A 72,089-nucleotide genomic window follows, 5' to 3' on the forward strand; every position below is an offset into this window, starting at 1 on the left:
GTTTAAAGTGCCCGATTTTGAGAAGTATGATGGGACAAGATGTCCAAAGGCGCATCTGGTCATGTTCTCGAAAAATGACCGGTTATGTGAACGAGGATAAACTACTCATACATTGCTTTCAAGATAGTCTAACAGGTCACTCTTCGATGGTACAATCAACTTAGTAGAGAAAGATTCGATCTTGGAAGGACTTGGCATCAAGATTTTGAACAAAGACAAGCATGTATCGGAGATGGTGCGGTCAGTATGACCTTGCAAATGATGGAGAAGAAACCAGCAGAATCCTTTAGACAGTATGCGCAAAGATGGAGAGATATCTCGGCCCAAGTGGAGCCTCCACTGACTAAGACTGAGATAACAATCCTTTTCATCAATACTCTGAAAGCACCATTCTATGACAAGCTGGTGGGAAGTGCTACGAAGGATTTTTCGGATATCGTAATATCCGGTGAACTCATAGAGAATGCCGTCAAGAGCGGTAGAATGGAGGGATCAGAAGGCTCAAGAAAAGCAAGACCAGAAGGAAAAAGAGCCAGAAACCCACATGGTGGGAACTGGGAGTCGTTACATTCCCAATTCGTATCCTAACCAACCCCGACCTCGAAATTATCCACCCTCGAATTTCTATTATCCTCCTCAAACCCCTTACTACCAAGCATCACCTCCTTCCTACCCTGTATACGCCATGAATAACCAAAGGCCCGTCACCACATTCCCACAAAACACTCTACCCGCTCAAAGCCAACCCAGAGATGAACCAAGACCAACAAGGCCCAATCCCGAGAAACAGCAATTCACCCCTATTCCTGTATCATATGGGGAATTGTACCCAAAACTTCTGGAGAAACAATTGATATCTCCCCATTACATGGCCCCCCTTAAACCTCCATACCCGAAATGGTACGATCCAAACGCTAGTTGTGCATACTATGCGGGGAACCAAGGGCATTCTACTGAGAACTGTCTTGCTTTCAAAAGGAGAGTTCAAGGGCTCATCGATGCGGGCATTTTGCGATTTGATGGTACTGGCAGTACGACTGGGAATCCATTCCCAAACCACACCGAAGAGAATGTGAGCGCAGTAGGAGAGGAGGATAAACAACAAAATAGAAGATGGGTTTCTGAAGTACGAACACCTCTGCATAGAATCTGGGAGATACTAAGTGAGAAAGGGTTGCTCTTTCTTTTTAACAAGCTCCATGGTATTGGGGAGCATAACATTCAGTCCTGCGAAGAATTTAGAAGTTTACTGCAAAGTATGATGGACAATAAGATTGGGATTTTTTTTAAAGCCAAAGAGGCCGATAGTGGAAAAATATGTGCCTCTGACAATCAATTATCAGGTTTCCCATATAGCGCCGACCGACTGTTAATAATCTATTATGACGTGAAGAAGGAGCCGGTGAAACCAAAAATGATAATTGAAGTACCATCTCCTTTCCCTTATAAGGACAATAAAACAGTACCGTGGAAGTACGATGTCAACATCGTTACACCTAAAGGTGAAAAGCTTGAAGCCACAACTGAAGACATTGGGGAAGTAGGTCATTTTACCCGCAGTGGACGGTGCTATTCTAAAGAAGTTGAACCGATAAAGAAAAGTAGCGACTTGAAACAAAAAGGGAAAGCAGTGATGCACGAAGTCCAAGACGAGCAAGAAATCCCACCCGTGCAAGAAACTAAAAAGCCTGTGAATGAGGAAGAAGCTCAAGAATTCTTGAAATTCATTAAGCACAGCGAGTATAGTGTGGTGGAACAATTGAGCAAACAGCCAGCGCGAATCTCAGTTCTATCTTTACTGTTGAATTCAGAGCCACATCGGAATGCTTTACTGAGGGTGTTAAATTAAGCTTATGTGGCCAACAACATATCAGTCGAAAAGCTTGATAGGTGGGTAAACAATCTGAATGTGGACAATTTCATCTCTTTTAGTGGCGATGAGATACCGCCAAATGGTAGAGGCTTGGTGAAAGCGCTGCATATCACGACTCGTTGCAAGGGATACATAATACCAAACGTACTCATCGATAATGGGTCAGCGTTAAATGTTATGCCACTGGCCACGCTTTCCAGAATACCGATGGATTTGTCCTACTTAAGGCCCTGTCATTCCACGGTAAAGGCATTCGACGGGATGAGGCGCGAAGTCATGGGAAAGATCGAAATCCCTTTGGAAGTGGGCCCTTACATTTATGAGGTCAAGTTCCAAGTCATGGACATTACACCCTCTTACAACTGCCTTTTGGGAAGACCTTGGATCCATTCCGCTGGAGCAGTCCCATCATCCCTCCAACAAAAGGTAAAATTTATCATGGATGGCTGTTTGGTCACAGTCGAGGGCGAAGAAGACATTGTCGCATCTATCTCTGCTGATGCGCCATACCTGGAGGTAAGCAAGGACGCAGTGGAATGTTCCTTTCGATCCCTTGAATTCGTCAATGCCACTTTCGTCGCTGAGGGAAACGGAATTTCGATGCCAAAACTGTCGAGAAATACCAGAATGGGTGTCAAGTTGACTGTAGGAAGGGGAGCTCGTGCGAGAAAAGGTTTAGAGAGACATCTACAAGGTATAGTTAGGGCTTTAAAGCCAGTACATCACAAGGCCCGATACGGTTTGGGGTTCCAGCCTGACATGCGTCAAAGAAGAAGACAATGGAAGAAGGATCAAGAGAGAAGAATTGCAAGAACTTTGGGCCGAGAACCAGAATGGGAACCAATAGAGTACCCTCCTTTGTCAAAAACGTTTACATCTGCGGGAATGATGTACCCAGAACAAGATGATCCACGAAACATGCTGGGGCTAATTGAAAGGGGTTTTCAGAATGTCAGTATAAATGTCATTGACAAAGGGGCTGGTGCAAGTAAAGATGTCTCGAGGATACGCCCTTGCCCTCCTGGTTTCATGCTGAACAATTGGACTGTTGAGGAGCTTCTTGTAGTTTATAGGTCTTCAGAGTAATGCTAAACATTAACCTTCTATTGTGTCCTTTAGATATAATAGAATTCTTTTGTAAGAGCTTGCATTCCCTCTTTATCATTTGAATGAATATCAATGAAGAAGCATTTTGTCACGATTTTCGCATTATCACTAATTTCATAATCATTTTCTCATTTCATAGCCTATCCTTACATTTGCCTCATTGCCATGACATAACATTTTGTTTGTTGTTTCCAATACTTGGATGTCCCCCTATAGCTTCCTTTTCCATTCAACTTTTAGGTGCTCAGATATTGGCGACATGAATAAGCCCGTTACGAATCTTGAAATTGATTTTGAGAAGGCTGTTTGCTTAGGAGAATTTGAAGCCGTAGAAAATGCTGAAGATTATGTCTCGTCTCCTGAATTGTTAAAAATGGTAGAACAAGAGGATAAACAGATTCTGCCTCATGAAGAATCTGTGGAAACAATAAATTTGGGCACTGAAGAGAGGAAACAAGAAGTGAAGATTGGGACTTCTATTTCATAGAGTACTAGACATAGTTTGATCACTTTACTTCGCGAGTACAAAGACGTTTTCGCATGGTCATACCAGGACATGCCAGGGCTAGATGAAGATTTAGTGGTCCATAAGCTCCCATTAAAGCCAGAATGCAAGCCCATCTAGCAAAAATTAAGACGGATGAGGCCCAAAATGCTGTTGAAAATAAAAGAGAAAGTCAAGAAGCAATTTGACGCTGGCTTCTTATAAGCCTCCAAATATCCAGAATGGGTGGCTAACATAGTCCCGATACCAAAGAAAGATGGAAAAGTACGAATGTGCATGGACTACCGCGACCTGAATTGAGCAAGCCCAAAAGATAATTTTCCCTTGCCACATATTGACACATTGGTGGACAACACAGCAAAACATTCATTGTTTTCTTTCATGGATGGATTCTCGGGGTATAATCAGATCAAGATGGCCCCTGAGGATATGGAGAAAACTACCTTCATAACAATGTGGGGAACGTTCTGCTACAAGGTGATGCCATTCGGGTTAAAGAATGCTGGGGCAACATATCAGAGGGCTATGGTAACGTTATTCCATGACATGATGCACAAAGAAATAGAGGTCTACGTCGACGACATGATCGCTAAATCCCGGGGGGAAGAAGAGCATGTAGTGAACCTCAAGAAGTTGTTCGAAAGGCTGAGAAAGTTTCAACTAAAGCTTAATCCAGCCAAATGTACATTTGGGGCTACCTCGGGAAAGTTGCTAGGCTTCATTGTCAGTGAAAGAGGTATCGAAGTTGACCCAGATAAAATAAAAGCCATCCAAGAATTACCACCTCCGCGCACGCAAAAGGAAGTCAGAGGATTTTTAGGGAGATTAAACTACATCGCCCGATTTATCGCCCAACTTACCAACCAATGTGACCCAATCTTTCGGCTTCTTCGAAAACATAACCCAGGAGAATGGAACGAGGAATGCCAAGTAGCCTTTGATAAGATAAAACAATATTGTCTAGTCCTCCAGTGCTAGTACCGCCAACTCCTGGAAGACCATTGATATTGTATTTGACTGTGTTCGAAAGTTCAATGGGTTGCATACTGGGGCAACACGATGAGTCAGGAAAGAAAGAAAAAGTGATCTACTACCTCAGTAAAAAGTTCACTGAATATGAGGCAAAATATTCGTCCATTGAGAAATATTGTTGCGCTCTGGTTTGGGTAGCTCGGAGACTCAGACAATATATGTTGTATCACACGACATGGCTAATTTCAAAGCTGGACCCAATAAAATACATGATGGAATCGCCGGCACTATCAGGAAGAATGGCACGATGGCAGATCCTCCTTTCGGAATATGACATTGCCTATGTAAATCAGAAGTCGATAAAAGGGAGCGCAATAGCTGACTTCTTAGCAACTCGAACGACAGAGGAATATGAGTCTTTAAGATTCAATTTCCCTGACGAAGACTTAATGTGCATCACAGAAATAGAATCCGAGTCATCAAAAGAGAAGTCATGGAAGATGTGCTTTGATGGTGCGTCAAATGCTCTAGGGCATGGAATTGGAGTAATCCTGGTATCACCAGACGGGAATCATTATCTGTTCACAACAAGACTGAACTTCTTCTGTACCAATAATATCGCAGAATATGAGGCCTGTATCATGGGGCTTCGTGCAGCTATCGAACGAAACATCGAGATCTTGGAGGTGTACGGAGACTCAGCCCTAGTGATTTACCAAATCCGTGGAGAGTGGGAAGTGAGGGACCCAAAATTGATCAAGTACAGCGATTTAGTGGCTGAATTGATCAAGGAATTCAAAGAAATAACTTTTCATTACTTCCCACGAGAGGAGAACCAACTGGCTGATGCCCTGGCCACTTTGGCTTCAATGTTCAAAGCAAGTAAAGAAGCAGAAATAATGCCCCTCAAAATGAGCATATACGAGGTCCCTGCACACTGTAGTAGCATTGAGAAAGAGGCAGACGGACGGCTATGGTTCCATGATATCTTAGAATATATCAAGAATCAAAGCTATCCCGAACAAGCTAATGAGAATGACAAAAGAACAATCAGAAGAATGGCGGTGGATTTGTTCTTGATGGGGATATCTGTATAAAGAGGAAAGGATCAAGTACTTTTGAGATGCGTGGATGATGTCGAAGCGAAAGATACTTGAAGATGTCCATGAAGGAATCATGGGACACATGCCAATGGTTTCGATATGGCGGAAAGATTATGAGACTCGGTTACTCTTGGTGACGATGGAAAGCGATCGTATTAGTTTTGCGGAAAATGCCACAAATGTCAAATTTATGGCGATAAAATTCATGTAGCCCCTTCGCCCCTTCACGTCATGACTTCTCCGTGGCCTTTTTCTATGTGGGGCATGGATGTTATAGGGCCAATTTCTCCAAAAGTATCAAATGGACATCGATTCATTTTTGTGGTTATCGATTACTTCACAAAATGGATAGAAGCTGCTTCATTTGCCAATGTAACGAGGACTGCAGTTTGCAAGTTTTTGAAAAAGGAAATCATTTGCCGGTATGGTTTGCCTGAAAGAATCATTTCAGATAATGCCACGAATCTGAACAATAAAATGATGAAAGAAGTGTGCGAGCGATTCCAAATAAAGCATCATAATTCCTCGCCCTATCGCCCAAAGATGAACGGGGCTGTTGAAGCAGCTAACAAGAACATTAAGAGGATCATTGGGAAAATGACTGAGACATATAAAGATTGGCACGAGAAACTCCCATTTGCTTTGTTTGCATATCGCACATCTGTGCGAACATCTACGGGAGCAACTCCTTTCTCTCTAGTCTATGGAATGGAAGCTGTGCTACCTATCGAGGTTGAGATCCCCTCTCTGCGAGTATTGATGGAATCAAAGTTAGAAGAAGCAGAATGGGTTCGAGCTCGATATGATCAGTTGAACCTCATTGAAGAAAAACGCCTAAGGGTAATTTGTCACGGGCAAATGTACCAAAAGAGGATGATCGCAGCCCATGACAAGAAGGTACGACCAAGAGAATTCCATGAAGGAGAACTCGTGCTGAGGAAGATTCTCCCAATACAAAAAGACCTGCGAGGAAAATGGGCACCAAATTGGGAAGAACCATACGTTGTAAAAAAGGCCTTCTCAGGCGGAGCTTTGATCCTTACTGAGATGGATGGGAAGGAGCTACCGAATCCAGTGAACTCAGATGCAGTGAAGAAATATTATGCTTGAGACGAAAACCCGAAAAGGGCATCTAAAAAAAAAAAAAAAATCAGAGCGAAAACCCGAAAAGGGCACTTTGGTTAACATAAAAGATTAGGATGAAAACCCAAAAGGGCGTTCTAATGAAACAAATATTCGGCTTACAAGGCAAGGCGTTTTAAATTATACGACAAGCAGTGAGACTACAGTATTTGAAGCATCTCCGAAAGCTCGAAATCTTCTACGCAAGGAGCCAGACTCTAAAAGATTCTTGATTGAGGAACGTGAAGAGTTCATGTGTCGAATATCTAAAGCATTTGTATCCGTTGAATACGATCTCTTCTTTGCACATTTGTACTATCATTGGTTAACTTTCTTTGTTTGCCACATTTGAAATAAAGGAATATGAGATATCCTTTTCGTCCCTACCTGACCATTTTCATGCATTTCATTATGTGTTTATTTGATGATAAATAGTGAAATGACATACTCTAAAACAAAGGAAATGTTAAGCATTACCTGAATGAAAATTTGATAAGTACAAGAGCCTTAAAGCAAGGACAAAATCCAACCAGGAAAAAGAGTGTTATCTGAGAAACGTCGATTACTCGAAGACAGGTACATGACGTAAAGAGAAAGTCAAGAGCCGAAGTAATGAACGCGGACCATCACAAGAATCGTGACGAAAAAGACATACGACAAACATGCTTAAGGAACACTGCATAATCATGTAGGCATAAAGGCATTTAAGACAAACACGTGCATATCATGATAACATCATGCATGGCATATACAGTTAATCCAATAGAGCAAAGGACGTGATGATAGTTGTATTGAATCAAGGGAAAAGACACGTGAGTTCCACCAGATGAGATGTTTTGGGTACTCTGAGGTATCTTTAATTCATGTTTTCAAAAATCAACTCATATTGCGAGAAATGAGTTGAGCCTCAGGTCACACGCTGAGGTATTTTTAGTTTACGTTTAGAAAAATTGACTCATCTTGCGAAAGGTGAGTTAAGCTTTTAATTTCTCTGTTTCAAAAATCAACCCATATCGCGAGAAGTGAGTTGAGCCTCAGGGTACGCTGAGGTATTTTCAATTTCTGCTTTTTAATTCATGTTTTCCAAGAAAATCAGCTCATATTGCGAGAGGTGAGTTGAGCCTCAAGACACGTTGAGGTAATTTCAATTTATGTTTCAAAAATCAACTTATATTGCGAGAAGTGAGTTGAACCTCGGGGCACACCGGGGTATTCTTAGTTTATGTTTTAAATTGACTCATATTGCGAGAGGTGAGTAAGCTTTTAATTTCTCTGTTTCAAAAATCAACCCATATCGCGAGAAGTGAGTTGAGCCTCAGGGTACGCTGAGGTATTTTCAATTTCTGCTTTTTAATTCATGTTTTCCAAGAAAATCAGCTCATATTGCGAGAGGTGAGTTGAGCCTCAAGACACGTTGAGGTAATTTCAATTTATGTTTCAAAAATCAACTTATATTGCGAGAAGTGAGTTGAACCTCGGGGCACGCTGAGGTAATTTCAATTCCTGTTAAATCTAAAATCAACTCATATTGCGAGGGGTGAGTTGAGCCTTGCGGCACGCTAAGGTATTTTCAAATTCTATTTTCAAAATTCAATTCATATTGCGAGAGGTGAGTTGAGTCTTTTTAATTTCTATGTTTCAAAAACCAACCCATATTGCGAGAAATGAGTTGAGCCTCAGTTCATATGCTGAGGTATTTTCAATGTCCGTTGTTAAAGAGTCAATTCATATTGCGAGAAGTGAGTTGAACTCAAGATCACACGCCAAGCAAAGACTAAAGATTGAAGCTGATGGAAAACACCAGATTTGGATACCCTGAAGTGCGGTGGAGTAGGTCGAAGTTGCAAGCCTGGTCTCCTTGAAGTTGCAGTGGAGCTGATCAAGGATGTCAGATTTTGCCTCGCTAGAGTTACAGAAGAGAAGATCACGAATCTCATCTCACTGAAGTGATAAAAGAGCAGATTGAAGCTGCAAATTTCATATCCTTAAAGTTACATTAGAGAAGATTGAAGTTACAAGACGTATATCAGAAAATGCAGTGGATTGAACCAAAGCTACAAGATGAGATGGACTAGAAGGAAACTATTTGGACAAGAAAAGCACCGATAAAGTCAAGACTCGGCAAGACGGAGCAAAATTGGCCTTTCTTTATGTCTTTGCTCTATTCCCGTTACACGACAATGAGCAAAGAGGGCAGTATCTGGGCCAATTTAGGCCCAAAATCCAATACCCATTACAAATATTAAACCCTTTACAACCAGACCCAAACCCCAAAACCCAGAGGCCCAATATTAAACCCAAGTCAGAAGCCCGCTAACCCATACCCACTAATCTAAACAACCCAAGCCCACTATCTAAAAAATTTTCAGCAGCAAACCCTAGCCACCAAAGTCTTCAGCCGCTCTCCCCTCTCCAGCCTCCTCCACTCCTCTGACACCAGCACCATCCCAGACCACTTCCTCCTCTGCCCAAGACCTGGCACTGCCCATACTATCTGACACTCCCACCACCAACACTGGCCATGCCCTGCAAAAAGCAACAGACAAGCAAAGCAGAAGCAAGAATAGCAAAAAATAATAACAAAATATGTAACAAAATAGGCTATAAAAAGCCGAATGAAACACTGTAAATAGGTCCTTTTTTTTTAGATCTTTGAATACACATATATTTCGAAAAAGTCAGTAGATATAACAAGAATACCAGTCCGAGATAGATATCAACACAAAAAACCAAGATCAACAAATCAGGAGCTAAAATCAGAACCGATCTAAGGTGATTGTTTTTTCTAATTTCGTTTTTGGCGAATTCATACATATATTTTATCAAAAATACAATAAAATAACAAAATAAAAAAGAATAAAAAATAAGATTTTTACCTTTCCGGCCACAGCAATGCGGTGGCAGCGCAACATGACGGACCTCCGATGGTCGTCCGTGACTGCCCCCATGACCGAGCTTCCCCTCCCTCTCTTCTTTCCCGTTCCTCTTTTCTCCCTCCTTTTCTTTTTTCTTTCTTCTTTCAAATGAAAACAAAACAAAAAATTTGACTTATATAGGGGTCCAAACGCACTGCTTTGGACCCCCTTAAAGCATGAAACGACGCGTTTTGATGCGGGTCGGGTCAACCCGACCCGTCCGACCGAGGATCGCGTGTTTTTAAGGAGGGGCTATTTGCAGTTGGCCCTCCGCTTTTTCAACGTTTATAATCAAGTTTTTATATTCTAAATTCGCCCCATTGTTTTGCCTCGATTTCATTCTCGGTCCCCACGCTGCAGCGTTTTAACATATGGATTTATTGTACTTTTGACCCTTCTAGTTACAGCGTGTTGTAATTAAGTCCTCCACTTTATTTCTTTTTAAATTGGCCCTATAACTTCGTTTTTATTTTAATTTCAGTCCTTTTTCCGTTTATTTTCATATATTTATTAAATGTCCTTGTTATTTTTATAATTAGTATTGTTATTATTATTATTATCATCGTTGTTACTATATATATTGGCATATACTCTTATTGTATGCGTCTGTATGCATGTGTTCATATTTAGTTTCTTTCTAGTTATTTTATTTTAGTGTTTTAATGCTCTACTTGTTTTCATATTTCAATACTATTATTATACTTATTATTAATATTGATACTATTATATGTATGCTTAAATATATATATATATACTCTTATATGTAGGTTTATTCCCATTATTTTATTACTTTTATTGTATATGGTGTTTTAATTATATCATCTTTTTCTCTTTGTGTCTCAATACTATTACTATTGTAATATACTGAGTGTGTGTTTTGTTATATATGTATATATTATGTGTATTCTATATTTATCATACGTACATTACTTTTTTTTGGATTATGTATATATTAAATATTGTGTTATTTATGTATTTTATTCTATAGGTATATGTCTCTTATGTATATATATAAGTACATCTTTATGTAATATTATTACTACTAATATTAATATGTTTTGAACATTGAAATTATGTATACATATATATATATTTTAATTATTTACTACCATGTATATACTCAATATTATTAATTATTTATTTTATCACTACTAGCTCAAATAATATATGTAGTACATTTCCAACATTATTATTACTTATATATGTGTGTGCAAAATATATTATGTATATATTCTTAATATCATGTATATATATTCATTGTTTTCTCGTATTTAATATTATTATTACATTTAGTCTTGCATGCACGGTTATTGTTTTAATATTTTTGTTATGTTTGTCATTTACTTCAATATGTATACCTAGTCCTTTCATTTGTTTATTTATTTCTGTATTCATTATGTCTTACACGTTTTAAAAATCACGTTCTTGTTTCTAAATTAAATTCGATAATCAAAGGCAACATATCGGTTTAATACCAAGTCGACGGTTCCATTGCTATGTTGAGTGGAATTTGTCGGGTCGTGTTTAATCGGTATGCCCTTCTCAAGAAAAGAAATCAAAAATTGAAAGTTTTAGTCTTTCGAATTGGATTACAATTAAATTTTACATTAAACTCGTATTTTTGAAAATTAAGACGACATGTGTTTATGAGATACCAATTTTTGGGCGTCGCGAGGGTGCTAATACCTTCCTCGCACGTAACGGACTCCCGAACCCCAATTTTTCTCTGGCTTTTAACGTAGACCTAAATTCAGCCTCTCTTTTGTTTTAAAAAATGAATCTAATAGGTATCCGATCACACCTAAGAAAAAGGATCGGTGGCGACTCCCGGTTTAATCTAAAATCAAATTTCAAATTCCAAGTTTTTAATCGCCACAATTAGCGACCCGAAACCAAAATTTTTACGTCGCTACACAGTGTTTTTGGTCTTTGAAAACTCGAGAGAACGGGTTCGGGAGTCGGTTACGTGCAAGGAAGGATTAACACCCTCGTCACGCCCAAAATTGGTACCAAATTGATTAATTAGTCTTAATGTCGAAAGTTGAAAATCAGGGACGGATTTAAAATACGATCCTTTTTTATTAACGTTGATTTTAAAATTGCTTGAATTAGATCAAAATGATTACTAAAGATTTTCCTTGTCTCGAGATATCGGAGTATCACATCCCGTAAGTTAGGACGCGATACCATGAACTCCCGAGCGCAAGTTTATCTTTAATTTTAGTTGAAATTTCATGTGTTTTGGAACTTAAAAAGGATATTTGACCATTTAGGATTAACGAGAAAACCGAAATTCCATAAGTTAGGGCACGATTCCTCAAATTTCCTAAAACACGAAATATTATCTTATTTAGAAAATTTTCTTTTTGAAATGTAGCAAGTATAATATTTAACAACGTGCGTTATTCGTTTGGATTAAAATAAAACGATTTATTGGAAGAATGTAACGAGGTTTGATTCATGAGTCGATGATATGAAATAAAAGTATAGTGCTACATGGAACGATGATACGTGAATAAAATATTACACAAACGAATGACAATAATATGAACACGAATAAGCGAATTAAAGTACACGAAATGGCAATAATCGCACAATATGCACCATTCAAATACTAATCATTAATAATCAATGACAAATAAATTAAATAATCAATTAAAAAATTTAAAAGAATTAACGCATATAATATATTTTAAAATAAAATACAAGAATATATAAAGTAATTTAAAATAAATGACTTAAAAAGCAATTTAAAATATCATGTGAAAAACTTAAAATAGGTATGTGGAAAAGAATTTAAAAAAATTTTAAAAAGGAGCTAAAATAAACAATATATATTTAAAATAATTAATGTATGAAGAAAAAAACTTGAAATAAATAATAACAAACAGTTTAAAATAAACAATATGACAAATTTACAAATAACATATAAATAGTATTAAACTAAATAAAATATAACATCTAAATAGATAATAAATAAAACATATAATAAAATATGATAAAATAGTTTGAAATAAAAGAGACAATGATTAAATTAAAATCAAAGTAAAAAAAGGTATAAATCATAAATAACAGAAAGCTGCCAGAGACTAGAATGGAACACGCGCGAAGGAGCGGGGGTTAACTGGGTAATTATCCCCGACCCCTGTGTGCAGCGTTTCAATGCAAAACCTAAGTGCAACAAAAGACAAATTATGCGGGCAAAATTAACAAAAAAAAAAAGAATAGGGCTGAATTAAACGTAGCGAAAACGCGGAGGGACTCGCTGCATAAATAACCTGGTAGATGCAAAACACGCGGATCCTGTCCTATGTAGGTCGGGTCAAATCCGGGCAGCCCTATACGGCGCCGTTTTAGGGCCACTGAAACTGGCCTTAAACGATGTCGTTTTACATTTAATATAAAAGCAATTTTTTTAAATAAAAATTCAATTCTGCAGTTGTTTTTTTTTTTAAATTTAAAAGCTTCCTTCCCCCTCTCAACCTTCTCCATGGCCGACCATGGGTTCATCGGGGTCCTCCTCCCGCGCCATGCTATGACGACAGTGATATTCTGTAAACAGGTCCTTTCGGCCCTCTTTTTGAATGAGTCCACAGACAGAACCCTCGTAGCCTACAGCATCGCAAGAAAAAAAGGAAGGACCCTTCGGTTCTTCGTTCCCCACCGCGGCCATTGGCCGAACCCCCAGGGGTTCGGTGACCTTCAGATTGGCGAGAGAACGCCAGAGTGCACCCAAACAGTGAATCGAAGGTATGTTTTTTATTATTATTTTATCCTTTTATTATTATTTTAGTAGGTAAAAAATTGGAAAAAACAAAACAAAATAAAATACAAAAATTAGAAACTAAAACGCAAACAACAAATCACCTTTAGAAAATTTTCTATTCCTTTTTGATTAATCTCATTCGTAAGTGTCTGTAAAAAATTTACAAAGGTGTTTCTTGGGTTTTTAAAGCCGATTAAGTGACCTTCTACTTTTATTCTCTTTGTCGTTTCTGCTTGTTTCTTTTGTTGCATTTAATTTTTTACAGGTGTCAGACGACCTTCAGAGGCGTGTGGAGCGGCAATGACAGAGGCGTGGTGGCTGAGCATGCGTGGGGTGGCCAATGGTTCGGCAGTAGCATGCTTGGGGGATAGGGTTCTTTACTTTCTAAAAATGTTGTTGGGTTAGGGTTTCATTTGGGCTTTGACTTTGGGCTGTAATTAGGTTTGAATTTGGGTCTGAAATGAGTTTTATATTGTTGGGCCACACATATGTTGTAAATGGACTTAAAAAAATTGGACTTTTATTATTTATTTGGGTTTTATTTTGTAATTGGGTCAAACCAAAATTGGCCTATTACATCATATATTTGAAATGTAATTTTTATACTTTTATTTTTTGGGGATTTAATCTCTCTACTTTTTAAATTTAAAAAATTAGGTTCTTTTGTTAACACTATTAAAATGTTTTTGTATTGGTGTGGCATTTTGAAAAGTAAAATAAATTTGTATCCATGTAACCAAAAAAAAATGTAACCGGAAAATGGGGGCGAACTAAAGGACTCACAGGGGCTGACCTATTCCACATGACCGTGTGTCCCACACGGTCATGTGACAAGTCATGTCGATTCCTTAGACTCGCACTCTAAACTGCAAAAAATGCAAAATTTTAAGTTTTTCAAGCATTCTAAGATGCATATATGACAAAAATAAGTTTGACGAATAAAAATTTCTTTTTTAGATGTTTAAATTATAAAATTTTGAAAAATTAAAATAAATTTATATTTTTTTATTAACAAAATATAAAAGAAAAAAAAAGCATATTTAGACAAGCCAAGAGACCTTTGGGATCATACGGGAGATTTTGATGAAGTTAATGATTATTTTGGTGGAGAGGGTGAAAAAGAAACAGATTATTCATTATATATAATATAATTATGAAATTCAAGCCATATATTTCATACATAAAAATTTCATGGGAGGTCCAAAGGTAATTAAATGACTTGTAGGCTTGCTGAATTTCTTTGAAAGGCCCAAAGGTAATTTAACATTCACAAAATAATCTCTAAATACTGTAAAGACAAATAAAATCCACAGCAGCATTAGAGTTGATTAAGCTAAGCATTGGCAAATATTACTTTGATTTTGCATGTAATATTGGCAAAACCCCCCTCTTACATTAGAAAAACAACATAATCCATGAAACATTGATAGCCCAATACGAATTTCATCGAGAAAAAAGTCTCTTTGTTTTGTAGAACATGATAGTAAAGATGTGGAGTTTCGTTCTTCTTATTGGCCTCCTTTAGTTTTCCTTAATCAACAACAACTAGCCAAAAAACACAATTAGATTAGATTATGAATGATACTTTCAACTATGACAATATTAAATATAAAACACTCTAAATAACTCTAAATAAATGGAAAGCAGCAAATTACCTGACGAGGCAAGCTAGCTCAATTAAGATCATTGTGTTACTTGTCTCTGAATTGAAAATTTTAGATGAAAATAAAGAGAAAGAGTTAGAAAATACTTGAAAACAGATAAAACTTATATTTCATTGATTGGATAAACTACGATCACCCATAATAGACCTTCTACTTGACTTTTTGTTGAGGGCCTAGTACGTGAGAGCAAAAGAAAAAAAATAGTTTATTAATTTTTACGAATACCGACATATTATATATATGATTAAAATTGCAGAATAGATTAAAAATGTTGAATTAAAGATAAAATTAAGTGTGAATTAATAACCATAAGTGTACACATTACTTACCATCTCTGTTAAAAATGTTCGAAGTTGTTTAGCAGCCTTTGTTTGATTTTCTTCAGCTCAACCACAACATCTTTCATAGTTTTTCTTTCTTCTGGTAACTCAGCTGAACAATTCAAAGCCAACTCCATGATAGATGAAATACAATTTGCTTTAACAACAAAGTACTCATCTTCTCTTCTTAATAAATCAACATCTGCAATTTCTATCGCTCCTTTAGGCAATGAACTTTCCATCCAATGCCTTATAGTCTCTTCTTCAACAAAAAAATTATCAGTTGGCTTTTTCTTTGTGAAAGTTTCTATAAGAACGATCCCATAACTATAGACGTCAGATTTTATAGAAACAATTCCTGCTGATCCAAACTCTGCATTTCAAGTATAATTAGAACATTATTAATCCTCAATTATTTCTAAAATACTTATTCAAATATATATCCACATACACATGAAACAAAAATATAAAATGCAAATTAGGAAAATAATCATACAAAAATAAAAAAGAATTCACCTGGTGCCATATACCCGATAGTTGCAAGAGTCATAGTTTGCTTCATTACTTCACCTTCTCCCAACAATTTGGCAACACCAAAATCTCCAACATGTGCAACCATGTCTTCATCTAGTAAAATATTGCTTGGTTTTATGTCACAATGAATTATAGGTGTCGGATGTCCATTGTGGAGGTGTTCTATAGCTACCGCAACATCTATCATTATGTCGACCCTTTGTATGATATCAAGGAAACAATTTTCATAATGTAACCATTTCTCAAGGTTTCCATTAGGCATGTAATCAAGCACCAAGGCTTTGAAATCAACACTTGAGCAGCAAGTAATGACCTTCACAATATTACGATGAACTATATTACGAATAGCATCACATTCAATGTCAAAACTCCTAAATGCTTCCTCTGTTTGCAAATTGAAAACTTTTATTGCAACTTCCATTCCATCTGAAAGCCTCCCTTTATATACATATCCAAAACTCCCTGAACCAAGCATATTGCTTTCCTCAAATCCATTAGTTGCTCGTGAAAGTTCAACATGTGAAATTCTTCTCAGTGTTTTCAAAGACAACAAATCATCCTTAATTGGTAGAGTTGTACTCCTACTTTGGTATCTTCTATACATAATAGTTAAGACTATTAGTACTATGACAATACCAATTGTTGGTAAACCATACCTTAAAGCATGCAATATAGCCATTTGGGAATTTTTGCGGATGTCGTTTTTGCAAGGTGGGACTAGCAATCTAGGTGGACCACAAAGTGCAGAATTCTTCATGAATGATGTGCTAGAAAAATTTGAAAAACATCCTTCGGTGGGAATTTCCCCTTCAAGTCTATTGAAAGACACATTAAAATACTTTAGATGTAAAAGCTTTTCCAAAGATTTGGGAATGACTCCAGAGAGATTGTTATTGCATAAATCCAAGAATTCCAAACTAATCAACTCATCAAATGATTCAGGGATATGACCATATAGTATATTATTTGATAAATCTAATGAAACCAAAGTTTGAAGACCCCCAAATGTGGATAAGATATCGCCCGTGAGAAGATTCCTTGATAAATTTACTTTCAGCAGACTCCTCAAATTTCCAACATCAATAGCATGTGAATTGTGAAGATGGTTTGATGATAAATCTATTTCTAAGATATCTTTTAGATTCCACAAAGTTGAGGGTATTGTAGAACTCAATTTGTTGGAACCTAAGCAAAGATATCTCAAAGCAGAAATATTACCTAAACAAGAGGGTATGGATCCATGCAGCTTATTCAACCCTAAACACATCTCGTATAGTCTCTCCAAACCACATAGGCTTTCTGAGATAGGCCCTCCTAATTTATTATTGTAAAAACTTAGACTTTGGAGATTTCTCATTCCTCCTATTGATGCTGGAATCAATCCACTTAATTTATTATAGCCAAGCTGTAAAAGCAATAGGTTGCTTAAGTTACCTATTTCCATAGGAATATTGCCTTTAAGCTCACACTTTTTGGCATAAAAGTATTGAAGGGATTTTGAAAGGTTCCCGATATAAGTAGGAAGAACGCCACTCAATGGATTTCTTGAAACATCTATTTTTCTCAAATTCCTACAATTTGTCAAAGAAGAAAGAAAGATCCACTCATGATCAGTAGCAGATCCTGTGATCAAATTATTGTCATTGATTTTGAGCACTTCAAGGTGTTTTAAGCTGCCAAGCATTTTAGGGATTGGGCCAGAGAATAAGTTATCTGCCAACTCTAGTTTCTTAAGCATGGAAGCATTAGAGATAGAGTTGGGAATGTTTCCGCTAAGTTTATTTGTCCACAATAATAGAGTCTCAAGCTTTGGAGCATTGGTGATGGGCGGTAAATTACCTGTAAAATAGCATCTTTTAGTGTATACATATTCATTGAATACCAAATTCACAAAATATATTTTTAAAATAAAACTGTAAAACTTTAAATCAATTAAGAATAAAATTTTGGCATGGAGAAATGTGATCAAATCAATTAAAAATTGAGACATAATAAAAGTTTTGAGTAATAATTAGTCCTTGGGATTTCTATAGGCAAAACATATAATACACTAATAATTTTTAAAATATTGTAAAAATTGAAATAAAATAAAAATAAAAGTTTTGGGATGAGAATGTGGCATCTAATTAATCTTAAAATGAGACTGACACTGAATAATAATTAGTTATGATTTGGGAAACGAAAATGTTAAATCCTTTATTTTCCTAAATACAAGTGTAAGAAATCAAAATAATATATTATTTGGTTGTGCAACTTTTCTCTATCTTTTAAGTAATATGTATTGAAAATTAAAAAGATTTTTGTATTGTAAACATCTAGAAGTGACAAAATATATGAGAGTAGCATAAATTTTCTTAATTTTAAGGGTTAAGATGTTGGTTTAGCTCTTAAAGTTGTATTTAATTGTTATTTTGGTACCTAACGAATTTATTTGTATCAATTTAATATTTGAAATTAAATAAAGTAAATTAAAATGCCAAAAAAAAGAGAAAGGAAAACACCAAAGGTGGAAATACGATGTAAGTTTGGACACTCAAACTGCACCAACACTATCCATATGTGATACATATAAGCCATTGTTTTTAATGTAAACTGGTATGATTTTTATCTATTGGGTTAATTATTTATTTTATTAAATTATAGTGAAAAATTTAAAGATTATTATTTGCTCAAATTTTTTTATTTTTCATATATTTGAAATTTAATTTTTATATTTTTCTATGATTTAGTTTCTCTACTTTTTGAATTGAAAAATTTAGGTTCATTTATTAACAATGTTAAAAAGTTTTTGTGTTAGTATGGCATTTTGAAAATTAAAATAAACTTGATATCTATGTTTTAATTATTCCAAATATTGTTTTACTATTTCAAGATAAATTATTTGTGTCAAGACCAATATCTTAAGAATTATTGTTGCACGTTTAATTATTCTAAAGAATTGTCGATTGAGTCTTAGTTTGATTGGCATGTGTATTATTGCCAATATAAGAGAATGTGGGTTCAAGTATGCTAAAGTGTATTATCCTCCTATTTATGAAGTATGCTAAAGTGTATTATCCTCCTATTTATGAATTAAGGAGTTAGTAAAGTACTAAATTTGATATATTTTAAATTATTAAAATATTATTAAAATATTTTTATAAAAATTAATTGTACCACAATAAACAATTTTAATATCAAATTTTTATTTTTTAAAAATATTAGCGAATATATACTTTATTTCAAGTTACACAATTTTTACTTGTTTTTAACTTTTATTAAATTTTATCTTCTTTTATAATTTCTAATAATTTTTATAATTTTTACATTATTTAGCAATTTCTAACAATTTTAATAATTTTATTATTTATTACAAATTTTAAAAAATTAAAAATTTTTATTTTTAAAACAATTATATATTTATAATGTAGTTATTTTTTATAATTTTATTTGAAATTTTAAAGATTTTTTGGTTTTTTTTAGATGATGATGCCATCATATCTCAATCTATTTTTTAACGTCCAATCGGCTAAACCAAGAACACTGTTAGAGACTACACTAGGAATGTTTGACAATATTAAGCACTAAAGTGGGTAAAAAAACATTAAGGACCAAAGTTAAAAAAAAAAAAAAAAGAAAAGAAAAGAAAAACAGAGCAATATGCTGTAGGAATAAACTGTGCATTAAGCCATTAAAATATATATAAATGCTTGGATTTTGAGAAACTTTTGAACTGATAATTATATAGTCTTTGTTGTTTACTATATTATTGAATTTATTATTTTAAATATTTTTTATTACTTTTAAGATTTATCATATGTATGGATAAGAATTTTGGTTTTACTAAAATATTTGGTTAAATAAATTCACTTCATAAGAAAATTTAGCATCCTTATAAATAACAATTTTGATTCTATTAAAAAATCATTTTAAAAATATATAATAAAATTTAAAATTTATATTGAATTACTTTATACTTAAATTATTATTAGAAACTCTATCATACAGAATAGCGTAAGAGAACAACATATTTAGAATATATATTTGTGTTTTAAAATAACTTATGATAAGTAATAAAATGTATGATTTGAAACTATTTAATAATAATAACACATGACATATTTACCATATTAAAATAAATATAAATTAAATTGTAAGTAAAACATAATTTAAACATATGAATACATCAAATTAAGAATACTAAATGAATACAGTTATTTATGATGATGTTGTTGTTAATTCCTAAGTTGATGTTGAGTTAATTTGTGACATCATAAATTTAAGTGATAAATTTAAGATTTTATATATTGATGTGGATTCAAATATCACCATAATTTTTATTTTTAAATAAAAACTAAAGTATCCTCAAACAATATAACTTATATTAAATACAAAAGGGTATTTTTATAATTTTTCTAACCGAGTTGGTGCCCGGTTGACTCATGACACCAATTCAATGAAAAGCTTCAATAATAATACAGATATTCACGTTAAAAAACAAAAAAAAAATATTACTTTAGTTCCAAATAATTATATAACAAGTAAATTTATAATTGATGAATAAATTTATAAATAATATATTTATATGATCTAATATATTATATTTATATTAATTATATATCACCTACAAACTTTGAAGATCTATTTATTAAGTATCAAGAAAAGAAAAATGAAATTGAATTAACACTAAATCAATTTTTAGATTTTGTACAGATGATTTAATGATGATAAAAATTATTAGCACTATTTTTGAATTAACAAAAATTAGTGATATATTTTAATTATATTTTTATTTTTATTTTTATAATGTTTTTTAATTATATGAAGTAAAATTATATTGTGTACTAAAATGATACATATACTTTAATTATAACTTGAAATTTTATTATATAAATTAATATATTTTAATTATAACTTGAAATTTGTTAAAAATCACATGCAACAGGTGACATATATTTTTACTTATATAAAATAGATTAGTTTATGCAACAAAAATAATTTCTTTTTAAAGTTTAATGGAAATTAAAATTAAAAATAAATCAAATCATATAAATCTTTTTGTTTATTATCAGATTAAAATGATAAAAATATATGAGCAAAATAGAAGAAACAAATTAAAGAGAATGTTTTTGGAGTTTGGAAAAATTAAAGTGAAAAACATACCTTCTAATTTGTTGTCAAATAGATCTATTTCTTGGAGCGTAGTTGAATTAAAAATACTTTCTGGAATCAGCCCACTGAATTGATTTCCTCCTAAACTTAAATTCTGAAGCTGGTAACATTCAGCTATACTTGATGGGATCTGACCTGCACACATTGTCCAAAATTAATGTGAAAAAACATACCTTCTAAACTGTTCAACTAATAATACTTTAAGCATTTTTTTTTCAATCAAATTAACTATTTGACCTTGAAGGAAATAAAATGCTCTTACTTTTATTATCTATTACAAATCAAACTCTTTTATGAAAAAAATACTTTAAATTAAAGAAATAAAGAAAATTCAATACCTTCTAAGTTATTCCACGTCAAATCTAATCTTTTGAGTCGTGTCACATTTCTAATAGTTCTTGGAATGATCCCTGCAGGGCAATGCCAACATTTTAAGGTTGTTGAATTTGTCCATACTTGACGGAATGTTACTAGATAATTCATTTCTATGCAAGTAAAGCACTTCAAGCTTGGGAAGATGTTGACACATATCACTAGGCAAACTACCTGATAGGCTATTGTTGGAGAGATCAATAGTCTCTAGAGAAGAAATGTTGAAGATCGAAGTTGGTATCTGACCTGTAAGGCCTTTAATTGCTTTAATATTAAGCATTTCCAAACCAAGAAGATTACCGATTTCCTTAGGAATTTGACCTGCACACATAGTCGAGAAATCAAGGTGTCAAACTACCTATTTTGTTAGCATAAGTCAAAGAGGTTTTCTGTTCTGTTCTACGTAATTTGCAGATGTTAGATTTTAATATTTTTAATCATATTTGTTTTCATCAATTTAACTATTTTGAACTATTTTACCTTGAATGAAATAAAATGCTCTTACTTTTGTTATCTATTACAAATCAAACTCTTATATAAAGAAAATACTTTAAACTAAAGAAACCAAAGAAATTCAGTACCTTCTAGATTATTAAACCCCAAATATAATTCTTCAAGTCGAGTCATATTTCCAATACTTCTTGGAATGATCCCCATAAATTGATTACAGGACAACGACAAAGCTTTAAGGTTGTTGCATTTGCCCATGCCAAATGGAATGCTACCAGATAATTCATTCCAACTCAAGTAAAGCCCTTCAAGCTTGGGAAGATGTTGACACATATCACTAGGCAAACTACCTGATAGGCTATTGCTGGAGAGATCAAGAATCTTCAGAGAAGAAATCTTGAAGATGGAAGATGGAACCTGACCAGATAATTGATTGAATCCCAAGTTCAAGATCTCTAGATTAGACATGTTAACAATTGTTTCAGGGATTGTGCCTGTAAAGTTATTATTTTTCATTTTCAGCCTTCGAACTCTCTGTAAATTCCCAAGCCATGATGGAATTTCCCCATTAAGACGGTTGTAGCTTAATTGAAGGATCCTCAAACGATGCAATTGGCCCAATTCTTTAGGGAGATGGCCATAGAAATGGTTGCTACTCAAGTCGAGAGAGAGTAGAAATGAAATATTTCCAAGGTGTGGAGGGATAGTACCCCTAAGATTCATGCTTGTAAGATTCAAAGCTATAACTCTTTTATGAAGGATGCCACAAGAAACACCGATCCAATTGCAAACAGAGGTTGAGGCCGTCCAATTGTTTGCCAAGACATTTTGAGGACCGGTAATGCGATCCTTAAACTCGAGAAGTGCATACTGATCGGAGTTGAGACTCCTGACTGTCATAGCCAAGCAAACTACGGAACATGGTATGAATAAAGCTAAAAGAAGATGAAAGCAAGTATTGTAGTTCATGATTGCAAGACGGAATAAGGCAAGAAAATAAAAGGGAAGTTGAGTTGATAAAATAGTTGGATGATGAAGAAAAGCCTAGAGAGCATGCTTTAATATGTTTCAACCCTCGCGCACTTGATATACTTGATAAATTTAAGACTACACTAAAAATTAAGAAGGAAAGCAAAGTTTTGAAGAAATTTCAAAATAAATGTCAAGTCTTCTTTTAAAAATATGTACAAAGAAGCGAATTTTCAAAATTTCTCTTAAATTTTCTTCACATTACTCCACATAATCCATTAAAAAACTTCAAAAATATATTTTATTAATTACTATATATTCTTTTATTTTCAGAATAATAAATTGTTTAAAATATGCTATTAGTCACTGTAATTTAAAAGTTAAAAAATCCAATCCTCCTATTTTTCTAATTTAAAATTCTAGTCCAATCATTTTAATTCTATTAAAAATTTTCAACTTAATAGGTTTTTATTATCAATCATATGCAACATTACATGAAGGCAGTCTACTCAGCATGTATCTAAATTTATAGATTTTAATAGAAAATACTTACAATCCTAACGGTAGGACTAAGTTTTTAAACTAGAAAAGTAAGAGGGTTTAATTTTAACTTTTAAGTACAAGAATTAAATTTTAAATGTTGTCAAAGTACAAACACTAACAAAATATTTTGATCTAATAAATGTAAAAACTATTTTAAACAAAATAAGGTTGAAATAATCTATTTATCCTTATACTTTGATAAAATTTGAGATTTAGTCCTATACATAAAAGGTTAAAAATAAAGTCTTCTAGTTTTTATTTAAAAATCTTAGTCCTATCGTTAATAATGTTTTTATTTTTTGTCAAAATTTGTCAACTTTACATATTAATTAGGTTTCCCTTATATGTAGTGATATATGACTAACACAAAATAAGCAAGTTGACAAATTCGACAAAAATATCAAAATGATAATAATTGGATTAAAATTTTTAAATTGAATTTATAACCTTTAATGTATAAGGAATGAATGTCAAATTTTGTAGGAATAAAGAGAGTAACAACATATTTTAACCACAAAATAATATGAGTGATTAGAAATGAATCTAAAATTTTATAGAAATAAAAGAGAGTAACAAGTACATATTTATAACTTTGAAATGTCCTTGGATCATCCTTTTCTACGTAGAAAAGAAAATTAATTAGCATCTAAAGTGTCAATTAATGAAATCTTCAAAAGAAAATGTGAAAGTGATTTATCAAACAATAATATTCTAACTTATAATATATTTGTAATTTATCAATCTAAACTTAATTAGCATCCATCCATATTTCACACATCAAAAACGCAAGCATAAAATACAGTTCAAAGTATTTGGGATCTCGAGTGTATCAAATTCCTCCTTTTATTATTAAATGTTTTAATTTAATTACTCTCATCAAATATATCCAAATTGTAATAAAGTTAACATTTATTGTGTAAAAATATTTTAAAATTTTTTCAATTGTATAGTTTTATAAAACCATAAAACTTTAAAAATATTAACTATGTTAAATAAAAATAATGTTTTTAAATAGTAAATGTTAACTTTATTAACACAAATGGGTCTTTAGGGTTAAACTTCATGAATCGATTTGAGCTCTTCCACAAACTGTAGATGATTTGGGGATAAAAACTTCAATAATTCTAGAGTTAAAGTGTAAATTTGCCGCTCTATTATAAGTGTATTGAAATTTATCACTATATTTTATTTAATGTTTGTAATTACACTTTGAAAATATAAGTAAATTTAACTTTGCAAGTAAACTTAAAATTTTATTCAATTTTGTCACTAAATTTGATTTGTTCAATATAGATTTTGGTGACTTAAAACAAAATTAATAAAAAATAATGCTTTAAGATATCTTTTAATGTTTAATAATAAGTTAATTTATAAAATATACTTTCATTGGACACAAGCATTCAAGGCAGTGAACAAACCACTGATCAAATTAATTTGGAGATATCTTTTTCTAAATCAAGTGAATTTACGAGTTTTACTTTCTTTTAAATATTTTTGTGGATATCAAGAGATACAAAAATTATTTCACTAAGAAATTTTAATTCAATCGAAAAGTTAGTGTTTTATTTCTAAAGGGTCATAATTAATCATTAGATTTCTCATTTTTAAATTTTAAATTTTTTGGCAATTGCGTAATTAATAAGTACCAATTTTGAGTGTTGTAGCTATAGTACAATCTTCCTTACACATAACCGACTCTTGAATCTACTCTTTTCCTTAGAATTCAACGCAAACCTCAAATTTATCTTTTTAAAAGAATTTTAAAATCTCTGTATAAAAGATGTATTTTTTTTTACCGATCACACTTAACAAAAATTTAAAAATTATTAAAAGATAATTTCTTTTTGAAATTTAAAGTGATCTAAAAACATATTTTTAAGTAAATTGGACCAATTAGTGCTGATTTCCTTATTATATTAAGTGTTTGCAATCACTTCTAATATATTGTGCTTGAGTTGTGACAAAGCCGATTATCAACGTGTCATAATGATCTATTGATGCTGAAATAGAAGTTTTTGTTATATTGATAGAGCTTGTCCTTCAACGCGTACAACGTGTGTTTGTTATTTTCTCCTTCAAATTGTATGATCATATTCATTAAATGAATTAATGAATTTTTCTTTTAAAAGACATATTTTTAAAAATTAAATACTTTATAAAATATATAAAACTATTTAAAAATTGTAAGCCTTAAAACAATCAACAAAATATATTTTCTCTAAAAATCAATAATAATATGTTTGAAATTTTATATGAAATTTAAAATTTTTAACAATAATATATTTTAAAATTATAGTAACGCTACAAAATATATATATTTACTAATTATATACACCTTTTTATATGTTTTTCCTAACATATCATTATTTTCAACGCTATCGTAATCCTGTTTTGATAATTCCGTTTCCATATATCCTTTTTCTACATAGAATCTCAAAAGAAGATGTGAATTAATGTAGACGTGAGAAGCCTTAGAGGTAAGTCACCCAATGAAAGTGACCTAACCCAACTTATGGAAGAATCAAACAATAATTTTGTATCTTATAATATATTTAATTAAATTTATTAGTTTATCAATCAAAACTTTATTAGAATCCATCAATATTTCACACATCAAAACCCAAACATAAAATTCACTTTTAAAGTATTTGGGATGTATTTGTATTATAGGAAATGGATTAAATTAGTTTTTTATTATTAAATGTATTATTTTAATCTTTGTATTAGGTATGAATGATATCTTTCAAATTGAAATCAGAATGATTCTTGAACGATTGAAATTGGCTTGGGCTAGAGGATTCAATCATACTTAAATGCATTTTATCTTCTAATTCAAGAGTTGGAAAAATATTATTTATAATTAAATTATACCAATTTTTACAATATGTAAACAGCATTTATAAATAATAAAAGAAAAAAAAGAAACATTATTCATATTGATGGGCTCTTTCATTATTAAACTTCTTTTCTCTCACAAGTAAAAGAACTTGTGGAGAGGATCATGTAAAATAATGAACTAATAATTTTAAACGTCTCATCACTGCCAAAATGAAATAATAGAAAATAAAGAGTAGCCATTTTATGAATAAAATATAAATTTCATGAATGTGGAGAAGCCATTTTATTTATAATTTTCTGTGTTTTTCTTCTTTTTCGGACTTTTTTTAAAGTCATTTTCTTAATTTCCTAACCACCATGAAATTACTTGTCACAATTCATCTTTTTAAATGAGAAACATTTTCCACAATTTGCCATCACTTTAACATACACCAACTTTTCTTCGATGAGTCCTTGGTTTGCTTTGAGTGGAATCTTCCAACTAGCTTTCCAACAATTATTGTATTCTCCTCATTATTTTTACTTACCCCACGGATGAATAATTCACTCATCAAATTAGTTCAAAGATTTTTTTTTTCTAAATCATGTGAATTCACGAGTTTTGTTTTCTTTAAAAATATTTTTACGGATATTAAGAGATAATGAAAATTATTTTACTATGAAATTTTAATAAAATTAGAAAATAAGTGATTTATTTAAAGGAATCACAATTAAACATTAGATTTCTAATTTTTTAATTTTAAAATTTTTGACAATTGCACAGTTAATAAGGTACCAATTTTAAGCGTTGTAAGAGTGCTATAATCTTCTCTACGCATAATCGACTCTTGAATTTATTTTTTCTCTAGAATTCTACAGACCATAAATTTATATTTTAAAAGAATTTTAAAATCTTTTATAAAAACAACTTGTTTAGGTGATTCACCAAAGAATAAAAAGATCAGTAAGGTTTTTTTTTAACCGGAAAATAATATTACAAGCCTGGAAAAATTATATTACTAATTACATTCTTTTTATATATATATATTTTTTTCTTAACATATCATTCTTTTGCAACTTCCAGCATCAAAGAAATGATAATTTATTTGAGTATTTAGCCTTTTATAAAAACAACTATACTTGGAGCAATGGAGAATTATTTAATTGTATTATATCGTTTATTCAAATATTTGTTTATAAAATAAAATAATTGTATCCTCTTATATTATATTCATGTATCTATTTTACATCTTTGATAATTATATGACTTATTCATTTTATTATTTTTATAGAATAATATGCTTTAAAATATTTTTGACAACATTCATAAAAATTATAACAAACTTACAAAAAACTTACAAAATGATTTAATGATATTTAATTATTGACGGTAAAAAAATTATATCATATAAATTCGAATCATTAATTATATATCTACATATTATAACCAATTCATCTTTCAAAATTATTTCCTTATAATTAAAGCAAAATTATATTTATAAAATTCTAAATATATTATAATTCTTTTAAATATATATTTACATATATAAATCCAAATTGTAATAGAATTAACATTTATCGTATAAAAATGTCTTGAAAATTAATATTTTTCAATTCCAAAAGAACTATTCCATTTATAGAACCATAAAACTTTAAAATATAAACTCTATTAAATAAAATAATAATTTCTTAAACAATAAATATTGACTTTATTTTAAAATGACATTATCTAATTCTTTTAATATATATTGCTAAGCTTTACATTAATATACGTGATTTATTTGTTCGTTGTTATTATTATTATTATTATTTCTATGATTATAATACTATACTTATCGGACTATAATCATAAGCATGTCTATTATCATTCAATAAAAAAATTTAAGTGTTGGGTGTAATGACAATGCACATTACACTCCTAAGGGGAGATCAAGGTTTGGACAAGGGAAGAATATGATTTGAATTTTGGAGATGACATTCTTGAAATGAGCAACCACGAACCCCGATTATGAACCATAAAATGAACATGAAAAGTGTAACACCCCAAACCCGGCCTAGACGTATGACCGAATCCGCAAGTGTCACAGGGAATGGTTTTGAAAAACGTAGTCATCGCGACAAAGCCATTTAACATTCCAATGCAAAGTTGTTTACTTCCCTTATCAAAACGTTATTTAGTTACGTATTTTGCCTTAAAACATGAATTACAGCGGAACCTTACGAAATCATTTTACTACAAGAGTCCGATTCTTGTTTTTCAGAAAAACCCTTGTTTGCATAAAAACCGTCCTTTTTAATAAAACATTTTAGCAAAGTAATTTAATAGTCAATAAACCAAAAATAACCAGTTAAAAACCAAACCGTCCAAAGAGTCCTCAAAATTACAACTCTCAAATGGAATCCAAAATATGAATAAACCCTATTGTAATTTAAAACAGTTTAACAGAGGAGTGGTCACTGCTGAGTCCCTCCTACACCGATCCGCCTAAGACTGAGGATTACCTGACAGAAAAACAAACAGATGTGAGTTTACGAAACTCAGTATGTAACCCAACAGAATTAAGCATGCAAGTATATAATCATCATATACATAACCGGAAACAGATACGAACTCGTGTCCTTTCTAGATACAAATATGCAAAATCCTACCGCCATCCTCTACACACCATCTCTGACCATCACATCACACCATGTGGGGTTAAAAACACCTACCCATCCCTACACACCACATCCTGTCATTTAGACACATATCAGATATAATATGCAGCCACACTGCTAGAATATAAGCGTTTAATGTCGATCAGAATACTTCCTCCTCATATACAAATCCCACCCCAAAATAAATACAGAGCTTACATACAAAAGTAACAGATAGATCATCCTTAACATGCTTATATAAATTATATAGACATGCTCAGAACTGTATTTCAGTCTAACAGATCACATAGTTTAGGGTTTAGTTTACAACAGCCCGATTTTGGGTTTAGTCGAAACAGTGGTTTCAGGACCACAAATCTAACGCAGTAAATTTGTTTCTATTATATTTTTATGGTCTACAATTTTATGGAATGCCTTTTTGAAAATTTCATTCAAAAATTTCGTTTGAAAATTTTGACGTTTGGGCACTCAATTTAGTTAAAGGGACTAAATTGCAAAAAGTGAAAAATTTGAGTTATATATGTTAAAGGTGTTCAATTGCTATGAGATCTTAAATTAGAGGTCCTTAGATGGTAATTAGACCATTATACTTTAGTATGGACAAAAAGGGACATGGTTAGGTGAAATTTTGAAGTTAGGCATTAAGGGCATTTTGGTTATTTGGTAAATAAAGCCTAAATAACTAAAATAAAAGATGTTCATCTTTATAATTTCATCCCTTAGTGACAAAAATTTAAGGGTCACCATAGTTAGGGTTTTGGCCAAGCTTCCAAGCTCAATTGTAAATCCGTTCTTGCCTATTTTTTCATGATTTTTATGTTTTTGAAGTTGTCTTAACCTAATCTAGCTATTTCAAGGACTAATTTGAAGAGATATCAAAGTCTAAAATTTTACCCATGTTAGATATTTGTGTGTTTTGATGTTTAATGGTAGAAAATGTATGTTTGGTGTTAGATAAACAACATTTACCAAGTGATTTTTAATGAAAATGGCAAATAGGGACCTATTTGTAAAAGTTGTAAGATGTGTGTAAAAATGTGAATAAATGAAAATTTTGGGCTGTTATGAGTATGAAAATGGTTTGGCTAGGCTTGGGTTTTGAAGAAATTGAATAAAATTCATTTTACAAGCCTAGGGACTAAAATGTAAAAAGTTTAAAAGTTAGGGGGAAATGTAATTTTTTCCATAAGGTGTTTTTGAGATTAAAATGAATAATGTAATAATTAAATAAGCTAAATTTGATATTATACATCAAGAAAGACGAAGTTCTGACCTAGACCGGGGAAAGAACAAAATTGTGGACTAAATCAAACAATTATCCATTTTGTATCGAGATAAGTTCGTATGTTAAAAATAAGCTTTAATATGATTGTATTTTATTGCTTTAATATTCCATGAATTGTATGTTTAATTAATGTGGATGAGTCTAATCCTATGAAAGAGTCCGGAGACGAATTGACAAGCGATAAATCCCATTTGAACCTTAGGAATATGGTAGGATATAAGTGACATGTCACTAGGGTCATTATGAGTATTGTGATTATGTGATCCAGGTGCTGGTCTCGTACGTCCTACTGGTGACTGAGTATACCGGCATACGTTGCGGATACTTGACAGCTTGTGTAAGCAGCACCGCTAGCTACATCATGACTGACAGCTTGTTTGAGTAGGCCCATCAATAGCTCGAGAGTGAGCGATTATATGATATGAGACTTAGGTAGCTATAGCACCCCAAACCCGGCCCAGTCGTTAAGGTCGAATCCGACGTGCCACTTTGAAGTCAAAAACCCGTGTTCTCTTTTTAGTGTTTTAAAAAGCCGACTTTTGTCAAACTATCCAAGTGGATGGAAGCTGGGCACCAGGTAGGTATCCATAACAGAGGAGGTGAGCCATGAAGGCTGCTTAAGTACCAAGCTCTCTGATTGGATCAAATTCTAGACATGCCCACATCCATTGCCACACTTGGTTATAACAAGTTGAAATTTCTTTGAGTGATTATCTTTGGTAAATCGAATATTCGTGACGTCGTGTTATTTTTAAAAAAAAAGTATCGTTTTGAAATCACGCCTTAAGTCTAGCCCATTTGAATTAGTATCCATCAATTTAAAGTTGTTTTTAATAATATAATCCCAGAAAAATAAAAGAAGAAAATAAAGTTAAAATGGCCTTATTACAACCCAAAATTTAAATAGCAATTAAAAATAACTTAAGAAAACCAGTCTCTTTTTCAAACCCAAAAGTATTCACCATGGCCACTCTGAATCCCTTCCGGCTCCAAGTCACCCACATCAAGGCTCACCTGCAAGGTTAAAGAAGGGGTGAGTTTGGGGAAACTCAGTGTTTAAGGAAAACCCATTCAAAGCCCAAGTCAGCTCAAGCCTATTGGGCCTAAGCCCATTCAGTAATAAAGTGATCTTGGGCGAGCCCTTTTCAGATTACAATAAACCGGGCCTTAGCCCTTATTCAGATAACAAGATGTCCCATAGGCCCATTTCAAAATACATGCAACATCAGTAAACATATGCAAGCCCATTTGGGAGACTACTCAACCCACCAACCATTACACTCCACCGTACCACCACCATACACTCCATGTGGGGAATAGCTCACCCACCCAAATTTAACACTCCACAGATTCTTGACCTTTGCTGCTCGATTATCAATAAATTGAGGCAAAGCCTCCAAGACGTGGACAAGCCACTTTCAGTACTTCCTCTGTCAATATCCCATCCCATGCATCGATAATAACAACATGGCATGCAGTAAATAACAACAGTCAAACATGCATTTAGGTCAATTTAACCCTAATAGGTATTTCAGTAATTTATCTCCTAGGGGTAAAACTGTAAATTTTTCACTTTTAAAGGTATTTCAGTAATTTATCTATTTTAGGGTTTTCATGCATATTCCTACCTTTCACGTACTAATGTAATCACTACCGAGGGTTCTTACTGAATTGGGCCCGTTGGCCCATCATTCCAATTTTGGCCCATTAAGCCCAAAAATATCTAGAACACGTAAATCATGCACTTTGCAGTCCAAACATTACAGCTTACCAAAAACATTAATCGATTTACCTCACGAGCATTCGCACACTCGCAAATCTAAAAAATACTGGTTTTCGGCATTTCGGCTTTTCGACTTTTGCCGATCTAGACTAAGAAAGAGGGTGTTGTTACACACCTATTTGCGCGATATGCTAACGAGATCCACACACGAACCGCCTACAATTGGATTACTAACACATTAATCTAACTATTCACATACAAACTACGTATTAACCCCTTACATTATTCAGCCAACCACACCTACAGATCATAGTAAGCTTATAAGAAATCAATAAGCAACTCATTAACAAATTTTTGTCAATGTTTACCACATAATCATAATTTCACTGCAAGTTGTCTTCCTGAGCAACAGTTACTAAATTATTTATAACTGGAGCTACGAAACTCCAAATCAAGTGCCATTAATTTTCCCTGAAAATAGACTCATATATCTTGCATCCATAAAATTTTAAGAATTTTTGGTATGGCCAATCAATACCAGATTTTTCTTAAAGTTTCCCATGTTTCACTGTTTGACTAATCTGACCACTCTTCATTACGAATCAAATTTCTCATTGTACGGAATTAAAAATATGTTCTCGTTTATTCCATTTGAAACTAGACTCATTAAGCTTTAATTACATAATTTATGAAGCTTCTAACTCATCTCCCACAATTTATGGTGATTTTCCAAAGTCACGTTACTGCTGCTGTCCCAAGCAGATTTATTACCAAATCACTCTTTCACACCTAACTTGCATGCTTGTTATTTAAACATGTATATCACCAATCAATCATCACATATCTATGATTTTACTTAAGTATAATCTCCATTTCATCATTTTAAAGCACAACATGTTAGCCGATTTTTCCCCTTAGCATCTAAGGCACATGCATGCTCATTTGTTTGGCTCAACTTCACCTATCTTCCATTTTTCATCAAAAGAACATGAAACAACAACCATTTCCTTCATTTTAATTCATGACTAAATGCTCACAACACAACTAAAACCAAAATATGCTTCAAGAGTTAAGGTAGAATCAAGAAGAACTCATGAACATCAAGATAGAAGCAAACTACCATGAACTTACCTTCAATTTTCTTCCCAAGTGACCGAACATTCAAGAGCTTTCTCCTCTCCTTTCCCTTCTCTAACTTTAGGCTATGATGAACAAAGATGGACAAAACTTTGTTCTTTTCACCCCTTTTTCTTTTAATAAAATTTCATATTTCATCCATTTAATTCTTTAATACAAAAGACATGAAATTCCCATCATGGAACATTTACCTAAACCATTATCATGGAACATTTACCTAACCCATTATCATGGAATATTTACCTAATCCATTATCATGGAACATTTACCTAACCCATTATCAATTTGTATTAATTTTTACCATAAATTATGGATATCAAGTGCTCATATTGTCTACAACAACATGATGGCTGGCCACTTCATGTAAAATGGGAGGTTTGTCATGCAAATCCTCCTATTTTGCACTCCTATTTATTTGGCCACTTCAATTTAGCCTATAGCATTTTCAAACATTTTCATATAGGTTCTATTTCATAATTTCACCCCCTTTTTCTTATGGAACAAAAATTAACTAAAATTGTCGGGTTCTATCTTAAGCTTGGCTTTCTAGAGGCCCACTAACATAATTAAACTTATGCCAACATTCACAGAATTCCCAAAAATTGGGGCGTTACAACTCTACCACCTTAAAGAAATTTCGGCCTCGAAATTTACCTAATCCAAATAGTTGAGGGTATTGTTGACGATAGTCTCTTCGATTCCCAAGTAGCTTCTTCCTTCCATGATTACATACAAGACTTTTACCAACGAATCGACTTCCATCTTAGAACTTTAACCTCTCGATCTAAAATTTGTATGGGTTCTTCCTCAAAGGTCAAATCAGTCCTTACTTCAATCTCTTCCACCGGCACAACATGTGAGGGATCCGATCGATATCGTCTTAATATAGACACATGAAAAACGTCATGGATTCTGTCTAACTCTGGTGGTAATTCTAACTGATACGCTACTGGCCCTACCCGCTTAAAAACTCGATAAGGCCCTATAAACCGTGGACTCAATTTACCTTTCTTACCGAATCTCAAGATCTTCTTCCCTGGTGAAACCTTTAAGAAAACCATATCCCCAACCGCGAACTATATCTCTTTGCGCTTTAGGTCTGCATACGACTTCTATCTATCAGATGCCTCCTTTAATCGATCTCTTATCAACTTAACCTTACGTTCAATATCTGCCACCATCTCCAGTCCAAGCACTTGTCGTTCACCCAACTCTGTCCAACACGTAGGCGTACGACATCTCCGCCCATAAAGTGCCTCATATGGAGCCATCTGAATACTTGCTTGGTAGCTGTTATTCTATGCAAACTCCGCCAATGGCAAGTACTCCTCCCAACTCCCACGAAAATCGATGATACAACCCTTAACATATCCTCCAAAATCAATAACCCTCTCGATCGTCCATCCATGCGTGGGTGAAAGGCGATCTTGAAATCCAAACGTGTACCCAATGCCTCCTGCAACTTCTTCCGAACCGAGATGTAAACCTAGGGTCTCGGTGGAAATAATCGACATTGGCACTCCATGTAGTCGCACTATCTACGCCACATACAACCTAGCCAACTTTTGCAGGGAGTAATCAGTACGAACTGGTATGAAATGGGAAGATTTTGTTAACCTATCCACCACTACCCACACAGAATCTTTCTTGGTGGATGTCAAAGGTAGCCCACTCACAAAGTCTATAGTGACTTTCTCCCACTTCCACAATGGAATTTTCACCGGTTGCGATAATCCGTAAGAAATTGATGTTCACTTTCACTTGCGGCATGTCGACATTTCCCCACGAACTCACACTTCTCGTTTAAGCCCGTGCTACCAATACAGTTCTCGCAAGTCGTGACACAACTTATTCCCTCCAGGATGCATGGCACAAAGTCCCCCATGAGCTTCCTTCAATATTGACTGTCTCAAGTCAGAATCCTTCGGAATACAAATTCTTCCTCGGAAGCATAAAACTCCTTCAGTATTCAGTCCAAAATCCTCATTCTCACCCTTCTCAACTTGCTGAAATCGAAGAACCAACGAGTTATCCTTCAACTATTTTTCTTTAATCTGCTCAGTCCAAATAGGCCTCACTTGCAATTCTGCTAATAGACTTCCATCATCAAACAGACTCAAACGTGCAAACAAGGCTCTCAAATCAAAAACAATCCTTCGACTCAATGCATCAGCCACTACGTTAGCCTTACCTGGGTGGTACTCAATCAAACAGTCGTAATCCTTAAGCAACTCTACCCATCTTCGTTGCCTAAGGTTTAACTCCTTCTAGGTTAACAGATACTTTAGGCTCTTATGGTCCGTGTATATGATACACTTTTCTCCATATAAGTAATGTCTCCAGATTTTCAACGCGAAGATCACTGCTGCTAGCTCTAAGTCGTGCGTAGGGTAGTTCGCTTCATGAGACTTAAGCTGTCGTGAAGCATAAGCGACCACCTTACCCTCTTGCATCAGTACACATCCTAACCCCACATATGACGCATCACTGTACACAGTGAAGTCCTTCCAGACTCGGTTGAATCAACACCGGTGCTTCACCAATACCTTTTCAAATGGTCAAAAGCTTTTTGTCGACTCTCGGTCCGCACAAATGCTACCCTTTCATATGATTTAATCAATGGTGCGGCAATCGAGAAAATCCTTCTATGAACCTTCGGTAATAGCTTGCCAAACCCAGAAAACTCTGAATTTCCGATACTGATTTTGGTGGCTTCCATCCCAGAACTGCCTCAACTTTTCGAGGATCCACTTTAATTCCTTCAGTAGAAACCACATGACCTAGAAAAGCCACTTCTCGCAACCAAAATTCACACTTACTAAACTTTGCATATAGTTCCTTCTCTCTCAACACTTGCAGCACAATACGTAGATGCTCCTCATGTTTCTCCTCGATTTTCGAGTATACCAGAATATCATCGATGAAAACTACCACGAATCGGTCCAAGTAAGGTTGGAACATTTGATTCATCAGATCCATGAAAGCGGCAGGTGCGTTCGTCAACCCAAATAGCATAACCAGGAACTCGTAATGACCATATCGAGTCCTGAATGCTGTCTTATGAATATCCACTTCCTTTACCCTTAACTGATGGTATCCAGATCGAATGACAATCTTGGAAAATACCGAAGCTCCTCTAAGTTGGTCAAATAAATCATCAATCCTTGGCAGAGGGTATTTGTTCTTTATCGTCAGTTTGTTCAACTGGCGGTAATCGATGCACATGCGCATTGTCCCGTCCTTTTTCTTCACAAATAGCATGGTGCTCCCCATGGAGACACGCTTGGCCTAATGAAGCCCCTATCCAATAACTCTTAAATTTGAGCCTTTAACTCCACTAACTCCTTCGGTGCCATCCTATACGGTGCGATGGACACAGGTGCCGTTCCAGGCAACAAATCTATTCCAAACTCAACTTCTCGGTTCGGAGGCAATCCTGAAAGCTCCTCCGAAAAAACATCTTGGAACTCTTTTACGATCCTAACCTTATCCACTGTCAGTCCCTCCTCTTCTGACTGACTTACAAATGCCAAATAGACATCAAAACCTTTCCGAATCCACTTTTTGGCTCTTAATGCCAATACCACATTGGATAAATAATCCCTTCGCTCACCTATCACCATAACCTCCTCATCCTTTGTGGTCCTTAACACCATTCGTTTAGCAGCACAATCCATAGCCGCTTTATGCTTAACAAGCCAGTCCATTCCCAAAATGAGATCAAACTCTCCGAACGGTAACTCCATCAGATCTCCATGGAAAATCTTACCTTGAGTTTCCAAGGGTACATCCCTATACAATTTGTCTACCCTAACCGAGTGACCCAAAGGACTTAGTACAGATACCCCACTCACAATCTCCTCAGAGTACACACCTAACGACCCAGATATGGCACATGCAACATAAGAATGAGTAGATCCAACATCCACCAAGGCAGTATACGGCATGCTAGAAATTAAAAATGTACCAGTTATGACGTTAGGTGCGTCACCCTCCTCACGGCGATGAGTAGCATATACCAAAGCTAGCTGACGAGCCTCAGTGTTAACAATACCCTTGCCAGGTGCCCCACGTCCACGGCTATTGCCACCGCGACCTCGGTCATGACCTCTCGACGGCGACGGTCCACCTCGCGCTGTTTGCACAGGTTGCACAGCCCTTTGATCAACCACTTGAGCCTGAGCTAGCCTCTTAAGACAATCCCTGATCTTATGTTCCTTTGATCCACAACGAAGACAAGCCCCAGAGTGTTTCCAACATTCCCCCAGATGCATTCTACCACAATCTCCACAAGTTTGTGGTCTAACAGTATTCACCGTAACCGCTCGAACTGGTTCCTCCATCCTAGCTCTCTTAACATTCCAGTTTGCAGCACCAGTTGGTCCAGTATCTCACCTGAACTGATTTCGATCACTATCGCGGTTTTTTCGTTCAGCTTGCTTCACCTCTTCGGCTATCTTAGCCTTTTCTACCAGTGCAGCAAAATCGCGCTCTCTCTGCGGAGCTATGAGCACCCTTAGCTCATCCCTGAGGCCATCCTCAAAGAGAACACTGCACTCGTATTCGGTAGAGACAATACCATTAGCATACCGGCTCAATCGCAGAAACTCTGCCTCATATTCAGCAACGGTCTTACCACCCTAGGTCAGGTTCAAGAATTCCTTCCTTCACGCATCCACATAGCTAGCTCTGACATACTTCGCGTTGAAGGACTGCTTAAACAACTCCCAAGTTACCCTCTCAGCTGGGGTACCCTCTCTCACAGTGATCCACCACTGATACACCTCGTCCCGTAGTAAGGATACTGCTCTTTTTAACTTTTGCTCTACTGAGCAGTCCAAGTCATCCATAATCCGCTCCGTGGCTTCCAGCTAGTACTCAGCCACATTTGGGGCTACTCCAGATACACCCCTAAAAACTTCCGCTCCGTTGGCCCGGAGTCGCTCAGAAATGGACCCCCTATCCATGGGCCCGATATTAGCTCCGGCCACCCTTTCCAAAACTCTTAACATGGCCTGGGACAGAGCGTCATCCCCCGCGGCCCGATCATACGGCCCATTCTCATCCACCGGTGGTGGTCGTGCTACTCTAGTGGGTACGTGTTCAGAAGACGAAGATCCAGCTTGAGTACTACCTCGGCCTCGACCACGGCCTCTTCCCCGAGTAGCTCTCGTACTCATATCGATTTATCTGATTACGAATTTTATGCAGTTAGTTTACTGTTTCCACTATTTATTACAGAATATCTTATGAACAGATAAGGTTTCAGAGTTGTTCTCGCGTAACCACGGTTTAGCTACTGTCCCAATTTCCTAGGGCTTAGTTTACCCTACAGTCTCAGTTTCGTAGCCTTTACGCTATATTATCTATTGTACTATCTCTAAGGTTTAGTACTAACTACAAGATGCGATTCGAGATATAAAATGTAATAGTACTTACAACTTGGTGCTTGGGATTCATGTGCCACCTCATCGGTTTTCAGATAAACTCAAAAGATTTAGACTTTTTGAAATCCATTTTCCAAACATTTGTGTTAAAAAAAAACAAGTTCGGAGATTATCTCCTTTAAATAGGAAATTTTCAAAAGTCAGGTTTTTCCAAAAATACCTTTTTTTTGGCATAAAGTTTTGAAAACCCTTTTTGGACCCGATCCACAGTCGAGTTGTTGCAACTTAGGCTCTGATACCACTAAATGTAGCACCCCAAACCCGGCCCAGTCGTTAAGACCGAATCCGACGTGCCACTTTGAAGTCAAAAACCCGTGTTCCCTTTTTAGTGTTTTAAAAAGCCAACTTTTGTCAAACTAACCAAGTGAATGGAAGCTGGGCACCAGGTAGGTATCCATAACAGAGGAGGTGAGCCATGAAGGCTGCTTAAGTACCAAGCTCTCCGATTGGATCCAATCCTAGACACGCCCACATCCATTGCCACACTTGGTTATAACAAGTTGAAATTTCTTTGAGTGATTATCTTTGGTAAATCAAATATTCATGACATCGTGTTATTTTTAAAAAAACAAGTATCGTTTTGAAATCACGCCCTAAGTCTAGCCCATTTGAATTAGTATCCATCAATTTAAAGTTGTTTTTAATAATATAATCCCAGAAAAATCAAAGAAGAAAATAAAGTTAAAATGGCCTTATTACAACCCAAAAATTAAATAGCAATTAAAAATAACTTAAGAAAACCAGTCTTTTTCAAACCCAAAAGTATTCACCATGGCCACTCAATCCCTTCCTATCCAAGTTACCCACAAGAAGGCTCACCGCAAGGTTAAAGAAGGGGTGAGTTTGGGGAAACTCAGTGTTTAAGGAAAACCCATTCAAAGCCCAAGTCACTCAAGCCCATGGGCCTAAGCCCATTCAGTAACAGTGGTATTGGGCGAGCCCTTTTCAGATTACAATAACCGGGCCTTAGCCCTTATTCAGATAATGATGGCCCATAGGCCCATTTCAAAATACATGCATCATCAAGAAACATATGCAAGCCCATTTGGGAGACTACTCAACCCACCAACCACTACACTCCACCCGTACCAGCCATACACTCCATGTGGGAATAGCTCAACCCACCCAAATTTAACACTCCACAGCTTGCCTTTTACTTTGCTCGATTATCATAATTGAGGCAAAGCCTCCAATAAGTGGACAAGCCACTTTCAGACTTCCTCCGTCAATATCCCAAATCCCATGCATCGATAATAACAACATGGCATGCAAGAAATAACAACAATCAAACATGCATTTAGGTCAATTTAACCCTATGAGTATTTGGTAATTTATCTCCTAGGGTAAAAGCGTAATTTTTCACTTTTAAAGGTATTTCAAGAATTTATCTATTTTAGGGTTTTCATGCATATTCCTACCTTTCACGCACTAATGTAATCACTACTAAGGGTTCTTACCGAATTGGGCCCATTGGCCCATCATTTCAATTTCGCCCATTAAACCCAAAAATATCTAGGGCACGTAAATCATGCACTTTGGTCCAAACATTGCGACTTACCAAAAACATTAATCGATTTACCTCACGAGAATTCGCACACTCGCAAATCTACAAAATACCGATTTTTGGCATTTCGGCTTTTCGACTTTTGCCGATCTAGACTAAGAAAGAGGGTGTTAGTTACACACCTGTTTGCGACGATATGCTGACGAGATCCACACACGAACCGCCTACAATTGGATTACTAACACGTTAATCTAACTATTCAAATACAAACTACGTATTAACCCCTTACAATATTCAGCCAACCACACTTACAGATCATAGTAAGCTTATAAGAAATCAATAAGCAACTCATTAACAAATTTTTGTCAATGTTTACCACATAATCATAATTTCACTGCAAGTTGTCTTCCTAAGCAATAGTCACTAAATTATTTATAAATGGAGCTGCGAAACTCCAAATCAAGTGCCGTTAATTTTCCCTGAAAATAGACTCATATATCTTCTATCCATAAAATTTTAAGAATTTTTGGTATGGCCAATCAATACCAGATTTTTCTTAAAGTTTCCCATGTTTCACTATTTGACTAATCTGACCACTCTTTATTACGAATCAAATTTCTCATTGTACAGAATTCAAAATATGTTCTCGTTTATTCCATTTGAAACTAGACTCATTAAGCTTTAATTACATAATTTATGCAGCTTCTAACGCATCTCCCACAATTTATGGTGAGTTTCCAAAGTCACGTTACTGCTGCTGTCCCAAGCAGATTTATTACCAAATCACTCTTTCACACCTAACTTGCATGCTTGTTATTTAAACATGTATATCACCAATCAATCATCACATATCTATGATTTTACTTAAGTATAATCTCCATTTCATCATTTTAAAGCACAACATGTTAGCCGATTTTTCCCCTTAGCATCTAAGACACATGCATGCTCATTTGTTTGGCCCAACTTCACCTGTCTTCCATTTTTCATCAAAAGAACATGAAACAACAACCATTTCCTTCATTTTAATTCATGACTAAATGCTCACAACACAACTAAAAACCAAAATATGCTTCAAGAGTTAAGGTAGAATCAAGAAGAACTCATGAACATCAAGATAGAAGCAAACTACCATGAACTTACCTTCAATTTTCTTCCCCAAGTGACCGAACATTCAAGAGCTTTCTCCTCTTCTTTCTCTTCTCTAACATTAGGCTGTGATGAACAAAGATGGACAAAACTTTATTCTTTTCACCCTTTTTTCTTTTAATAAAATTTTATATTTCATCTATTTAATTCTTTAATACAAAAGACATGAAATTCCCATCATGGAACATTTACCTAAACCATTATCATGGAACATTTACCTAACCCATTATCATGGAATATTTACCTAATCCATTATCATGGAACATTTACCTAACCCATTATCAATTTGTATTAATTTGTACCATAAATTATGGATATCAAGTGCTCATATTGTCTACAACAACATGATGGCTGGCCACTTCATGTAAAATGGGAGGTTTGTTATGCAAATCCTCCTATTTTGCACTCCTATTTATTTGGCCACTTCGATTTAGCCTATAGCATTTTCAAACATTTTCACATAGGTTCTATTTCATAATTTCACCCCCTTTTTCTTATGGAACAAAAATTAACTAAAATTGTCGGGTTCTATCTTAAGCTTGGCTTTCTAGAGGCCCACTAACATAATTAAACTTATGCCAACATTTACAGAATTCCCGAAAATTGGGGCGTTACAACTTTTGGCTACATATGTGGCACTTAGTGTGCAAATTTTCCTGAGTATCTGACATTATTATTCCTAGTGGTTCATGGGTATGTCAAAGATGAAAGTATGTGTACATTCATTTCGAGATGGCTCAGGTATGTACATAAAGCTTTTGTTTATTAAATGTGTGAAATGATGAATATGAGGTAAGTGTTGTGATGGAATAGATTGTGATTATGAAACTATGGTAGGTTTACATTTAATTGTGTTATGCCATTTGAATGTTATGTGTATGGTAAGTTGCTTATTTCCTGCATACAAGCTCACTAAGCTATATAGCTTGCTCCGTTTATTTTCCATGTTTTTATAGTGTCGCCAATGTAACGCCCCAAACTTCTTTAATTTCGGCTTATGTGATTTTGGAGCACAAAAATATCTATATGTGTTTCTGAAATTAATTGACATAACTATCTGTCTGCTTCGCGGTTATGTGTTCTGGGTGTGTATGGGAGCTCCCAAGTTCAAGCCACAACTTAGGTAAATTCTGGCATTTTTATGAATAAAGTTCTTATTGGGGTCGGTAGGCTTTTAAGTTATTGTTGGTAAAATGATATCATAATGGGCCTACTGGTCTGGTGGTTAAGTGGAGTGTTTGATTGCATAAGGTCCTGAGTTCGATTCCTTGCTTTGGCTTTATTGTTGCACGATTATGGGGAGGAGTTTGAGTGGTGATAGAATTCTGAGTTGTAGGGATTTGGTAGTGAGAATTAAGGGATGTGGTTTTGGGGGTTAACGTTTTTTTCTTTTCTGATCAATCTTTTCTTTCCAAAAAACACCAAATTTTTGGTTTCTCCCTTCTCTGTTCTCATGCCACTTTTCTTTTGCTGCTGCCCCTACCTACTGTTTTAATTTTTGTTGCTGACCTCTAGCCTTCATCTTCTCCGTTGCTCTTTCGTTCATTGCTGGTAAGTCTTTTGTAACTGTAGTGTAATTTTAGTTTATGGATTTTTGGTGACTTGGTCTACTGTTTCATGGGAGAAGGTTAAGGGCTAGAGTGTATTGGTTAACGTTGAAGCAGTGTGGATACGCTATCACTCAAGTGAAGGTAAGGAGGATGAATATTTTGAGTTTAATATCTCGGTTTAGTTTCGTTTAAGACTCCTTTTAACACTGAATTTGGCTCTGGAATGTCAATTATAAGTTCTTGAAGACTCGGTAGTGCTTATGCATAAAAAACGATACAGGTGTTAACTGAAAACACTAAAAATAATGTTTCGGTGGAAGCCAAAAACCATTCTGTCGATGCCACACAGCTGTGTGGTAGGCCGTTTTCCCTAACACGGGCGTGTGATTGGCGAGGTCAGCCCGTGTGCACTGGACATAGCCGTATGATGGCCAGGCAGGCCGCGTGCGATACACGGGCTAGACTGGTTTGGGCTGTGTAGGCCACACAAGCGTGTGGGCCACACGGGTAAACTGCACGGTCATGTGGCCCACACGGGTAGGCCACATGGGCATGTGAGCCCATTTTTCTGAGAAGTTCTGTAAGGTTGCACGGGCCACCCAAGTCGACTGTGGACCTACTGTAGGGTCGGTAAGCGTTATTTAGACCCTTATTTATGTGATCTGATTGTATGATGTCTAACTGAATTTGAATACCGAACTGAGTGTACGATCTGATAAAATTGCATAACCGCATGACATTCTATTGTATGTTGAATGCATTACATCAAGGTGGGTTGATGATTTGTGGAGGAAGTGTCTGAAAGGCTCTTAAGCCGTTATCTGGCAGCTCAGCTGTAAATCTCTGTTTATGTGTCGCGTTTCAGTATAGCATGGTGTGTAGGGATGGGTGGGTTGATTTAATCCCCACATGGTGTGTAGTGTTGGATGGAGATGGTGTGTAGAGGCTGATAGGTAGGATTCTGATATTCTATTTTGTATATTGCATCTAAGATGGGCCAAGGCCCTAATATTTATCTAAAATGTGTTTGATTGGGCCAAGGCCCAAACTTATATTTGAGACTGCTTTTATATATTTACTCTGATATGTATCTGTATATATGTTTTCGGTGGGGATTACACACTGAATTTGCAAAAACTCACCCTTTCTATTTAATCTGTACAGGTAATCCCCAGACTTGATGGTTCGGTGCAGCGGAGGACTCAACTGTTGCCACACATAATTAGACAATTTAAAACTCAATTTTGGTATTTATTTCTTATTTATTTTCTAGGTTATTTTTTTACGTAATTTAGGACTTTATGGACTATTGGACTTTATTTGGATTTTTAAACGGTTTACGGGATTTTAGTCTAAACTCAATTTTTAATCAAAATGACGGTTTTCCTAAATATGAACGGTATTCCAAAGACAAACTTTGCCAAAGCTTCCGCTAAAAAGATACGATTTTTGACATAACAAAGAACATGCCTCTTACTCTGATTTAAGACAAAGATTAAGTAATTAGAACGGTTTTAACTCGACAAACTCGTTTTCAAATTCCGTCCCATATGGCATCACCAGATTCGGCCATAACATCTAGGTAGGGTTTGGGGTGTTACAGCCAAGCTAACTCAGAATCAGAGATTTTCAGAGATTCGGATCACACTATCAAACTCTTATTTTGGGTATTTGATGATCTTGACATTTTGAATGTATGGCATATATAGGGACTTGGTCATTTTGTTATATGTGTCATTGGTAATGTGGCCAAATGTATTGACTTATAATGGTTAATGATTTCATTTTGTGTATGTTCATGTAAGATGGCTAATATTGGTTATGAGTATATTTATATGTTGACACCATTCATGAATATGGAAACTTGCATGATTGGTGTTGATAAATTACGAAGTTAAAGCATGTTAGATGTTAGCATGTGGACGTGATGTTAATAACTTGGCTGTGGATGTTTTGGTTGCCTAAGTATGCTTGGATTGGTGTTATATTATGTTGTGAAGGTGTGTACATTAAAGGGTGGCAAAATGGCTTTGTAAATAGCCTTATTTTTATCCACATAAGTAGACACACGGGCGTGTGTCTAGGCCGTGTGTGACATACGGTCTACTCCACGGGCATGTGTTCCGGCTGTGTGTCCCCTGCACCTAAATTTTGAGAAACAGAATGTCCAAAATTGAGCACAAGAGCAGAGACACGGGCTTGTGTCTCAGTCGTGTGTTCTACACGGCCTTGAACATAGGCATGTGCCCCTGCCGTGTGAAGTCTGCACCTATTTTATGAAAAATTATGAAAATTAAATCGACCACACGGCCTAGTACACAGGCATGTAGCATAGCCGTGTAGCACAAGTCAGAGAGCACCCTAAATTGAACACGGTCTGAAGCACGGGCATGTCCCCTGGACCACACCGGCGTGTGAGCCCTGCATCTAGCAAAAATTTTCTAAGTTCTGTAAAAATTTCTAAAGTTCTCGGTTTTGTCCTGAACCACTTCCAAAGCATGTTTTGGGCCTCGTAGGCTCGTATTAGGGACTTTATGATTAGATGCAAATGGGTTTAATTTGGACCCAAATTTATGACTCGGAATTGTATGATTGTTTGTGATGTGAGTCCGGTAATACCTCGTACCTATTTCGACGTCAAATACTAGTAAGGGGTGGTACATTGTTAGCCTTCACTGACCCTATGATAGACCCACAATCGATTCGGATGACCCGTGCGACCCTACAGAATATTTCAGTATGATGGGCTCACATGCTTGTGTGGGCCCACACGACCAGATTGGCCTTGCCCATGTGGCCCACATGGCCTGGCCAAATAATCCACACACTAGTGTTAAAAGCCCGTGTGGGCCCATAGGGCCACCCTCGAGGCACCACGAGGCCGTATCTTGCACACGGCCAATCCTTCGTCTATCACATGACTATGTCCTTGCACACGACCTACCATACAGGTGACCACACACCCATGAGGCGTCGACAATGGCCATTTTTGGCTTTTACCGGAACTTAGTTTTTCGAGTTACAGGTACATACCTGGTAACGATTCGATGCAGAAACAATCTCGGGCCTCCAAAAACCTAAATATTGACTAATATAACACCACATTAGCTATTAAGAACGACACTAAACCAAACTACAATGAATTAAGCAACTCCAAAAACTACCAAAATCTTTACTTTCAAACGAGAAGCGAAGCTTCCGTACAAAAAGAGTGCCGATTAGCAACCTCCAGGCCCTCAGCAACATCTAAACAAGAAACAGCACATTACTAAACGCGATATCGATCCCCATAATTCCAAAACTTCAAGAGAACTTCCCTATAATACCTTACCGCGATGATTCTTAAGAAAGAATAGCAAACAGGAATCAAAAGAAACGGCGATCAAAAGTGAAAGTTTGAGAAAGAACATTTGGGGAAGAACGTAAGAAAAATTGCAGAGGAAATTTCAGTAGAAAGAATAAAAACTAATTGGATATTTCCCCAACTTTACACTACAATACAATCTCAACCACCTCAGCATTTAAATTAAATTGAAACTCTACCAGTCAACCAAGCCAAAAATAAAACTCCCTCACTAATGCCGAGATTCAAACACAAGACCCCCAACACACTAACTCCCTTACCACTCAAACCAACAAGCTCATTCTAATATAGAATTTTAGGAAATTAAATATAAGCCATTGAACAGAGATAGGGCTTAATTCCAAAAATAACAAAAATTGCTAAAGGTAAGGCTTTAACTTGGGACCTCTCACACACACCTAGAACACTTAACCACTGAAGCAGATACACAATTGTGTCAAATTTTACAGAAGCAGAAATAAATTATTTGGGGCGTTACAAAAAGTACAAAAAAACACGTTTATTATCAAAATAATAATCCATCCCAAGACTTAAATGAAGAAAATTCACCATCCAACTGTAGACTATTTTATCTATATATACACACTATATTTATTCTTCATGCAAATGTTTATTATGTTTAAAAATTTAAATATATGGTTAATTGAGTTTTAGTTGAGTTAATATTGATATTGTTGTCGAGTTCAAAAGAACGTGAGTTCAATCATGTTTAAATATGTTTTATCCTCTAATTTAGGAGTTGGAGAGGATTCTCAATAGTTAAATTATATAAGTTTTTGTCTATTTAAAATGATTTATAAATAATATAAGTAGAATTTTTTAAAAAATACATATTCATATTGATCGGCTTTTTCATTATTAGACCTTTTTTCCCCATAAGTAAAAGTATTTATCTAATTCAAATTCTGGGTTTAAATAAGGGTTTTTGAATTCTAGGTTTTTTTAAAACATTTGTGAGAGTTTTTGCCAAATTTTATGTTTTTAGAACGCATAACTAAGTTGATTTTTAATTAGTTTTTCAAACGAGTCTATGCAATTCCTCAAAAATCTAGTCATAGCGTCTAGGTCAGGTTTGGGGGTGTTACACTGACATTACTAAAGTTAATCTTAATCTATTTAGTCTAATCTAAACATTAATATTCTCTTCTAAGAAAAATCAAGATTATCAAATGATTACAACTAGGTAGTTAGACAATCAAATTAAATAAGCATAAAACTTAATAAATAAATAGTGAAGATTGAAACAATCAAAGAAAAATAAATGAATTAACTAAGAAATAAGGATCCATTATTATTTCAAGAAAACAGAGTTTAGTTTATATTGAGTTGAGAAAACCAAAAAGGAGATTCCAAACAAACTTGTGATAATGGGAACAATGTCAATAGATCATATTCAAGTTGTTTGACTTGAGAAAGAAAGATTCGGATCTAACCTGAAAAGAAGAAACCAAACAGATTTAGGAAAACAAGAAAAAACAAAGAAAAAAACTAAAATGAGAAATTTAAGAATAAATAATAAATATTAAAAATAATAAATAAATAAATTATAGAATAAAAAGTGGCAGATGGAATGAATAAATGATGGGTATGAATAAACGATGGATATGACATATAGATGGATAAGTGTCTGATAACTCTTGAACAAAGTTATATTTCACGCCTTTAAACCTAGCCAATTGCTTGTTTTTAAGTACATTTTGTTTCATTTTAAGACATTTTTGTTGGCATTTTTAATATTGTATTAGGACTTAGACTGTGTTGGAATTAGGTACTTTTAATCGCTTGCGGTTGAGTTTTTTGTGTGTTGGTATGGTAAGAACATGCTTTAGAACAAGGAAATAAAGGAGTAAAGTTTTGTTAGGGAAAACGTGCATACAGATTGCCATCACGGATGCCCTGGCAATGCTAGGAAGACCAAGTTCAAATTTTTTGAGCAACAGTCCCAATTCAAATTCAAACTTGTATGAGATAAATCCCCCTAAAAGAGGAGCATTGTTGTTAGTTGACCCTAGCCTAATCTATCTATTAAAGCCAATGAAGGGGATCTCACAAAAGGTAGAAAAAAGTGGGAGAGATCCTTAGGCGTGAATAAGGGTTCAACTACGCAAAGGAAAGGAAGTAGAAGGCAGTCATTCTTAGCCATCACAGGATGTTAAGCTGCCAAAGTGTGGACTGGGTAAGTGAAAGTTGTTTCCCAAAGTTCTTTCGTTATTTCCATCAGTGTTCCTTCAAAAGATTGAATTGAAGTAGTTGAACACAATGTCGGATAATATTTTGGTTTGAAATTTTATTTCTCAACCTATGAGCTAAATCTCATAGGGTTGAGATTACTTTCAATGAAACCTTAAATTGTTTTTATGGATGCAATATATATCTAATTTATATTACTGTTTCATTTGATTGTTCTTATTTCTTAATTAAAATGCAAATGATCTCTAGACATAGAAGACTGTTCGTATACTTATAAACTGATTCTAATTCTAAAAGGGTTGGATTAAAATTAAATGAAATGAGCAAGTATTCGATAGAAACTTGTAGTCGACTGTAGACAAAGAGTCACAATCATACATAAGGAACCCATGCAAGATATCTAAAAAGCCTTTAGACATGAGCAAGTCAGCTTGAGGTTTTTCTCTCACGAGAGGCAGACCATTTTAGAACTCTTCTATGTTGTAAAGTAGATACGATTTTGCCAAGGCATTATTGACAATAAGGGTTGATTCTGGGTAATCCTGACCTTCCAAATCCACATCGTATATCCTTTATTCTTTTACATAGTATCTTTTTCACATCATTATTAGTTATTTATTTGTTCATTTACATAATATTCCCATAGTAATTCTCATAATTGCCATTACATTTCTACTCTCCGTTTGCCATAACATTACCAATTATTCATTAATTCCACATATTGCTTACATCATTACTCTACTAATTGCCATTCCATATTTATCATTGAATTTGCCATAGCATTAATAGCATTTTATTATAATAACTTCACCAATTTTGTGCCTCAATCTGATCCTCGTGGGAACTATACTCACCCATCACTTTATTACTTGATTCAACGTGTATATTTCCACAAATCGCATATCATTTCACATGCGACAGTGTCCAATTGAACCCTTTGAGATATAAACTCAAACAAACTCAATTAATGGCTTGAATCAATCCACCAAGAATAATCCTTAGCAAATTAAAAGATGAAGAATGAATTCCCATGACTCTTTAATGAAAATTGAAAAGATAATTGCTTCTAAAAATCACAAGAAACAATCTTGCACAAAGAAACTAACTCTCAGAGTTGAAAATTTTAGTAATGAGCAAAAACAATAGCGTCTCTAATAAACATGAAGGGGCCTTTACATAAGCTAGATAAGTACATCCAAATAAAAATTTTGAAGTATCCTAAAACTTTAATTAATTTAAGCAAAAAGTAATTTTCAATTAAAATAGTCATAATTTCCGTAGTAATCCCGTCTAGAAATTCTACTCACACAGTCATCACTAAAATAGTTATAATTTGACTCTTGAACTCGAAATTGAGTGAATAAAAGTGTGTTTCGAACTTAAGTAATAGATCTAAGAACTGTATGAAGACATTTCAATCGAAAAATGTCTGGATCTCATCCAAAAAGTAATTGCAAGTTAACTCATTTTCCAAACTTGAAAATTGACAGCTTCGGTGAATGGAATTTAATAAAGTTCACCCCATCTGCTCATGTATAAACTTGCATTGGTAAAAAGTAAAAAGAAATAATCTATAGAGAACATAGTTGAAGAATTTATGAAAATTTATTCAGATATATTTTTCTTCTAGTCTTTGTAAGCTTGAAGTTTCCCTTGGTGTGAGAGAGTTGTTCCATACCTTCTAAGTTATTTTTTTTTCTTTTTCTTCTTTTTCTTTCTCTTCGATCTCGTTACCTAAGGGTGTTCAAACGACTAATTTAATTAATATCCAAACGAAACTATCAATAACTGAAATTTTGAAACCCTTAGTCGTTAATCAAATCAAAATATTTTTGAAACCTATTAACCAGCCTGGTTGATTTCGGTTAATTAGGGCAGTTAACCGAAATTTGTACATTGTTTGTTTTTGTTCAAACAATTTTAAAACAAAAAAAAAAGTCCACGAAAATTTTTTCTTTGTTTTTAATTCAAAAAATTTAAAAGAATTAAAAATAACATAATAACAACACTAAATGAAAAACATAATAGCATTCATTATATTACAAAGCATAATTATTATTTTTACTTTTTGTTGACTTTTAGTTTAATTTTAGTTTTTTTAAATATTTTTAGTTTTCATATTTTTGTTAAGCTTATTATAAGAAAACTTATAAATCCATTATTTTTTATATATTGGGTTTGTATAATGTATTGGACCTGTCTATAATATATTGGGCCTATAATATATTTTATTGATTTCATTAATCAATTAATTCGGTTAATTAGTCAATTTCAAACTAAACTAATCGGAAAACAAAATCTTTAGGAACATTTAAACAACTCCCAACCAAATTAGATTCGTTGATTGACTGTTTAATCAAATTTATTAGGTTTGATAAATTAATTCGTTAATACCGAAAAATGCACACCCCTATCATCACCTTTGTTTGTAGGGCTTTTAATCATGTTGCTCCACCTGATGCAGAAGTTGAGGTGGAATGAACTGCTTGCTACCAAAATTTTTGAATTACAGAGCATGCTCCACCGCAATGAATCAAATTTGGTGGAGTGGAAGACTTTTATTCACTACTTTATGCTCTATGCTCCAAGTCTTCTATTCTTCTTCCGAGACCTACAATGGGAAAAAAAATAAGAAATAAGTCTAAACTAACTCTGAAAATTAGAAATTTTGAACAAAAGTGAAATAACATATAATTAATCCATAAAAACTATAAAATGCAATAAAAACTAACCTAAATATTAAAATTACCTCCTAAAATGCTATGGAAACTATACTAAAATAACACTAAATATGAGAGTTATCAGAAGAGACCTAAAAAAGCCAATCGAGTAGATGATTTCAACTATTGCAAATACCATCAGTTGATTAGCCATCCTCTTGAGAAGATCATTGAGTTCAAAGAAAAATTCATACAATTCCATGAAGAAGAAAAAGTCATGTTTGAAAAAGAAGTGGCATTATCAAACTTGACATCAATGCTATGGTTTCTTAATGCAATATTATGGACAGATTCATCAAATTTGGCTCTTTTAATCCTATTACACTAGCTCTAAGTAGAAGTAAGATGGTGGATTTCGAAGGGATTGGAGGCAATCATCTATTTTTGGAATCTCAGAATGATCATGATTGGACTCTAGTCACATCTCAAAAAAGCCAATAAAAAGCATCTCTCCTAGGTATAAGCTTATATTGTCACATTGCTCTTAAGCCCGAGCATAAATTGTTCATCCAAAATGATGATGCTCCCAAGCATGAGCTTAAGCTGTTCATCTAATGATCCTAAGAAAGAGCCTAAACTATTCAACCCAAACGGTCATGCTTTAAGCACAATCTTAAACTATTCATAAAAAATAAATAAAGATCCTCCGAAGCACGAGCTTAAACTATTCATACGAAATAAATGATGACCTCCTAAGCATGAATTTAAATTGTTCATACATAATAAATGATGATACTCCTAAGCACGAGCTTAAATTGCAGTCCAAAAAAATTGAACTACGTTATAACTTGAAGGTATGTAAATAACCTAATTTCATTTCCAAGTTCAGTCCATATGAAGAAAAATATTGAAGGTGTCCTTTGAAATAAATTCTTCAAAGTAGGAAGCAAATAAAATTTCAAGACTTGTCCCCTTTCTACGCCCAACAAAAGTCAGAATTCATCATTTGTTACTATTGTTTATCTCTAACTAAATTAATGAAGAGATAAATCAAGAAATTAAATCATTTTAGAATTCTCTTATAAAGAAACCATATTCTTTAAGGATTACTTTATCTCTAATTAATTAAATTAATAAGATATGAATAATAATCATAGATGTAATGCCCCAAATTTCTTATTTTTGTTCTTGTAAATTTTGATACAAATTTGTATTTGCTTCAATGGTTAAGTGTTATGGGTGTGTGTGAGAGGTCCCAAGTTCAAGCCATGCCTTTGGCAAATTTTGAATTTTTTTCTAAGTTAAGCATCACTCTTGTTCAATAGGATTTTATTTAATTGTTTGTAAAACCATATTAGAATGGGCCAGTTGGTCTAGTGGTTAAGTGGAGTGTTGGTGTGTTAGAGGTCTTATGTTCAATTCTCTGTGATGGCAAGGAGTAGTATTTTTGCTTAAAGTTCAGCCAGAGTTGTGCTGAACTGGGATTCTGAGTGGTGGATGTGTAGTGGGAGTTGAGGGAGAAAATTAAGGGATTGAGATAGGGTAGGTAGTGGGATTTGAGTAAAACAGTTTCCCAAGAATTCTCTCTGCAAAAAAAAAAAACTGATCATCTTCTCCTCTACTTCTTCTTTTTTATTTTTTTTCTTCTTTCTCTTCTTCTCTATTCTCTGCCAAATTTTTGGTTCTTTGTCCTCCCTCTCTATTCGATTTTTCCTTTAGTCTCCATTCTGATCAATGATTGAAGGCATATGTTCTCTCTTTCACTCTTCTTTTTTGTCGTCGCCCCTTTCATTCTTTGCTGTCGATTTCCTTCTTTGGTTCTCCTTCTATTTCTAAATTTTCTGTGGCTCATTAATTTGGCTTTTGCACGATATCGATAAGTTTCGATTCTTGCTAGTCTTAACGTTTCTGGTTGCTTTCTAAAAGGGGTTCCTTTTTGGTGTTTAGGAGTTAGTCAAGGGACTAAAAATTGTTCCCAATTGATGAGTTGAGTGTGTGTATTCCTCGTTTCGATCGAAGTAAGGGTTTCGATAGTTATGAATGAACGTCTAGTTACAATACTGTTTAAGTCTCAGTTATGTTACTGAAATTGGGGCTTTGATTTGTCAATTTTAGGTACTGGAGTGCTCGTGAGAGATTAGGCATAAAAAATGATACAGGTGTGTACTCAGTTGCACAAAAAATGAAGTTTTAAAAAAAGCCAAAAACCTCACTATCGATGCCACCTTGGCGTGTGGTTGCCCGTATGGTAGGCCGTGTGCCCTAACACAGTCGTGTGATCGACGAGGCCAGGCAGTTCACCAAGGCCAATTTGGGTCATGTGGGCCTACACGGGCAGGCCACATGTGCATGTGAGCCCAATTTTACTAAAATGACTGTTAAGGTTGCAAGGGTCGCCCAAGTCGACTGTGAACCTTCGGTAGGGTCGGTAAGCACTACTTAGATCCTTAACTGTGTGATATTGAATGTGTGAATTATGTACTGAGCATGTTATAAATAAGTATGTATACTGAACTGAATGTGTATCTGACAAACCTGTGGTAGCATGACATTTCATTGTATGTTGCATTGCATTGGGTTGGGTTGATATTATTTAGAGGAAGTGTACTGAAAGGCTTTTAAGCCTAATATACTGGTAGCTCAGCTACAAATTACTATTTTGTGCCGTATTCGGTACTATCTAGAGTGTAGAGATGGGTGGGTTGATTTAATCCCCACATGGAGTGTAGGGCTAGATGGAGATGGTGTGTAGAGGCTGGTTGGGTAAGGCTTTGTTACTAAAAACTACATGGCTGATACTGATACGGAGATGGGCTAAAGCCCAAACCATTACTGATACTGAAAGGGGCTTAGGCCCAAGACTGTTTGACTGTGCACTGTGATTACTGATTGTTTGTTGTTTTTATTTTTAGTCTATTTTTACTGGTGAAATTTTTTGGGTTGCAATTGGAATTTTGGACTTTGGTTTGGTTTTAGGTTTTAATTATCTTTACCTTATGGATTACAACTGCTAGTAGTAGGAAACCTCAGTTTTCAAAAGAAACAAATGATTTTTGGAAATGCCTGATTGTTTAAATTGTTTTAGAAGCTTCCGCAATGAATAACATTTTAAAACTATCAACTAAATGAGTAACATGATTTTGGAACTAATAAGATATTAAGATAAGAAATTCAATGGAAATGGTTTTATCGCTACGGCACGGTTTTCAAACACCCTATCATTTGACATCGCTAGATCCGACCATAACATCTAGGCCTTGTTTGGGTGTTACAATAGAGTTTAAATTCTGATAGAACACTCAAATGAAAGATTTAAATTCTACAAGAACTCTCCTACATCTAAGTGATTGACACTATAAAAATAGATTACCTCCAAGTCATTCTACACATTCATAAGTTCAAGAAGTTCAAAAATTATTTACAAAAATATTTGAAGAAACTAAAGAAGTAGAAGAAATTCTGATGAATATCATATCAGTTCTAAAGAAAAGTAGCCTTCTATCCAATTCAACTGAGAGGACCATATCAATCGAAGAGGAGACCTTCCAGATGTCACACCCGCGTCCTAACCTGGGGGATTATTTGTAAGGATGAAAATTTAAGGGGGAGTGAGCTATAACGCTTAGTGTGAGTTCATTCACAATAAATTCAATGAAAACAGTTGGTAAAACACATTAAATAATATCGTATAAAACAATCATAGTCAGATAACAGTTCAGAATGTTTGTTTTACAATTTAACCACCAATAGTCTCACAATATTCACAGTTGTAATTTTACAATATCAAATTTCCACATCATTCACAATATTCACACATATATATAAATATATCATAACAGAATTCCAGATTTGTGTGCACATGATTTAGAAGATGCCATACAATTCCCAGTTTTAACAGAATAAATCCTACCCCACATTACATACCATAATGGGGGTAACCCTAAACTCCCTTCTCCAACACACTGGGTTGTGAATAAACCACTATTGGTTCACATATAATAACAATCATTTGGCTATGGACACACAACAAGTCCCCACAGTTGGATTCTAGCTTTGGTTGTGGGCTCACAGCAAAAAATTCTGTAAATGAAGCTTGCTTTTGCTTGTAGATTATACAACATATACCCGCACTTGGAATCTTCCTTTGGCTGTGGATGCACTGTAACACCTCAAACCTGACCTAAACATTACGGCCGAATTTTAAGGAGTTACTTTAACTCGCTAGAAACCCAGAAATTTACTTTGAAATCATATGGTTAAACTAGTGCTCACTTTGATAAATTTTTTTCCATTTTTAGGGAAAATTCTTGTTAAAATTGTTACTTTATAACAATAAAACATTAAAGTTATTGTATCTTTTTGTAGCGGAATCTACTGATTTATAAGGTTTGGAAAATTGTGGTTTAGTTTACAACAAATCATTTTGCAAATAGAAATTTAATACTACTTAATTTGGACAAGCACGCTAAAATGAAAGCAAAGTCCAAAATAATTTACAGTTTAAAAGTCTAAAAAGTCCAAATAAAACATAAAGTCCATTTAAACCAAATTATAGAAAGTGTAGCACCCCAAATCCGGCCTGGACGTTATGGTTGAATCTGGATGTGTTGCAAAAAAAAAAAAGTTTATAAAACAACTTCGTTGTTATTGGCAAATCATCGTAACCGTTATAACTTAGTATGTCTGATTTGTTTGGAAAACTTATTGATATACTTATTTGATTTAAAATCATTACATGCTTATGCCTTTCTATTAAACCGAAAGTTTTTCAGCAGAGTTTATTTAAAACGTCATATTTTGGCAAATCAAATTGTTTCTTGAAAACCATTATTTCAAAAAAGTTGTCATTTTCTGAAAAATCGTTTTATCAGTTGTTACGCTGAGAAAACCAAAATAAAATCCAAAACCAAAAATAGTCCCAAAAAGTCCAGAGAGTCCCAAAATTACAAAACTCTCAAAACTAGAAAAGTTTAAACTAATTTTAAAAGAATGAAATTTTACGGAAATGTGGGCACCATTGAGCTTCCGTCGCATCGACTTGCCTAAATATGAGGGTTACTTGAACAGAACAAACAAACAAAAAGTGAGTTTTGAAACTCAGTGTGTAACGCGTATATAAACAAAAATTCAGATTCAATCTCATGCAGAACAAATACAGATGTAAACCTTTTATAGAATCATAATTATATAGATACAAATGTGCAACATCCTACCCTCACCCTCTACACACCAACTCTGACCATTCCATCACACCATGTGGGGTATAAAACACCAATCCAGCCTTACACACTGTATAAAAATAGGTCACCTCTAGCTCATTCTACACATTCACAAATTCAAGAAGTTAAAAAATTCCTTACAAAAATATTTGAAGAAACTAAAGAACTAAAAGAAATTCTAATGAACATCATATCAGTTCTAAAGAAAAGTCGCCTCCTATCGGATTCAACTGAGAGGAGACTGTCAACCGAAGAGAAGAATCAAAGGAGTTTTGTTTGTAAAGAAATTCAAAACTTGTACTCTCTTCGAAATTATAAACAAAATTTAATGCAAAATTTTCAAGTCAATTTTTAACTTGAAATTTGTGTGTACAATATATATGAGAAAGAATCCATTTACATTATATAAAACTAGTGTATGTATAATATAGAAATATTTATCAATAAAGTTTTTAAAGTATGCATCTGTGATTAAAACCAAAATAATAATAATAATCAATCACTTTATTTGACTAACTTTTCCCTACAAGTCTTTAGTATGGAGACAAATCACTTTAATCAGTCTTTGGAACTATTAACTGACATTTCCACCATTGATTTGAAAATCCTAACCCATCAATTCACTCTAAATGAAACGAGATCCACGAGTGTTTGGTGTTTTATTTTTAAAATGTATTTAGGTGATTGTTTATTAATTTTATTTGTTTATATTTAAATCAAATGTAATAAATTGTTGAATTTTGTAATATAGGGACAATATACTTCTTATTATAATAATATATGGACTATCTACATTTTTAACTTGCTACTTCTCATTTTAATTTAATTTATTTTGAAAAACATGAAAATCTAAATGATTAAATTAAGGCTTAACTTTTCACTAACCTTAGTTCATTTTAACTTTTCACTAACCTTAGTTTATTTAGTCTAACTTTTCACAATTTAATATACTTATTTCATGTTTCATACTAACAAATTTTCTTTTTGGTCAAAAGAAAAAACAACTATACTTTCTTTAATCCCAAAGTTAAGGCTTTAGGAATCAAAATAATATTATATTAAAGATGATAGTTAAGTTTTTATTTTTAGTATGATTAATGACTTTAAAAAGGTTCCACTAATGAGATATACTAAAGAAAAGAGTAACTTTCTTTTTAGGATAACTAATTTCTAAATTATGTATTACTTGAAATCTTAATTACACTTTAAAAGTAGGAAGTGGTAACTATTTATTTTTAATAAAAAGCGGGTTCATGTATAATTGATTAGTAACCATAATTTGAAAATATTAAAACTTAAATTAAATGTCATGCAAAATAAAACAAGCTTAAACCTAAATGTCATGCCACAGTTCAAAATAATTTATTGTAGTCTTCAAAAAAAAATCATATAATGAACTTAAAATATCTTTTTTAATTTAATAATGTGTCGAGATCTTACAGATGTCACGCCTGCATCCTAACCTGGTGGGTTATCTGTAAGGATGAAAATTTAAGGGGGAGTGAGCTATGACGCTTAGTTTGAGTTCATTCACAATAAATTCAATGCAAACGGTTGGTAAGACACATTAAAACAATCACAGTTAGATTACAGTTCAGAATGTCAATTTTACAATTTAACCACCAATAGTATCACAGTATTCACAGTTGTAATTTTAGAATATCAAATTTCTGCATCATTCACAATATTCACATATATATAAATATATCATAACAGAATTCCAGATTTGTATGTACATGATTCAGAAGATGCCATACAATTTTGGGTTTTAACAGAATAAATCCTATCCCACTTTACATACCATAATGGGAGTTCCCCTAAACTCCCTTCTCCAACACACTGGGTTGTGGATAAACCACTACTGGTTCACAAATAATAACTATAGTTTGGCTGTGGACACACAGCAAGTCCCCACATTTGGATTCTAGCTTTGGTTGTAGGTTCACAGCAAAAAAATCTACAAATGAACCCTGCTTTTACCTATAGATTATACAACAAATACCTGCAGTTGGAATCTGCTTTTGGCTATAGATGCACTGTAACACCTCAAACCTGACCTAAACATTTCTGCCGAATTTTAAGAAGTTACTTTAACTCGCTAGAAAACCCAAAAATTTACTTTGAAATCATGTGGTTAAACTAGTGTTCAATTTGATAAATCGTTTTCCAGTTTTAGGGAAAATTCTTGTTAAAATTGTTACTTTATTGCAATAAAACATTAAAATGATTGTATCATTTTGTAGCAGAATCTACTGACTTATAAGGTTTTGAAAATCGTGTTTAGTTTGCAACAAATCATTTTGCAAATAGAAATTTAATACTACTTAATTTGGAAAAGCACGCTAAAACGAAAGCAAAGTCCAAAATAATTTACGGTTTAAAATTCTAAAAAGTCTAAATTAAACATAAAGTCCATTTAAACCAGTTTATCAAAAGTATAGCACCCAAACCTGGCCTGGACGTTATGGTCGAATCTGGATGTGTTACAAAAAAAAGTTTATAAAACAACTTTCTTGTTATTGGCAAATCATCGTAACTGTTATTACTTAGTATGTCCAATTTGTTTGGAAAACTTATTGATGTACTTATTTGATTTAAAATCATTGCATGCTTATGCCTTTCTATTAAACCGAATATTTTGCATCGAAGTTTATTTAAAACGTCATATTTTGGCAAATCAAATTGTTTCTTGAAAACCGTTATTTCAAAAAAGTTGTTGTTTTCAGAAAAACCGTTTTATCAGTTGTTACGCTTAGAAAACCAAAGTAAAATCCAAAACCAAAAACAGTCCCAAAAAGTCCAGAGAGCCTCAAAATTACAAAACTCTCAATACCAGAAAAGTTTAAACTAATTTTAAAAGAATGAAATTTTACGAAAATGTGGTCACCATTGAGCTTTCATCGCACTGACCCACCTAAATCTGAAGGTTACTTGAACAGAACAAACAAATGGATAGTGAGTTTTGAAACTTAGTGTGTAACGCGTATATAAACAAAAATTTAGAATCAATCTCATGTAGAACTGATACAAATGTAAACCTTTTATAGAATCAGAACTATACAGATACAAATATGCAACATCCTACCCTCATCCTCTACAGACCAACTCTGACCATCCCATCACATCGCGTGGGGTATAAAACACCCGCCGAGCCCTACATACCGTATAGTGTTTATATGACACTTTTCAAAATAATCGCAGCAGAGTTGCCAGTATATAGGCAAGATATCGCCTCACACAGGGCACTTCCTCCTCATAAGAGAAATCCTGCCCCATATCCAGATACAAACATAATAACAGGTAAAACAAATTAATAAATACTGAAGTTAACATGCGTATAACAGATATTACACATGCTTATACATAACAGAACAGATCATATATATCGTATTCCATAATACTCATATAAATGTTATTTACATCAATTTCAATCTAACAAAGTAGCAGATTTCATACTTTGAGGCTTATACCACACATACTGACCCTAAGGAGGCCTACAGTTGATCGAGACGACATGTACAGCCCTAGGGGAAAATTCTGCAATTCGAGCCCACATGCCCTTGTGAGCCCACACGCCCAAAATGGTCTTGCCCGTGTGTACGGCCCAAAATGGCCTAGGCCTTGTGTCACGCACAAGCGTGTGTCGCACGCAACCTACCACATGGCCAGTCACAGAGTCATTTGACATTGCAAGCCCAATTTTTGGCTTTCACAGATCGCTGTTTCTCGCGTTTTCGTTGCATACCTGGTTCGATTCTGAAGTAAAAGCAACCCCAAGACCACCGAAACCCAAAAACACCATTCCAACACCCAATTTTAGTGAACATTTACAAAACTCAAACAAAAACTATCCAAAAACATAGCCTGACAATAGCATCCAACGTACTCGCACACTTACCATCAACGAACAGGAAATGCCCAACACTCAATTCATTGGAGGAGCACCAATTATGATAATGCAAAAATTTTGTGGATTATCAACACTATCGATCCAAAGGTAAGATTGATGCTTTCCAATTATGATAATGCAAAAATTTTGTGGGGTGGTTTACATGAATGTTTTTTTGTTGTCAACGATCAACTTATTCAAAAATTAAAGAAAATATTAGTCGTTGTGAGCAAACCAAGACTATGACTGTTGTAGTTTATTTTAGTAAATTAAAGGTTTTGTGGGATGAACTAGATAATCATTAACCTTTGATTCTTTGATTTTTTGCAAGTTTGGACAATGTTTATGTGACTTAGGGAAGGCGCATGAACAACATCGTGAGCATGATTAACTTTATCAATTTCTTCTTGCTCTTTATTCTAATTGTTATGCTCAAATTAAGTCTACACTATTTTCCCAAGATCCTTTGCCTTTCTTAAATCAGGCATTCCAGCAAATTACTCAGGAGGAATGCGTACGTGGAATTGTACTAATCAAGAAAGAGAAGCCTGAGATTTTGGGCTTTGCTGTGCGTACAGAAGGTCATAACAAAGGCCAAGCTGATCATATTGATAAGTTAACCTTACTATGCACTCATTTCCATTGCAAAAGGTATGATGTCGCTACCTATTTTGAATTACATAGCCATCTAGATTGGTGGTTCAAGAAGTATGGGAAGTCGGAGATGAAAAGTGATGGTCGCAGTGGCAAGACAAGTGCCACATCTTCCACATATCAAGTTTCTCGTGGAAAAGGCTGTGTGCAAGCTAACACTACTTCCGTAGATACTAGCCATGGAGCAATATCAGCATAGAACACAGCAAGGGTAGCGCAAGTGTCAAGGGGTGACACTTTTTGGGTTACCGTTGAGCAATAACAATCTCTTCTGGCGGTGTTCAGTAATAAACAATCAGCTTTCACTCGGTTGAATAGTAAGTCCAAGAATAATTGGATTCTTGATACAGGGTTTTAAATCATGTTATGGGTGATCTTATGTGTTTGACGAATGTGAGAGATGTTGTAGCATGTTCTGTAGGACTCCCTGATGGCCAACTAGTGGTAGCTACTAAAGAAAGAATGGTTAAATTGAGAGACAAAATTCACTTAAAACACATTCTTTACGTTCTGAAATTAAATTGTAATTTAATTTTGATTTACCAGTTGAATGATGATATGAATTGTTTTATCTAATTTTTTACTAACATATGTGCTATTCAGAACCTTCATTCGAAGGAGCCGATTGGAGCGGGTGAGAGACGGGATGAACTTTACTACTTCCTATAGATTTTGATGGTTAAAGTGGTTTCAGTTGAAGCTCCATCCTCTTTGGAACTTTGGCATAGAAGACTAGGTCACCCTTTTGAAAAAGTAGTAATATTACTTCCTTATGTTAGTAACTCTAGTGATCATTTGAATAAAGAATGCAAAATTTGTCATCATGCTAAACAGACTAGAAATGACTTTCCAATTAGTGAACAAAAAACCACTCATATTTTTTAGTTAGTTCATTGTGATTTATGGGGTTTTTATGACACCCCATCTTATGGATCTCATTATTTTTTGACATTGGTTGACGATTTCTCTCGGGCTGCTTGAGTATCTCTATTGTTTTCAAAGTTTTCATGTCATTTATTGCTATGGTTGATCATCAATTTTCTCAACAAATAAAGTGTGTTAGAACTGATAATGGAATAGAATTTAATTGTCTCTATGATTATTTTCTTGCAAAGTTGATACTCCTCAACAAAATCGAAGAGTGGAGAGGAAACATCAGCATATTTTAAATGTACATAAATGTTTATCTGCTTCAGTGGTTAAGTACTCTGGGTGTGTGTGTGAGGTCTGGGGTTTAACATGTTTGGAAAATTTTGTTATTTTAGATCCAAGCCTTACCCTTGTTGAGTGGGCTTTTATGAAATTGTTTCTCAATCCATATCAGAATGAGCCTACTAGTTCGAGAGGTAAGGAGTTGGCGTGTTAGAGGTCATGTGTTCGAGTCCCTGCATGAGTATGGATGTTAATTTTTGGTTCCGGTGGGCTGAGAAAGTTTGGGTGGTCTTGAAATTCTGAGTTGGTTGGGTTGTTAGCGCATGTAGTGGGATAGTTCCAAATTAAATCTTTTTGTATTTATTTTTTTGTTATTTTTCACTCTCTCCAAAGCTTTTTACGTTTTCTTCTCCGATTCTTGTTTTCCAAAAGTTTTCTTTTTTATTTCTACTTTATTTTATTTTTGTTTGCTATTTGGTTGTTCAATCCCTGTGTTTTGGGTTCTCTAATCCTAGCTCAGTCTGTGGTAGGTAAATATCCTTAAAGTTTTAGGTTATTGAGAATCATTTTCGAGAATAGTAATGTAGTGATTTCTTGTGTAAGTATTGTTCAAGGGGATTAAAACTTGTCTTCCATCGTGCAGTGTGTTTGGACTATCGTATTTGTTTTGGTAAGTGATCAAACCTTCGTTTGGAGTAGTTTCTCAAGTATGTCATTTAGGGATTTAGATATATTAGTGCTTCGATAACTAGAATTGATCGAGTGTTTGGTGTTGTTCTTAGGTTTCAGGAGTCTCAAGATTATTTTACAGCAAAATGAATCAGGTGTGTACCCAAAACGTAGGAAAAAGTATTCTATCAATGCCACACAGGCATGTGCCTGGCCGTGTGGTTGGCCGTGTACGAGACACGATCGTGTGTCTGACAGAGGTGCGACCATGCATAAGACACGACCGTGTATTGGTGTGAGTGTGGTCGTGTATCAGCTTTATGTACATTACAAAGTTTTATGTATCAGTTTCAGTGTTTATTAGCTAGTATTTTATGCTTCAAATAATTAGCAGAAGTTTCAAAAATTTTAGAAGTTTTCAGTCTCTAACTAACTCAATGCAGTTTTAATCATTTCAGAGTTTTCTAACTAAAGTATATCCAAGTTAGAAGAATTTACAAAATTAGTGCCATGCTGGAATGTCGGTGCCCCCAAGGCGCAGCGGAAAAATAAAATTTTGGCAATCCAAACCATGGATCCACGTGCGAGGAACGAATCGGGGAAAAAAAATTATGATAATGGTTTTGAAATTATCGAAACTTCAATATGAGTAGACAGCGACGCCTCGGCAACAAGAATTCAGAACCACTATTGAACCAAGTCGCAACTTTTTAGATACCGACCTCTATGTAATCCACCCAGTTGACAATGAACGGAAGAAGTCCCTAAAACTATTTTTGAAAAAATTCTTTGCTTGACGGCTGCTAGACAACAAAACTAGGTTTTCGGGGTAGTTTTTAATCCCTTGTCTAACTCCCCTTTTAAATTGGTATATTTATATCGAATCTTAATTCAAAAATTTTACAATAAAGAAATATAATAATGTTTTAACCGAAAATTATAATTACATTAATTATAACAAAGATTTCGTAAACTATATTTATTTAAACTTATATACTGAACCAAATTCATATATTAATAGAATTATGTTCTCATTATGTGTACAACATCCTTGTCCATATAATATGTTCGATATTTGATTGCCCAATTAAATTAATTCTATAATTAATTTAATTCATGTGACAACCAAACACAATACCAACTATGTTTTATTCCGATCATCTCAACCATATGGTGTGACCCTGTAGGCTATTGTAACGTTAGCAGTAATATTAGAACGATTCTAATGTTACATACAATGAGTGGCATCTAGCAATGCATCATTGCTACCTAATTTACAAAAGTCATGATTCGACATAACCTTTTGTGATTTACCTTTCATGCATTAATCATTAAGTCCTTTATCTCTGGAATGAACACAAGTCATGGAATAGTCACACTTGCATAGTCCATCTCATGTTTCTTGATATCTTGAGTAGACTATGATATACAAATAAGTATGACATCTCATATCAACTTATTTGAGTATGGCCATGCATTTCTAGTCTCACTCAATCAAGTGGCCCAAGATATTACTCCCATAATGTAGGAGGGACTTATTTTATATTGATCAACCATATCTCTCTACATAGATTGTGGTATATCCAACATCAGCCTTTATAGAACAACTAGTTACAGTGTACATTTGACCATATCAAAATATACAACTCACGATGTTGGGATAATGGTGATCTCAAGTCTGAGGATCATATACATATTAATCATTATGAGTAATGTTGTGACAATTACATAATAATCCAAGAAACTTACTCATAGCGGGTCAGTCTAATATGTTGTTCTCTAACACACATATTCATGCATTGATTTTGACACTCCATATCAATGACAACTCTTTATCATCAATCAACTACATGTTAGTCTTAATGCATTATTGTTGTCCTAGTCAACAATAATACTTGACTAAGGATCTTTTAAGAACAATCATATTATTCTCAAGACATTATTATAAAACAGTTTGTTTATGCACACAGAAAAGATACTGAAATAATAATGGAAACCCCTTATATTAATAAATACAGTAAATCAAGTATGCTATTACAACTATCTCATGATTGATCTTTGGGCAAACTCTTACATGCCAGTGACTCGGTATACCACAAGCGTACTTTTTAGATTTCAAAATTAACTTTACTTCGTAAAACAATTTTTACAAATAAAATTTTGAACCCAAAATTTCACAGCCCGAGTTTTGCAACTTGGCTCTGATACTACTAAATGTAATACCCTAAACCTAGCTTAGATGTTATAACCAAATCTGGTAGTGTTACGAAGGAGGTTATAAATTTGACTTTTTCTTTTTGAAAGCATCATATATCTTTGTTACTAAAACGTCCACTTTATTTAAAAACGTGTTGCTTTATTTAATAGTTAAAAATCGTCAATTGTTTTAATTTTCAAATAAACTAAATAATTTGCAGCAAAAATTCTTAAATCATTATATTTGAAAAAAATCGGCTTGTTTTCTCAAAAACGGTTGAATGCAAAAAAATAGTTGTTTTCATAAATCGTTTTATCAAACGTCATGCTTAGAAATCCCAAATTAAAATCCAATACCAAAATAAAAAAAAAACCCAAAAATCCAAAGAGTCCCAAAATTACAAAACTCTTAAAATGTAAATCTTAATAAGCGAATTAATATGGAAATCATTTTACGAAATCGTGGCATATCTTAGCTCCCATCGCACCAATCCGCCTAAGTCTAAGGGTTACCTGAAAGTAACAAATAAAGAGAAAGTGAGTTTTTATAACTCAATTTGTAACGCATACGTAAACACAAATTCAGATTCAATCACTTGACATAATAGATACAAACATAAATGTTTTACAGAATCAGAGTCATAACAGAATCATGCAGATATAAGTATGCATAATCCTACCTCCATCCTCTACACGCTAACTCCAACCATCCCAACACACCATGTTGGGTATAAAACATCCACCCAACCCTACACACCACATAATGTCTGTATGACCCTTTTTAGAATAGTCGCAATAGTGTTGCCAATATATTAGCGAGATATCGCCTCACACATAATACTTCCTCCACATAACACATATCCCGCCCCGTAGTCAAATACAAACAGAATACCAAATTTGACAGAATTAACATATACCAAAATTAATATATCTAGCATGCTCGTATAATAAATATTAAACATGCATATACATAGCAGATCAAACATTTTGCATTACATTACATACATTTAGGTGATGTTTATGTCAATTTCCATACAAGAAGATTATCAGATTTCATACTTTAGGGCTTGTCTAAACACATACCGACCTCACGAAAGACCACAGTCGATCGAGACGACATGTACGACCCTAAGGAAAAATTATAAAATTTGGGCCCACACGCCCTTGTGGCCCATACACCCAAAATGGGCTAGGGCATGTGTCATACAAGACCTCACACATGGCTTGGCACACAACTGCGTGGCATCGACAAGCCCCAATTTTGGCTTTTACCGCTCACTGTTTTTTGAGTTTCTTGTTACACACCTGATTCAATTTCAACGAGAACGCAACCACAAGACTCTCGATGCCTAAATATGAGGAATAAAATCACTAATTACAATGTTTGATGAACGAAATAATCAGGAATCGAATTCTTCCAATACACCATAACACCTTCATACCCTTACCATCAAGCAAACTGTAACCCCACGAAATCATGATGTTGAAGGAACGCTAAATGTGTCACGATTCTCACCTAAACAAAATGAACTAAATAATTAGCGAATGCAAGTAAACCACACCTCTTTGCAGCCCAAAGCCCCAAATTAAACGATTGAAGCACTAACTCAAACATTACATATGAAGAGCGAAATTGACGTAGCTAAAAGGGAGGATAAAATGAAGGTCCAATGAACAGCAACCCAAAATTGCAAAAAGTAAAGCCAAAGATCAAAACAATACCCAGAAAGGAAGAAATAAAATCACTCAATTTCTATGTAGCAGCGATGTAAGAAGGAGAGAAGAAAGAATAAAAAATAAAAATAAAATAACATAATAAAAGAAAGATAGAATAGGGATTTGAGGGGATATTTTTAACAGAAATCAATTTAAAATATAAAACTAAAACCAATTATAACTCCCTCACTTGCCCAATATCATCCAACCACTCCCTCAACAGTTTGTTTTTAAATCAAACTCTAAACCTAGAACAACAACTAACAAAAACTACAAAAACCACCCTCACCAAGACTCAAACCCGCGACCCACAACCTACACCCCAATGCCTCCAACCACTAAACTAATCACTCAATTATGCTTAGATTTAACTCAAGCAGACCTAAGATCATTGGGGCATTACACTCAAATCATAAATACTGCCAACATTTAAAACATAATCATATATCAATCTATATGTCAAATAAAATCAATAGCATTTCATTTTTAAAATATACTATTTAAATTCTGTTTTTCAATCAATGGAATTATAGTAAAACAAAATCAAATAAACGGGAATATAATGTCTACACAAGCTGACAGTTTTTCAGATGCTTACATAAGCTGACATTATATAGAGGCTACCCATTTGAGCTAAACTACAATACATATAATTCATAAATTACAACAATACCATATAAAATCACGTATTAATCTCATTTATAACCCTAATGACATATCATACGTATTCTAACTTTTTATGAATTTTACTTTGGCATCATTCTGTATAAATGGCATTATCAATTCATGTATACAATTCCATTTCTCATATGAGACATACTCAATCAACATACTCATTTGCATCTATTCTATTTCCATATGATCAATATTTTCATGAATTTAAAATTCAATCCAATACAAACATTTGTGCCAATTTCCCTTATTCTGCTCAATTCTAACAAATATAATTCAAACAGAACTAAAAAATTAAGGTAGTAAATTCCATATGAATTTATCTGGAAAAACACTGAACAATCTAAAACTTCAAGGACTAGTTTACAATTTTTGCTTTTCTTCGATTGTCTCCCGTTTGATTTAATTCTTGATCTATACAATTATTTCATTCAATTCATCGATATTAAACATTTATACATTATGTCATGTCATGACTGAACTTATATAAATTTATTTTTTGATACCCTTAAAGTTTCACATTTTATTCAATTTAGTCTCTAAAATTGAAATAGTCATAACTTTAAATTTTGAGCTTCGGTTTGAAAATCGACCTCAATTTCATTATAGACTCTCTACCATCTATTATTATCAAAATTTCACATCAATTTCACAATTTATTTACTTTGGTTATTATGTACAAAACTAACAACCAAACATCACAATTTAGTCATTTTTCATAATCTAAGCTTAAAATCTATCAATTTAACACCAATTTCTTCAAGAAATCAACAATTAAAACTATCAAAAACTTTAACAATTTTGAAAATTGGTACATAGACTACTTAAGTCAAATTCTCGTGATCTCAAAAACAAAAAATATATATATAAGAAAATGATTTAAAAATGCATATCAATTGAGGACCGAAAGTTTGAAGCTAAAAAATGGCTTTTTTCCTTAAGGTTTTATGTTGATTGGATGAAGAAGAAGAAGAAATAAAGATGACAACTTGCACTAAGTCACCTTTATATATTTAGATTAAATCTTAATTAATCAAATTTAATAAATTAAATCTTAATTAATTAACCTTAATCACAATTAATAAAAATTAGTGGATGTTAACATCATCCTACACTATTTGATATAATCAAATGATCTATTTACCATTCTGAACCTTTAGCTAATTAGAAATCTATAGCGATAAGACTTTTAAAATTTAGTTTCCGTACCTTAATTAAGCAATTAATAGACAAAGTTAAAAAGGGCCAAAATTTAATGTTCTATTATACCAACTTTGTATATATTTATATTTAATATTTACATACCCGATTTACGAAAATGAGATTCTGAAATCACATTTTCCAGTACCACTGAAAATCGGACAATTACTTGACCTCTTTGCACCAACGGGCCAAACATGGAAAATACTTGACATGTGTAGAAGCCCAAATTGCCCGGGCCCGATTTCATCAAAACCCAACCAAACCTCTAAACCCACTAAAACCCTTAACCCATGACCCATTTACATCTACCCAAACCCATTACAAAACACAAATATTAAACCCAATTCAAAAGCCCATTAAGCCCCCCAAAAAAAACCTAACCAAAAAAAAAAGAAAAAAGAAAAACCTAACCCCCAAAAAAAAAACTAAGAAACCCTAGCCACCTAGCCACTTTCTCACTTGCCCCATTTTTCCTCCCATTTTTTATATCCATTGTCTACCACCACCACCTACAAAATAGAAAAAGAAATAATAGAAAATCATGTAAAAGATGGCTATAAAAAGCCATTCAAAAATCATGTAAGAAAAAAGAAGGGGGGATTTTACAAAGATTGAAAAAGGAGATAAACACAAAAATCCCTTCAAATTTTGAACACAAAAGAAACATCAATAAAAAGGTTGCATTTTTTCTTTTTTCCTCTTCTTTCGAATCTTTTTTCTTTCTTTTTTGTGTTGTTTTTTTTCTTTCTTTATATATACATATATTGTTAAGAAAAAATTTATTTTTCCTACCACCGTAGGTGGTGCGTCGACAACAGCGCAGCTGACCAAAGATCGTTTGTGATCGCCCCTGGCCGATTTCCTTCCCCTCCCTTCTCTCTTCCTCTCTCTTTTTTTCATTTATTTTTCGATTTACCTTGGATTTCATATTATTTTGCTATTTAAGTTAGCTTTAAATATTAATCATGTTATATATGTAATATTGTTATCACTATTATTTTTATATATTGTTATTATTATATTATATTTAACTATATATATATATATTCTTTATGTTCTTTCTTACTATTATATGCATATATATCTATTATTATATTTATTATTAATATTGTTAGCATTAGTACTTTTACTTAATGTGTATGTAGATATACATGTACATATTAATAGTTTTTTATCATATGTGTATATTGTATATATTATATTTATATTATATATATATATATTCTTAATGTTATTAGTTGTATACTTCTTGTATATTTCCATGTATATATTTTATATTGTCTCATGTACATACTCAAATACTATTATACATATAATGTATTTTTAATACCATATTGAGTATATATTATTGTATTTATTTTTATTCGATTATACTTATTATTAATGTTAGTACATATATTTCACCATAAGTGTATATATACCTTTTGTGTATATAATATTATTTTCAGATATTTAATTATTATTCTAAAAAGGGTTATAATATGTACATATTTATGAAGTATTATTAATAGTATTATTTTAAACATCATTGTTATTTCTAATATATATATATTATGTACACTTTTTATTTCTATTTTATTTTTTTATTTGTCAATATTAATTATTATTATTCTAATATTTTGATATTTTAATATTTTATATTATTCACATCACTATTCGCATTTTTACAATAATATTCTTAGATTTTTTACTATCATTTTAGAAACTTTTTACATTTTAATTTTAAGAATAAGGCAATGTAAATCGATTTTAACATTAAGTCATTGATTTCATCGCTATGTTGGGTGAAGTTAGTTAAACTCGTGTTAAAAAGCGGATATCCTTCTAAAAACCAAAACTTACAACTTCTCATTTCATTCAATTGGATCACACTTAAATGTCAAATTGAATTCATATTTTTGAAAATCAAGACAACACGTGTTTAATAAGATACCAATTTTGGGCGTCGCGAGGGTGCTAATACCTTCCTCACAGAATCGACTCGAACCCCAATTTTTCTCTCGGACTTTCACTTAGACCTAAATTTGGCCTTCTTTTTGTTTTAAAATGATTTTATTAGGTGTCCGATCACACCTATAAAAAAGGATCTGTGGCGACTCCCTTTGTTAATAAAATCGAAAGTTGGTTTTCAAATTTCCAATAAATTACCTTAATTAGTGACCGAAAGCTAAAATTTTTACGTCGCTACAGCTGGCGACTCCACTGGGGACCCTTTTTGAGAGTCGAGTCAAATTAAACTCGTGTTGTCAAAATTTTCAAAGTTCCTTGTTCAAATTAACATTTAGTCGTGATCTTCAAATTTTTTGTTTTCAAAAAATCATACATTTGCATCGTGTTGTATATATTCTAACTTGTTTTATCCGGTTGTTTTTCAACTTTAAATTTTTGTGATTTTAGTTTTGGTTTAGTTTTTTAAATAAAACGTAAAGGTTTGCAAGTTTCTCCCCACACACCGTGCACGTGCATTTTGTTGCATAACATGAGCTCTCTACCCGGCTCCGCTTCGTTTAAGTGAAAGTAAACGCCACGCCTTCGTGAGTTAACTCGTCCCTCCAAGACAAAGCTAGTGAATACTTTCGGGTTACATATGACTTATGCTTTCGTAAGTTAACTTGTCCCTCCACATAGGCATAAGTAAATGTAATCCCTCGAATTGAACTCGTGAGCCTGTGATAGGCTATGACCGAGGCTCGTGCTAATCTTTGCGAGATGATAGTACGGGCAATTCGAAAATACCTATCTAGAACCAAAACCGCATATAATGAACCATACAAGCCACCTAACTAGAGCCATGCCGAACCTCTGTCCGTTTAGTAGTCCCCAAAATAAGTGCACGGGAGGAATGCCTCTTGCCTTTTGTATTTTCACTTTCTATATAAGAGGATTGGGTCTGTTTAATAAACTAGGTCGGGTAGTTCGATTTGTTGAAGTTCTCTATGTTTTTCTCTTTGTATTAAATTACTAATCAAGTTTGTTTGTCTTTGCTTTATTGTTTTCATCATGCATTATAGGCATCATATTAGGAAGGTGTTGATTAAAGATTGGTTGCCAAAAACGGGTTTCTAATAGAGGAGTCAATTATACGAGTGACCGAAACGTTGTGTAATACTCCTTTGATTAAGGAAATGCCTAAACAGGGGCTATCTTGAAATTAACACCAAATTTTTGCATATTCATTCATGACTGACATTCATTTGACATTCATGCATTCATTCATGCATTCATTCATACATTGCATATCCCATACTCGGTCTCTGAAGATAAAATATATAATTCGCAGTTGTAATACCACAAGACTGGAACCACGTCATCTGTATAAAACTCGCCGACAAGCTCTCCTCATTACATGGCACCCCTTAAACCTCCATACCCAAAGTGGTACGATCCAAACGCTAGTTGTGCATACTACGCAGGAAACCAAGGGCACTCTACTGAGAACTGTCTTGCTTTCAAAAGGAGAGTTCAAGGACTCATTGACGCGGGTATCCTACGATTCGATAGTGCCAGTAACTCCACGGGGAACCCGTTCCCTAACCATACCGAAGGGAATGTGAGCACAGTGGGGAAAGAGGATGGATGGAAGGTCAGAAGATGTGTTTCAGAAATAAGGACGCCTCTGCAAAAAATCTGGGAGGTATTGGTTAAGAAAGGATTGCTCTGTCACTCTGATAGAATTTTTGGAGAAGAAGGTCAAAGTTTTTGCAATTTTCATGGGATTGTTGGACATGAAATTCAGTCATGTGAGGACTTTAAAAGGTTACTTCAAGACCGGATGGATAATAAGGAGATCAAGGTCCTTAACAAGAGGGAAGATGCCAACGAAGGAGACGTATGCGTCTCTAATAGCCAATCATCAGGGCCCCCTTATAGTG

General features: G+C 34.0%; 1 protein-coding gene and 1 long non-coding RNA gene across 2 annotated transcripts; both read right to left on the reverse strand.

Moving 5' to 3' along the window:
* Positions 1–14,550: 14,550 nt before the first annotated feature.
* LOC128293243 (uncharacterized) lies at positions 14,551–15,717 on the reverse strand. The gene is made up of 3 exons (XR_008283389.1): positions 15,357–15,717; positions 15,019–15,064; positions 14,551–14,908 (listed from the first exon to the last, which is right to left on the reverse strand). It is a non-coding gene; the product is annotated as an uncharacterized LOC128293243 (long non-coding RNA).
* A 120-nt stretch (positions 15,718–15,837) lies between these two features.
* On the reverse strand, positions 15,838–59,868 carry LOC108451432 (receptor kinase-like protein Xa21). The gene is made up of 7 exons (XM_017749123.2): positions 59,812–59,868; positions 59,277–59,333; positions 36,978–37,203; positions 21,986–22,765; positions 21,489–21,725; positions 21,024–21,167; positions 15,838–17,720 (listed from the first exon to the last, which is right to left on the reverse strand). Exons 1-7 carry the CDS (start codon positions 59,866–59,868, stop codon positions 15,838–15,840), a joined length of 3,384 nt encoding a protein of 1,127 aa, XP_017604612.2.
* Between the last annotated feature and the right edge of the window lie 12,221 nt (positions 59,869–72,089).

Source organism: Gossypium arboreum, chromosome 5 (assembly GCF_025698485.1).
Source record: "Gossypium arboreum isolate Shixiya-1 chromosome 5, ASM2569848v2, whole genome shotgun sequence".
Lineage (NCBI taxonomy): Eukaryota > Viridiplantae > Streptophyta > Magnoliopsida > Malvales > Malvaceae > Gossypium > Gossypium arboreum.

What these genes read in the sequence shown, in the direction of transcription:
- LOC108451432 (XM_017749123.2), bottom strand. Translation starts at nt 59,868, where the DNA reads ATGGTGTTTTTGGGTTTCGGTGGTCTTGGGGTTGCTTTTACTTCAGAA. An exon ending in TTACTTCAGAATCGAACCAG is followed by an intron (nt 59,334 to 59,811) that starts GTATGCAACGAA and finishes GATATGGGGCAG; the next exon opens with GATTTCTCTTATGAGGAGGA. An exon ending in GATATCTTGCCTATATACTG is followed by an intron (nt 37,204 to 59,276) that starts GCAACTCTGCTG and finishes TGTGGATCAAAG; the next exon opens with GAACATAAGATCAGGGATTG.